The 59,028-nt window shown below is 38.2% G+C and overlaps 3 protein-coding genes across 3 annotated transcripts; 1 reads left to right on the forward strand and 2 right to left on the reverse strand.

Moving 5' to 3' along the window:
* Positions 1-5,126: 5,126 nt before the first annotated feature.
* lsm10 (LSM10, U7 small nuclear RNA associated) lies at positions 5,127-8,222 on the reverse strand. The gene is made up of 2 exons (XM_053486731.1): positions 8,151-8,222; positions 5,127-6,587 (listed from the first exon to the last, which is right to left on the reverse strand). Exon 2 carries the CDS (start codon positions 6,560-6,562, stop codon positions 6,203-6,205), a length of 360 nt encoding a protein of 119 aa, XP_053342706.1. The 5' UTR covers positions 6,563-6,587; positions 8,151-8,222; the 3' UTR covers positions 5,127-6,202.
* A 1,474-nt stretch (positions 8,223-9,696) lies between these two features.
* oscp1a (organic solute carrier partner 1a) lies at positions 9,697-20,500 on the reverse strand. The gene is made up of 11 exons (XM_053488350.1): positions 20,389-20,500; positions 18,494-18,520; positions 16,976-17,130; positions 16,556-16,723; positions 14,659-14,739; positions 14,063-14,166; positions 12,332-12,460; positions 12,080-12,149; positions 11,832-11,971; positions 10,808-10,865; positions 9,697-9,861 (listed from the first exon to the last, which is right to left on the reverse strand). Exons 1-11 carry the CDS (start codon positions 20,498-20,500, stop codon positions 9,754-9,756), a joined length of 1,152 nt encoding a protein of 383 aa, XP_053344325.1. The 3' UTR covers positions 9,697-9,753.
* Positions 20,501-27,698: 7,198 nt separating this feature from the next.
* On the forward strand, positions 27,699-49,717 carry zc3h12ab (zinc finger CCCH-type containing 12Ab). Its single transcript, XM_053491065.1, has 6 exons — positions 27,699-28,015; positions 34,875-35,404; positions 40,439-40,578; positions 46,034-46,268; positions 46,393-46,493; positions 46,845-49,717. Exons 2-6 carry the CDS (start codon positions 34,908-34,910, stop codon positions 47,714-47,716), a joined length of 1,845 nt encoding a protein of 614 aa, XP_053347040.1. The 5' UTR covers positions 27,699-28,015; positions 34,875-34,907; the 3' UTR covers positions 47,717-49,717.
* The last annotated feature ends 9,311 nt before the right edge of the window (positions 49,718-59,028 follow it).

Consider the following 59,028-nt stretch of genomic DNA (forward strand, 5'->3'; position numbering starts at 1 on the left):
GTTAAAGCACGACTGTAATTTACACCCACACACACTTAACAAACACACCCTGTGCTTAAACTCCTCGCAGACCCTGGTCTTTCAGCTCTCTCTCGCTCTGAGACTGTGTGTCTTATTTTGAATTACCAGATGTTACCGTGAATTCGAACAGTCTGTGTGTGTGTGTACATTACTATATAAACTCATATACACAAACATACACATAGAGATGTGTGTGTGATGTTAACCAGCCACACTGGAGGCTTTCAGACAGAAGTAAGACATCTTCATTCATCACGCCGTGTGCTCAGTAGCCGCCCTTATCTACGACTTTACGACTTAAGTGCTTTGTAGTGAAAAAAAAGTGGTACAAAGAGGTCAGGGTCAGGGTCCAGGGTCTGAGAAGACCCTGCTGAAAACAAGTTAACACAACAAGTTTGAGCACAGAGTCTTCGTTGGGTGTTTTTACTCGCTCTCTGGATTGAGTGCTTGGTTAAATACTTAGCGAAGAGCTGTGTCTTTAGAAGACAGTCAGTGACTCAGCTGTTCAGACATCCAGGGCAAGTTTATTCCACCACCTCTTTTCCAGGACAGAGCCTTGATCTATGTCATTCCGAGGGATGGCGTGTCAAACCAAGGAATGCTAGTGGCTTGAAGGCAAGTTTGTATGTTTCATAAGTGCATTCGTGTCTGGTTTTGCTTTTGTAGGCAAGTAACAGAGTTTTAAATCAGATGCGAACTGAACACAACAATGTTCACAACAAAAGATCCATGCCATAGTGGATCAGTTGCAAGGCTTGGAGGCCATGCAGTAGGTACGACATATCAACGAGAAGTGACTGAACAAACTCCTGTGTTGGCTTCATGGAGTGAAATGTTAAAATGTTTAAAGCAGGAACCTGGATGAGCATGTCAGGTTGGCAGTATAACAAGAGAAGGAGAGTCGGTTGTCTGGAACTACACCAAGGTTGCTTGCTCTAAAGATATCACAAGATGTTCACATGGAGATCCTTCTCCAGGAATATACAGTACTACTAGTTGTGCTCAAATCCAAGTGAAGGCATGATTAATGAGTTAAGTAAATGGAAATCATTTCAATGTATTTATGCATGAGAGCAGAATTGGGCTGAGTACTGGGCCTTGTGGGACACCAGCGCAGAGAAAATAAAGATTTCCTCTCTGTAGCTTCATATGATCTTTAAGAGGTCAAGACGAATCAGTGTGATGTGATGTTTGTAGAGAGCGCTGTTGTCGTCTACCTTATAGCTAGTTCTTGATTGATACTTTTTAAGAAAAAGTCCTCTCTGAGAACCATGTTACATTATTAGTCGCACTCAGTCCTTTCTTCAGTCTGCTTAGCAACAGGGTGAGGACATTAGTCTAGGCTTCTTAAAGGGGGAACCCCAGACATTCCCTAGACAACTGTAAAACATGATCTCTTTAACAGATCCCGAGTCTGTCCAGTGGCACATGCCTGAAATAACTGTAGAGGGAGATGACCTAGGAGCATCTTTATAAGGTGCCTGCATGACATTCATTTATGAAGAGCAAGCTGATGAAGAGGAACCTCATTTCTCCTGCTTGTACTTGCAAACCTTAAACCTGGATTATACTAGCTTTTAATTTTAATGGGTACGCGAGATGGCTGCTTGGGTACGCAAGATGGCTGCTGAAACAAAGCTTGTGCATTCCGTAAGAAATTAACTCTACATCTCCTTGAGGTGCAACACCTTCAACAAACTAGTGGACTAAATAGAAACAGAAGGTGTTTAACATCGCTGTGAATAAAATTATTGAATATTTTATAGTTTATTTTGGTAAAATGATGACAGGACTGTTCTGCATGATGTGTATAAAGTATGCAGGTTAGAATATAAAAAAGGCTGCTCATGTTGCCGCTTTTTCTGCATGCACATGCGAAATGAAATCAAGGACTAAGTATAACCTACACGCTATACCTTTCTCATACCTACGTACATAGGTGTGGATAGGGATGTTGGAGAGCGTCCCCTTTTTGCCTGAATATACATATTCACATTTTGAGTGGGTACATAATAATAGATGTAGTTTTCTGCTTCATGTAGGTTATGGCGGATCATTTAATGTGTGTCATGAAATTATATCCATGTAAAATTTAAGACAGGATTTTCAGACTTTATTTGTGAAAGGAAATTATGTGTCATATAAACGATAATATTTTACAATCTGTTATATGAATGCATAAAGATGATGACTGTACACACGAAACTGGATCGTGCTGACTTACACTGGACTGTGAGAGACAGAGAGAGAGTGAAAGTCCAGAGCCAAACTGTGAGGGTGGAGCAGGAAATAGCTGCGGAGGTCCGCAGTGGGCATGAAGCCTGCCTGTGCCACTAAAAGAGCTCTTTGTGTTTAGGTCAGTTTAGAGAATCATACTGTACACAAACCAAATGTAGGACGGGTGCCATTAAACCTGCTCTGGCATTAGCAGTTAACATTCAAAAAGTGACTAAGATCACTTCTCCAAAGTGTTCCTATTTTTAGGTCTTCTCACACTATAAGACTAAACTTAAACGCAAGGTAAAAGCTTACATTAGTGATAATGTCTGAATATACCCTGAACCTTTAACTTACATCATATCAAATGATACCAAGAAAGACGTGTCTAAAAACAAGTCATAATTTTGTATGCTGTTTTTAAAATAAAAATCATTCATGTTTATAATAATATTCATACCACTGATTAAGAAGAGCTAACAGATGGGGCCAGGTGTATAGGTCTGAGGGGCGGGGCCTGAAATATGATTCCCAAGAGGTAATGGGAGTGGCCCGGTGCATACAGCTGGAAAGCTGAAATGCATGGCCAGGTTTATGACTCTCAAGTGATTGGCTAAGTGCATAAATCTAATAAGTGTAGGGAGCAGGGCCAGAGTGAGAGACTTAAGAGCTGACAGAAGTGACCAGGTGTGTAGATCTGGAAAGTTGATGGATGGGGCCAGGTGTATAGCTCTCAAGAGGTAATGGGCGGGGCAAGGTCTACAACATGCAAGACTTAGTGGGAGTGGCCAAGTAGAGGATTTCCCAAAAAGTAAGAGGGGTGGCCAGGTGTATACAGCTGAAAAGCTGAGGGGCGGGGCCAGGTGTATGACTTTCCACAAAGATATCCAGATTACATAAAAAAAAGCAGTTTTAAAATGATGATATAATTTATTACTGGAAAAAAGCTTCCCAAACCTGTCTGACCCTATGTGAAAAAGTAATTGCCCCCTTACCCCAAGAATGAACTGTGATTTTTGAGCCATTAGAGCACAAAGACGCATCATCCAGTATCTCATAAAAGAACCCAGAACAACATCTGAAGAACTGCAGGCCTCACTTACGGTCAGTGTTGATGATTCAGCAATAAGAAAGAGACCGAGGGCAAAAATGGCATCCATGGTAGAGTTCCAAGACGAAAGCCACTGCTGACCGAAAAAAGAACACAAAGGCTCGTCTCACATTTGCCAAAACATATCTTGATTATTTCCAAGACTTTTAGGCAAATATTCTGTGGACTGATATGACAGAAGTTTAACCTTTTGAAAGGGGTGTGTCCCGTTACATCTGGAGTTAAAACTAACTTTAGGTTTGGACAGCTTTATAATTAAAATCATCATTTAAAAACTGCATTTTGTATTTTCTCTAGGTATCTTTATGTAATATTAAAATTTGTTTGATGACCTCATTCATTTTAGTGTGACAAATATGCAAAAAAAATTTTTATAAAAAAAAAAAACATGAAACAATCATTAACAGTCATTAACATTTCTAATAAATTACATAATACTGGCTGCAGGTTCTGTACCATATTTAATATTGATATAAAATCATTTATTGAATCTCTCCATTGTGGTGTGAGATTTCGTTTTTTCAATTGTTCCGGTTGCTCAAAATAGTGTTGTTTTCCTTACTGGGCCATGAGTGTGAACAGGAACTCACACACTGTTATTATGTGGTGATTAACCCTCAGGTCTGTGCACGCAGCAGCTCCAGCAACAAAAATACTCATTTAACGAGTAGCACTTTTAAGTACAAACCTCAGACTGAGACAACACCGCAGAGGACAAGAGGAGGCTAAAAAACCTCTTCTTCTACATCACCGAGTGTAAAGCCTGTGAGCCTATAGACTAAACTCTGTGTTTCAGGGGCTAATGAGCAACACATGGGCATTCGGTTCACATCACTCCATACATCATCCATTACAGTTCCAGGTCCATCTGTAAGAAACGCCTAACAAGCTAAGAGAAAACGTTGTGAGAATGTTCAGTAATCTAGTCAACTGGTCAATAAATCAAACTACAACTTTGTAAAAAGCATCTGCTGTAACAAGGTTTAGTTCTTAAAGTGTTATTAGGCCGCTGATGTCACAAATGTCCCAGTTGCGCAAAAACATTGTGTAAAGAATTTTGAAAAACACATACAAAGCTTAGCAAACAGCTCCTCAAGTTTTCTTCGTAGGGTAAATCAGTTCTGATTAATACAATAAAAATGTCATCGAAACTTTATGACTCTTAATTAACAATATTTAAAACATGAATGCTAATTATATGCCATAAGTCCAAGAGTGTATCATACGTTTCAAGAAACTCATCGACTGTTTGTAAGAGCAGGCTTTGCTCACACTATGTTCCTGAAAAGCCAAAAGTTCCTAGAAGTTTCGAAAATGTAAAGTTTTTTATTTGTCATAATTAGAGAAAAGGTTTCTTTAACTTTGAACCTTTTTAACCTGAAAGTAAAACCAGAAGAAAGGTTTACAAAGTGAAGATTATATATATATATATATATATAATAATTATTAAAATAATATAAATTATTAATTAAATCGATCTGATGCAGAATCGATTTACACTTTTAAAACTATCGAGATAATCTTGCAAATGTTAAATGGTCTAAAATCGACAAAATCCTTGAAACTCTTACCACTTAAGTATAAAATACAAACCAATTTAATTTTTCACAAATACCTGTATTTTTTGTTGCAAAACTTGTTATTTATGCATGGTTTATGAAATATCGCCACCTTCTGGACTAGAGAGTGGAGCAAAAAAACATCTGTAAAAAAATTATCAATCTGTCTAAGACATGGACTTTAAAAAAAATGAATAAGACAAGATACACAGCTTTTTAGTGTTTTAAATAATACCAACCTGTAAAAAATATAGCTGCTTAAGACAACTTTGACAATAAACATTAATGCTATTAAATTAAATTGAAAAGAAAATTGCAATGTCGGAAACTCGAACCGAATTGAACCCACAGTGGACCTAGAATCACAGCTTTCAGAAATTACTAGACCAGGTTACGCTGTATAATGACAAATATAATGTGCCTGAAAAATATCTGTTGTAATAACGATTATCTCTGCAACAATTAGAACGTTGGTCAAACCACATTCTCATTTAACATTACATAAAAGATTAACATTCCTGGAAACCAAAAAAACGTTCAAGTGTTCTGTGTATGGTTAAAGGTTCATAAAGGTTCCTGAAATGGTTCTATATGCATACATAAGTAAAAGGAAAACAGAGAACCCTCTGATGTATCGTTCTATTGAAAATAATTAATGTATTACAGAGTTTATTCAAGTTTAGAAACAAAATCAACAGCAGCACACACTCTGAAATGTTCTTAAAATATTCGAAAGATCTGTAAGGTTCCTCAAAAAGAGTTCCTGAAGGGTTCCATGGATGGTTAAAGGCTCTTAGACTTTCCGAGAACAAACCAGTATAGAAACCTTCCTGAAAGGGTAAACCCAGAAGTCTCTGTTGTTGGGATCTACATTTAAAAGTCTCTTTAAGAGATGACACCTAAACATATTAGTCCATAAGTGTACTGTAACTCCTTCATAATAGTATTGTGTATAATAATGCAGTATTGTGTGTTTTATCAAAGTAAAGTGTGTTTTTTTGGTTAAAACTACATTTTCTAAATGATTTGTTTATTACCCCCCAAAAACCCTCCTTACAGAAGGCACAAATATCAGACTCGAGTCACGGTGCGCTTAATACATAATCATGTTTTCACGATGAAGTAACACAAACAGCTGTTCTCATCATTCAGAGCTTCTTCAGTCAGTTTGTCACACAGGAACAGAGGAGACATCCACAATAACATTTAACTAATAAACAGCACCACTGTAAAATTAAAACAAAACGAAAAAATCCAATCCAATCAAATCTCTCGAACACAAACTCTTCCTGGCTTATTTCTTCTTCTTGCTGTATTCCTTCTTCCCTTTCTCTTTGAAGTGACGCACTCGGTGGATTTTCTCCAGCTGGCTCTGAATGGTCTCTACGATGTTCACCTGGTCAGGAATGTGGACGTAGCGGACGTTACGGCCGGTCACGAACAAGTCGGCCATCTCTGAGACTTTTCCTCGTCTGTCCCGGTACAGGACGTCCTCCAGGCGCACGTTCATGAAGGCGTCCACGTTGAGGACGCGACCCCGCGCCGAGCTCTCGTCCCGTAGCTCCACCGTGGTCACCTGACCGTGCAGACCCTGCAGCAGCACCACCAGGCTGTTTTCCGAGATGGTTCGCTCTGCGATCGACTGAGTCGCCATTGATTATCCAATACACACTCGAACACTATCTCACACACACACACGCAAATAAACAGCATTAATGAAACATGCATAGAACAAAAATCTGTACTGGAATAAAATCTGGGCTTTACTTCCTAGTATTTAAGTAATTTAAGTTTATGAATTTTACATGAATAATTGTTCACTGATATCTGATTTTATGATATGAAGGAAAGAATGTGCCCTTTATCCCTGGGAACGATGGGTGTGAAGGGGGAACAGAGTAAGAAGCTTTTGTTTGTCACGTTTTGCAGTTGAGTGAAATGCTTTTCTTCACACATCCCAGGCTGGTAGTCAGCAGGGGGCAGAGCACTGAGGGTTAAAGGTTGGATCAAGGGCTTTAACCCATGGAAAAAAAAAAACATCACTAACCCAGAGGGAACACTCGCTGGATGAGACGCCAGCAGTCCATACACACACACACACACACACACACACACACACTCATTCACATTCCAGGAGAAACACAACTACTTTGGCTTTTTCTGGGAAGATGGAGGAAACCAGAGAACCCAGAGGAAACCCATGAAGAGAACAAAGTGCAACCATGAACATACAGTATGTATACACACTATCAGCAATAACATTATGACTCCCCATCTCTTTTGCCATTATATAGAACTATACAGAAAAATAAAGGGAGTTTTTACAAATGCAAAAGGCCTGTGTTCGATTTCCAGACGGTGGCCAAACCCCAGTCACTGGATGCGATGCCGGTCCCAAGCACAAACAAAACAAACAAACAAACAAACAAACAAAATGCTGCCAATCTTATATGTTGGACCAAGTGTTCGATGTGGCGACCCCTTGCCGGGAGCAGGGGTCAGACTACACAGGCCAGACTTTACTCCACATGTACATCAGTGAGCCTTGGCCGCCCAGTTTACCTTCCTTGGATCACCTTGTCAAAGTCACTCAACTTGCCCCTTTTTTCAAAAGGCTGACAGGATGATGGACGGCCAGGGCTCACTGATGGACATGGGGAGGCCTGTGTGTTGTGTGTGATGGATGGCCTGTGTGTATTCTGATCCAATAGAAGGACTAGTGTAGATCCAACTGAGAAAAAGGTTAATGCTGGTTTTGATAGAAAGGTGTCACCTGACTGTTATGGTGGCAAAAGGAGGACCTACTCAATATTAGACAGGTGGTCATAATGTTATGGCTGAGACATATTATTACTTAAAACTAAAATGTTATCCTGAAATACTATTGCTGTTGAACCCTACAAGCTTAAAGCCACCATTTAACCCAACGCAAACTGCACGTCTATTTCAAACAGCATGGTCTTATGAACAAGCACGGTCTTGTCCTAAAATCCTCTCTACTCCCTGTACTAGCGCCCTATACACGCGGCACTACTGTAAAAGTTTAATGCTCCCTACATAGTACACTACATAGCGCTTTAGGACACGCCCAAGCTGTACGCGCGTTTTTCTACCAAGGATTCCACCTGGACAAAACACTAACTAATAAAAATTTAAAGTTTTTTTTTATATTACCGACTTATATTCTATGTTCAAACACACAGGAGTGATTAGAAATTCATTTAATGTCTGTTATGCGTTACCTTATTTGGCGTTTTAACCGCTGTAACAGTTTTCACAACCTCATTGCTCCGCCTCTTGCTTCCGCATTGCGGTGACGTCATTTATTTCTAAAGCGCGTTTGTTTCCCTCTAGCGGCCAAAGACCGAACCGCACTTTGAACTTTTCAGGTTAAAAATGTATTTATTCAATTTTTTTTTTACAGATTTAAATGTGTAGAATTTAAATTTGTGTAAAAGTTATCGTGATAAGCTTCACTGTTTCATCTTTTTTGTTTTATTGTATTGTCTGGCAGTTTTTGTGGCAATGGTGGCTCAAACGGTCGTTGGGTTTCTGATCGGAAGGTTGGAGGTTCGAGGCTGTATCCTGGCTGAACCCTGCGCTCTGACTCCAGCTTCCTAACTGGAATATGTGAAAATCACAAATTCCCTCAGGGGATTAATAAAGTACTAATTATTTATAGTTTTATTATTCATTACAGAATCAGAATCACACACAAGGTATTTGATTCTGACTGTTTGTGCCTTTCAAAGTAGAGAAAATACTGCACATTTGTTATAGACAAGGCACTATACATAGCATTCAATAACTGTACAGATTAAATAAAGACTTCTTTATTCATGTAACAGATGTACATAAAGTGAGTGTGCAATTAACCCTAGTGTGTATCACATACAGTATGTTATATTCAGTAATATCCTCCATACCGGGATATCGACACATTCAATTCTATGGAAAGCCTTTCTTCAAAGTAATAGGAGAACACATTGTGTTTAAAGGATCATAGATTAAGCTTAAACAAATAAAAAGCCTTGGTTACAATATAAGATTTATTCATTCACTCATTTATGTTTGATTCTTAAATTTACAAAATATTTAACTGCACAGACAACCATTCAACAACACCACTTGCGCATTACAGGAACTCGGCTGGGAGTTATTGCCACATACCCTGTACAGTCCTGTTCTCACTCCAAGACATTTCAACTTTAAGTGAGGTTTTAAGAGGCCAGGGTTTAAGGTTATACAAAGAAATAAAGGGAGTTTTTACTCCCATAATTTAGTTCTGTTATTCTGCACAATCAAAAGTCCTGGTTTGACTTGAACGCCCCTACTAATGTTATGTAAATACAGTTTTCGGTAAGTGTTGTCCTTAGCAATTTATTTAGTGTAACAAAAGCAAATCAAACCCTAAGAATAAAGTCATAAATGGAAAAACGAAATCAATTTCTTACAGAAGCATTACACAGATCACATAGCCCCCCCCCCCACACACACGTGAGATGTAAATAGTTTATGATCAAATGTATATACACCCAAATCTATTTTCATTATGATGACTACTATCTATTTCCTTTTTTTTTTAGACTAGAATATACAGCAGCCATGTTAAAGCCTGTGACAAGTTCATAGACATTTCTGATTTTTGTTGAGTCTCTGTCCAAGATGGACTGTCCAAGAGACAAACAGCTGGGAATCTTGAAAATCCCCTTTACTCCTGGTAATTCTGGTTAAATTAAAAATCCTAAATATAAATAAAATGAAATAAAATAAGAAGTAATACATTATTAGGAAGAACAATCATGGCCTGGTGTGATATTTCTGTAAGAGAGATTTCTTTGTGTTTTAAAGCTCATCCATCATGGCCAGTAGATCTTCTCCCTTGTCGCTGGGTCTCTCGACTTCGTCCTGATCGGTGAACTGGGCAGCGATGTGGTTCAGCTCGGTATCAGCCTGAGGACTCACACACACATATTCTGAGTTACAGACAGGCACAAGTTTGTGTTTTTGTTTTCTTCTAATGAATGACAGTGAGCTGTTTGAATTAAACACTGCTACGCTTTTACTTTATAATGCATATTTTTTCTCTCCAAATTCTCTCATTTCATTATGTGCATGTTTAATGACTCAATATGAGACAAATGTCACAGAGATGCTAGATCTGTCAGGCAGGTTAGGGAAATTACAACCTGTTCAATTACTGGTGTTTTAGAGAAGAGCAGGAGAGGAGAGGAGAGACGCAGAAAAATAGGAAGAAGAAAAGAACAGAAGAGAAGAGATGGGAGAGAAGAGAATAAGACAGATGAAAAGAGAAGAGGAGAACAAAAGAGAAGAAAACAGATGAGAAGAGAAAGAAAAAAGAAAAGATAACAGGAAAAGAGAAGAGCTGTGTAAAGAGAAGAGATAGAAGACAAGAACATTGTAGAAAAGAGGAGAGGACAGAAGAAAAGAAGAGTCAGTGTATGTTTGGAGCTGGTGTGTGCTGCTGATCCATGTGTGTTTGGAGCTGATGCATGATTGGGGACAATGTGTGATGGGAATCAACATGTGTTGGAGGTTGAATCACGTTAGGAGTTAAAGTGTGATTAGAGTTAAAGTGTGATTAGAGTTAAAGTGTGTTTGGAGTAGACAAAGGAGCTCTGCCGGTCTGCATTAACCAGAGAAGAGAATGTGTGTTTGCTGCCGATGTTTATTGCCAATTGATGCGTGTGATGCAATATTGTGAGTTGACGCTCATGGGGAGTCAATGCATGATGGGAGGCGATGTGTGTTTGCAGTCGATGCATGTTGGGAATAGGCAAAGAAGCTCTGCCGGTTTGCATTAAACATCATCCTCCCATCCAGGATGTAAAAATAGGAAGAGACACTCTGTAAACCTGTAAAGTTCGTGGTGGCTCACCTTCACAGCATGAATGTTCAGCACACAGAACGCCTCATCCCTCGCTGACACACTTCTCCTGTAAAGACATGCAAATACAGCAAGGGCAACTCCAGCACAGTAATAATAATAATAATAATAATAATAAATATAGTTGCAAGCAACGATGACGGGCCCAAGCACCCTGCGCCATCGCCACCCTGGGTCCACCGCACAACCTGTGTGCTATTTGAGTGTGTTAAGACGTACAAAAAGCCATCGCCGCCCAGGTGCACTGCACAACTTGCACATTTTAGACACTATATAGGGCTGATGCCAGTTTAGGCCCTAAATATTTGTTGAGTGCGTTAGTGTGTGTGTTGAATGTGAGAGTGTTAACATTTGTAATGTGTGTATTCGTGTGCATGTGTGTGTGTGTGTGTACATGCATACGTGTGTGTCTGTGAGAGTCTTAACATCTGTAATGTGTGTATATGTATGTGTGCATGTGTGGCATGCATGTGTGTGTGTGTGTGTGTGTGTGTGTGTGTGTGTGTGAGATGTGCTTGTGTGTGTGAGTGTTAACATTTGTGATGTGTACGTGTGTTCAATAGGCCACAGATGCTGTAAATAAGCATCACACTATGATGTTACTCAATGTAATGTCACATGACTGTGATGTCACTGAAGATGATGTCACTCAATATGATGCCACACAGAAAGTTATTAATCATTTTCCGGTGTAAATTTAAGGCATTATCACAGCTGACCCATTTGAGACATTAAAAATCCCTCTGCAATTTTGCGTCCTCAATGTCTTAGGATCACATCGGACCGGTTTGGTGACGATCGTATAAATTCCCTAGGAGGAGTATATCAAAATCCATCAGGTGTGTTTTAGGAAATGACCCAAAATTACCGGCCTCCTGTTGAGTTTAGCCCAGGACATACAATAAACAAAAATTGTTTAGCTCAACGAGCTCTAAATGTGTACGAAGTTTTGTGTGCCTACATGAAAGTGTGTATGAGCATAAGCTTGGGCCCTAATAATAATAATAATACTCACTCCTCGTCTTCCTCCTGATCTGAGGAGAAGAGATTGACCCTCATCCCTGCATCAGCAACATCCCAGACCTCCATCTGTCCCATCAGCTTGGCTAAGAGGTTCAGCTCGGCTTTAGCCAGAGGGTTTGGATCATCACTGACCTGCTCAACACACATACACATCTGATATGTTCATAAACACGTAAATAACATAAAGCCATAAGAAATATTAACTAAGTCTATTCTTTCTGGATGTAGGTGTTCATTCACCTGTTCACTTCTACAGGTGTGTTTGGAGCTTCCCGAGGTGTGTGTGTCCTTGTCGGAGCTCACACCGTACCTGCACAAGGACAGAGGTCACACAAACTCCTTGTGAGAGGAATACGAACTTCCCAGAAATGTTCCTTCCAGGCAGGATCAGTACGGCTCATGATTCAGGTTTGCTGGTGTTTTAAATATAATGCTGTTATTCAGGTGCTGTTATTAGTGTGACTCTGAGTAAATAATCCATGCGATGTTTACATGTTAGTACCCAGACGTGTCACCCGGTCTCCAGACACGTCGAATGAGGCGTCCCTCACGGAGCTGGTGTATCTGCCTCCGCTCACAAACTCGCGCCTCCTCACCACCCTGCCCCGGCTGTTATAGTACCTGAGACAGGAAGAAAGAGTAGCTGAACAGGTAGAACATCACTATGATTGTACGGGTAAGATTTTCTTGCATTTTACTGGAGGCAACTTTAACAGAGATGTACAAATAAATGTGCGCTAGCTAGCCAATGTTCAATGAAGTTAGCGATCTTTGTGCTGGCCGAGTAAAAAATACAATGAAATAAAATAAACACAACATAAATAAGATAACTATTGTTTCCGAATTCTTTCAATTGATAGTAATTTCTTGTTTATTACATTAGTATTTATGTTAATGTAATTTCGGTTTAACATCGACTGTGATTAGCGACGGTACTTGACCTGTGCGCTCGTGTCTATTACCAAATCATCAAATATTTAGTATTTCCAGTGTGATATTGGATAAATACATCGGTTAAGTATATAAAAAGGCTATGTAAAAAGGCTGTATTCTAACTTAAACCATAAGTGGCCTAATCAGAGAGTTATTCACTTGTTCATTCATTGTCTATACCGCTTCCTGTATACAGGATGGCAGGGGACCTGAAACCTGACTTTAGAGGACACCCTGGACAGTGTGCCAATCCATCACCGGGCACACACACACACACAATAACTAATCTGCGTGTCTTTGGACTGTAAGAGGAAACTGGAGGACTTGGAGGACACCCACCAAACACGGGGAGAACATACAAACTCCATGGAGGTGGGAGGTCACAGTGCTAACCACTATGCCATGACTATAGGAAATTATACCTTTTACTCATACATTGTAAATCTTTCTGGCAAGCTTAAAAAAAAGAAAGAAAAAAGAAAAAAAAAAACACCTAGTATTCAGTACTGTGCTAAAGTCTTAGGCACATGTAAATAACAGCTGTAGAGCAAGGATGCCTTCAAAAAAAAGTTTCTACATTCAAATAAATACTATAAAAAGCAGTAAACTGTAGTTGATAAAAGAAATTCAATAACTTGAGTGACGATCATTTGCTTCAAAGAAAGTCTCAGGTACAATTTGTGTGGTTTTATAAGAGAATTCGCTGCTTCGTTTTACTGAACATCCTGCAGAACCAGCCTCAGTCTGCTTCCTGCTTCCTTTTCCATGCATGCAAAAGCCATACATACTGTATTACAGGACTAATGTTTAAGAATCACAATTATATATTTTTTTGTACTGATGTAATGAAGTCATAACATATTATATATATTTGTATTAAACAAAACACAGGGTATCTTAGACTTCTGGACAATACCTCATCTCCTAATTAAAAAAACAAATTATTATTATTATTATTATTATTATTATTATTATAACCGACACATGTTTCCACTGGATCTACAAAGGTAATCAAGTTAAACTAATGTTTTTAAGCTTGTGCTGACTGTACATAAAATCATCACACATGCCAATTAAGCGATGATATCCAGTGCAATGGTGCTGTTTCTACGTAACTTTTGTGATAAATAAGCAGATAATAATAAATCCTATTTACCTATTAGGCCACGCCTCCTAGCTGGATCAGTACCGGTGTGTCAGAAACCACAAACCATGTACATTTAAAAGCTGAAGTGCAGGCTATGAAATTGTTAGCCACAGTATAATTTCAATTTGTACAAACCAGAGTACCTGATTAATCCTGGAACTTCAGAGCCATGAGGCATCGGGCCTGACGTCTGTATCACAAATCGCCCGTCTGCTTTCTGCAGATTCTCCTTCAGGAATATGGAGACCTGGCCGCAGGAACATTACAGCTAGCAGTGGATCAGTGTGAGAAATTCACCACGTACCACACTACAGTGACATTACTCACGATACAAACATTTCTTAGGTTGAAAATCACAAGGCAGCTTCAAATTTTTTTCTTGTAGCACTCAAGTGCAAAAGTTTGTGCACCCACAAAGTAGTCAAAATATAGCTAGAAAAATTCACATGATACATTTTATCGAATGACTTTTATATCCTCTAAGAAACATAAGATACATATTTTATTTTACTTTTATGTTTCGCTTTTTGCTTCTGTTCCAATTATACAAATTTTACATATTTTCATTTTACATTTTATAGGAAGACATTAAATTGGCCAATAAAGTGTTCCAAAGCAAAGAAAGTATGCATTTGTATATATTTAAAACAAAGAGGTTTCCTTTAAACATGTTTTGTACACAGAACATTTTCTTTAATTTTTAAGAATTTTCTACAAAATGATGTATAAAAACCCTCACCCTGATGTGCACGTCCTGAAAGAAAGCGAGGAGCGTCTGCCGTATGAGCTGAAACTCGCCTTCCGATAAAGGAGTGTACATCTACAACGAAGGAAGAATATATAAACAAGTTTGTTAATATCCAATTCAGTTTGGCTGCCACTGAGAAAGCAAGATCACAAATATTATTGAATGTCATCAGCATAGAAATAGAATGAGACGTTATGCACTCTAATAATACTGCTCAAAGGAACCATGTATTGGGAAAACAGAATAGGGCCAAGTATCGATCCTTGCAGTACCCCATAGGGCTGGGGGGCATTAGAGGATGACATTTCACAGAAAAGCTTTGTTCGATATATATGAGATTAATTAATAATGTAGTCCTTTAAGTCTTAATAGTTAACACAATAGGAACATATCCAAGCATTATGGACCAAACATCGGATCATCTATTACATGACAGAGAAAGAGAGAGAGAAAGAGAGATATTGTCAAATAAATGAAACAAAACAATCTGGCAAACTCAATGCTCAACAACAGGTGTGTTTACTATCATTAACTCTTACTATCTATTTACTGGTTATCCTGTACAGAGTCACAGGAGATCTGGAGACTATCCAAGGGGACTCTGGGCGCAAGGCAGGGTACACCCTGGACACGTGCCAATCCATTGCAGTGTGCAAGTATGCACACACGCACTCACTTAGACACACTCAGAAAACACAAATTACAATTAGCCTAATCTACATGTCTTTGGACTGTGGGAGGAAACCCACCAAGCATTGGGAGCACATGCAAACTTAACACGCACACAGGCCCTGTGGTGCGAATCTGGAGGTGTGAGGCCACAGTACTGACCACTGGGTCATCGTGTCACCTTAAGTATGTTTACATTGACCCAAACAATCCACTAACAATGGAATTTTTTTTTTATGTAAACACCTTAGTCAGAACTTTTTGACCCGATCCAGTCCAATAAGAATGAAAGGGCGATGTAAACCTTTGATAATCTGTTCAATAGGTAAATATTAGCCATGTAAACACTTGATCAGATTGTTTTTCTTTTCTTGGAATAAATATATCTTCTTTGTCTGCATTTTTGCCCCACGTGGGGATAATACAAGGTGATGTATCGAGTTTCTTGGAAAGGAAAAGTTTATTTCCATCCATGATCATTGAAGACCCTGATTCCTGATCCTTATTTTTCTCCACTGGGTCTCTAGCTGAGGAAGGAGCACTTCTAACCCAACCTCAGCACTGGAGTAAAATAGTTCTTCTGTTATATTTCCAGCTTCATCACTTTGTACTTGACAAAAAAAAGTTTGATTTTAATTAAACACTTTGAGCATGTCAACACACATCTTATCGGATTGGTGTCTCTAATTAGTGGCTTAGTGGTTAGCCTTGTTGCATTCCAACTTCAGGGTCTGGGTTTAATTCCAACGTCAGGGCTGTGTGCATGGAGTTTGCATGGTTTACACACGTTTGATGGGTTTCCTCTGGGCTAACTAGCATTCCCAAATTGCTAAAAAACTGTCATAAAGACAATGGGTTATCACCATTCTGTAGTCCTATTTGGACAACTACAGAGGTTCCTAGATGGATAGATGTTTATAGTTTTCCTGACCACAATCAGTGCTGTTGGGATAAAGAAAAATCGACCCTATGTAGGGGGTTCCATTACTAATACAGTATGTACATAAATGGTTTCAGGATTATGGATCCCAATTCTATCATTTCCTCATTACCGTGTGTGAGTTTCAGTGCAGCACATCTGCAACACACTGATGAAAGTGAAATACTGGAGAAATGCAATCATTTCTGATGTGAGGTTAGTGTTTAATTTTTAAAGCATATTTCATTAATCAAACCCACTGAAGGAAAAGTGCAGTGTTGTAAAGTTATTGTAAGGTACCTCTATGATGAGACGCTGTGCATCATTGATGAGGTTAACAAGGCGGGGATTGTCTTTAACCAGCTCCCGGATCCCATCCATGTGGTTGAAGGAGACGAGTAGTAGGTCTCGTGGTCGTGGACAGAGGGCAATCTGGTACTTAAACGCCATCGTCATCAGGTCATACAGCTGCACACGAGCATCATGGACATTATGGACATATATATATTGCTTTGATAAGTTTGTGTGTATATGAAAAAAAACTTAACCACCAATCAAATATTGTTTGACATTAGACATTGGATTAAACATTAACACTGTGGCACAATATAATATGAAATAAAACAAATAATCTATCAAAAACATCTCAATGGGAATGTGATTCATTTCAGTGCACCCTTCCTAGCCACCCTACTCAGTCCCCTTCCCTAACCTCCCTACCTTGTCCATGCTGGTGGAGTTGAGCCTCATGATGGAGGTGTGAGCCAAGCGCGTGAGCACGCAGCGCAGAGCTCGGTGTGAGTACATGTCCTGCGGCTGCGTCACCTCCTCCATAAACGCCTTACTGAACATCACACCCACTATATCAGTCATCACTACAGATACAGGGGCAGAAAAAGAAAAATGAAACACTGAAATAATGAGATCAGATAATGGCAACAAGCACACCACACTCACACTGTCATAGCAAAGGCATCCAGATTATAAAGTCTAGTAACGCACTGCACTTCTAAATCAGGAGGGAAACCATATCGGCTACAAAAAGCAACTGGATACTAGATATTAACATTAGCACACTACACTCCAGGATAGAGGGAAATATATAATGGGGCAAAAAAGTATTTAGTCAGCCACCAATTGTGCAAGTTTTCCCACTTAAAAAGATGAGAGAGGCCTGTAATTCTTATCATAGTTTGCTAGAGAGCATTTGGATGATCCAGAAAAGGACTGGGAGAATGTCATATGGTCAGATGAAACCAAAATAGAACTGTGTTTGGAGGAGAAAGAATGTTGAGTTGCATCCAAAGAACACCATACCTACTGTGAAGCATGGGGGTGGAAACATCATGCTTTGGGGCTGTTTTTCTGCAAAGGGATCAGGACGACTGATCCATGTAAAGGAAAGAATGAATGGGGCCATGTATCGTGAGATTTTGAGTGAAAACCTCCTTCCATCAGCAAGGGCATTGAAGATGAAACATGGCTAGGTTTTTCAGCATGACGATCCCAAACACACACTCCGGGCAATGAAGGAGAGGCTTTGTGAGAAGCATTTCAAGGTCCTGGAGTGGCCTAGCCAGTCTCCAGATCTCAACCCCATAGAAAATCTTTGGAGGGAGTTAAAAGTCCGTGTTGCCCAGCGATAGCCCGAAAACATCACTGCTCTAGAGGAGATCTGCATGGAGGAATGGGCCGAAATACCAGCGACAGTGTGTGAAAACCTTGTGAAGAAAATGTTTGACCTCTGTCATTGCCAACAAAGGGTATATAACAAAGTATTGAGATGAAATTCTGTTATTGACCAAATACTTATTTTTCACCAGAATTTGCAAATAATTTGTACAATGTCATTTTCTGGATTTTTTTTTTCTCATTTTGTGTCTCATAGTGGTATACCTTTGATGAAAACTACAGTTCAATTCAATTCAATTCAATTTCATTTGTATAGCGCTTTTAACGATTTACATCATCACAAAGCAGCTTTACACAATCAAAAGAACTAAGTTTGTATGAAATGTGAATGTGTATGAATCAAAATGATATGATATGATATGCCTCTATATGATACAGGCCTCTCTCATCTTTTTAATTGGGAGAACTTGCACAATTGGTGGCTGACTAAATACTTTTTTGCCCCACTGTATTAGGTGAATTCCACAACAGCAGCTCTGAGAGTAGTGCACTTCTTCCAATGCATTATTGTTTTTATAGCAGCAGCTCGTTCACAGACCACTTTACCTCTTTTCCTGTCATCCTCCAACCAACCTGCAAACCATGTAAACACAGCAAGGTGATTATTGTTGTTGTTATAAATGTGTGATTTTGTCCTCCTGTGAAACCAATAAGTTTTTTGTTTAATACCACAGCAATCTGCTCTTAAACACGGGTCTCCAAGGTGCGATGAGGCGCTGTCATTGGGCTTGAGGCTTAATCAGTGCAGCATTTTACTTACAAGGTTTGCTTTAACCAGTTTTGCTACCTTTTACGCTTTTGGTAAAGTTAACTAAACCAAAAGCGTAAAGAGTCTAGAGGGTAGATTTCACTCACCTGGTTAGGTTTAACATGCTGGGTGTGTGTTTTCAATCGCCTGGTTAGTTTTTAAGAATCTGTAGGTTAGCATTTATTCACCTGGTTCGATTTACGTATGAGTGAGTCTAGGTTATCCTTCTCTCATTAAACTTGTTAAAAACTAGTGCTCTGACCAGCTACCTAACACAAACTCCACGCACACAGACCCGAGGCGGGAATTAAACCAGAAACCTGGAGGTGCGGGGCGACAGGGGTAAACACTACACCACTGTGCCTCCCTGATGGGAACGCTTTAGTTTATAACCGACTGAGTGTTAGTAGTTTGACGTCAGCCGACCGCAACTTTTTAAACTGCTCGCTCACGCACCGCTGGGGGCGGCATAACACACTCGGAGGACAACGCTATCCGCTCCTTCCGCTTGCGTGAGCGTACAGATGCCCCTGATTGGCTGTAGAGTCGTGAGAGCACTAAGTACCTCTCATTCCTCCCCTCTGAGAGAGCTGGGCCAATCAGCTCTCTCTAGACCTCCGGCTGCAAGAGGTTACAGCATCACCCGGGAATCAAACTCGTAATCTCCGGATGATAGGGCGAGCACTTTATATTCTCTGTAGTGATGGGAAGTTCGAATCATTTTACTGACTTGGTTCTTTAAATCTCAAACTAATGAATGAACGAATCTCTTTTAAGTCATTTCGTTCTTTTGATTAGAAATAAATGAAAATGTTGCATTTTCAATAAAAATACCCCCAATACGTCTACATACACAATTTTGGCTATAGTTCCATTAATGTAAATATTACAATGGCACTAAGGATATATTATAATAAACAGAATGAGTAGTTCACCTCTCATATCTTCCAATCTGAGTCGTTTGAATCTATTGCACCGCATAGCGTCGATGGGAGTCACGTGACCAAGGAACGAACGACTCGGGGCCGATAAAGACTCAAAGGTAACGACTCATTTCTGTTTCCTGTATATAACATACGGAGGTTTTGCGATGCCCAATAAAAAAATGAACGACTTACTCTCCGAGACGACTCGTTCATCTGAGTCACGTTAAAGATTCGGTCGAAAAGAACGAATCATTCATGAACGACCCATCACTAATTCTCTGTATTTATGAAAGAAAAAAAAAGTAAATAACTATGACTTATTTTTCTTGTCAATTATAATTAAAACCAACAAGTGGTTGATTTGTCTACTTAAATATTTTGACAGAGAAGTGTTAAATAGAAGGTGTCATGCCTTTATTGATATAGAATTTTTTTTATTTTTTTTATTTCAGTAACTTGATTTTTTTATTATATTAAGTGGATTTTTCACACTTCCTGCGCACATTTGCAGGATGTGAACACACCTATGCAAGATTTTACTGTGGTTTAATAGAGACTTCCTCATTGTTTTAACACACGGTGACATTAAAAACTCATCACAAGGTGTTGGGTCTGAGTGTGGGAAGTGAGTGAAAGGTTTGTGGGATGAGGATACACTTCGGTTTCTACACAATAGGAATGAACTCCTCCATCTGATACAGAGGATTTCTCTACAACACTAATGTGCGCAGGGATTCAGGGGGGGAAATAACTATAACTACGGTTACCTTTTGGTATTTTATCATCTGTAACACTCTGAGCTCGGAGTCTCTGGTCCAAAATGTAAAGCATTTCTCCTCCCAGGTTTATAATCAGTAAAGGCAGAGTCCTCAAAGACATGGCGGTAAATTAAATCTGAGGATTACGATCATCCTACAGAAAGATAGAGCATTACACGCCGCGGCCGGCAGAGGGCGCTGTTTATATACAGCTGTACCCTGTTACTACTGACAGCTATTCTAAATACCATCAGAATTAAGCATTTAAAGCTTTTATTTACCCAATTAAGGGATAGTTAGAAAAACAGTAACGCCATGCAAGGAACCAAAAATCATCAGCATCTCGTTATTACATGAAATGCTGGTGTATAAGACAAATGTTTTATTATTTTTAATATAATATTTTTATTATTAGTATTATTGTTATTATAAGAGCTTGAAGCTTGCTTGTTATTATAAAAAACATCAATCATATTCAATTTAAAAAAAGCATTTTGTTCTAAAAAGAAAAGCAAAAAAAATGGAAAAAGATCCTTTAAAAGAAAAGATTTTGTTGTTTTTTTTGTTAAAAAACTTCTCATTTTGAAAAATGCATTTTGTAATTATGAGAAATAAGGCTTATTTGGCAAAAAACAAATAAACAAAAAAAAAACATTAATTCTTTCAGAATGTAGAAGAGTTTGTAAAGATTAAAGCTAAAAATATGTAAACTAAAAATGTATACTAGCGTGAGCACTCGTCATCGACGGTTACAAAGTTTTTAGAAATAGTTAGAGTTAAAATTAGAGAAAAAGGTTAAAGCTAAAAAAATAATCTGCTGATCTTTCATATAATCAGTGATATTATTATTTCAGGTTGAAGCCCACGTACATGTCTGTCTGTCTGTCTTTCTGTACAGCAGAACTCTCTGTCTAACTTATTAATACAAAGAAATCACATTCTGTAAGGTTGAGTATCTTACGCCTTGTACTGTAAGTGAGAAATCGAAAAAAGATTGGATAAAGATTGTTTTGTCTTAAAATGACCCCAGTGCGTTAAAATTAACTTATACCACTTATACCAGTAAAAATATTCAGTTTAGTTTTTCTAATTAATATCTATTGGTACAAGTGTTCATTTACATTGCGCAAGTAGCGCATTAGTAGTTTATTTTAAAGTAGATAATTAAATCCGACACATAACTGTTTATAAATTGTCTTCTATTTAACATTTTTTTCTCGGATTTCATCAAGATTTAATTAATATTGCAAGTTCACCTTTAGACAAATGCAAAAGTTTCATAAATTTCTGTCCAGCCAGTCTTGTGTGATATTGTGACAAAATCTGGCTGGACATACAGAGAGACAGACTTTTTCTAAGACTGATTCAGGGTCAGTTTATATAGATGTCTCGAATAAAAGGCACATCACACATTTATGTCTCATAGCAAGTAGGTAAGGAAATTCAAGCTTCTAATACTGGTTAGATAATGCAGTGTATGTACAGTAAGTAGGAGTACAGACATTTGGTGTACTTTTGAGTGGAGTACTAGTACAGAGTATTTTCCAATAAAACTACTTAAGTATTAGTACAGATTCGTGGAATATGTATGACGTTCATGCACTCACTTCTGGAACAGAGTAATTATAATCATTATGCAAATATGATTGACTCTAAGTGACACCCTTTTTTTTAATAAACAAAGATACTTTAGTGTTCATCTTGATCTTCTGGAATTCTTTGCTTTTTAATAAAATAAAATAAAATAAAATAAAATTAAATTAAATTAAATTAAATTAAATTAAATTAAATTAAATTAAATTAAATTAAATTAAATTAAATCCACCTTGTTTCTTATTTATGCAGAAAATGTACAATATTTTCACCTCCCTGTCATTTAATTCAATTAAATTCAATGTATTTGTATAGCGCTTTTAACAATTGTCATTGTTGCAAAGCAGCTTTACACAATCAAAAGTCATCCCCATGAGACTGTAATGATCTGAAATCCGAACACATCACACAGCAGACCTGAACCTGTTCACCTCAGTGTAACGCTGTAGTGAGCTGTACGGTGTACAACCACACCTGGTTGATTTGCATTTAGAACTGGAACTAACACGCCTATATTCTGAGAACGGGCAGGAACTTTCCCTGAGGAATGTATCCAGCTCAGCTCTCATAAGGTATCTATGATTTATTCTTTTATTTATACTGTTTAGTCTCATATACCCAGGTTAGAGTTCATATCATCGATATGATTCAGATATTTAAATGTTATGGCTTCTGTTATATGTGAGATCTGAGTAAATCAATTGTTTTAGATGACCAAGGCCATCATCCTTTCTACACGTGAGCATCAAGCTTTTATATGGAAGATCATCATTATCATTATCATCGTCATCATCTTCAACTTCATCTGTATAATTGTCTCCTGGAAATAAATAACAGGATAACAACAAAGTCATCTACCTCCAGGGCAAGACGTCTGCTAATATGCAAACTAGGAAGCGCAATATGCAAACTCCCACACGCCACAAGAATAAACACATACCTCTGTGTCCTTTCATCATTCAGCGCTTGCTTTCATCAGCTTTATTCCTTTTGAATGAGCCATGTCACCACTTTTTTTTTTTTTTTTTTTACCAAAATAAAGAATTATCGTTATGAAAGTCAGTCATTCTTATTAATAGCATTCTTATTAAATTGTTAACAATTTGCATAAATGCCTGTGACTAAAGAACACTGGTTCCTGGTTCTGCAGAACTTGAAGTTATTTGTTTAAATAAATAAATAAATAAATGCAGTCATTCAAGAGAATAAAGTCATTTTTCCCCCCTGTTGGTTTAGTTAGGTTCAGTATTTATTCTGGTGTAAATGCACTGGAATCCATTGCTCAGTTTGCATACACTAAACCACTGCTTGGTGTGAAGAAATGAAGGAGTGTATGTGTGTGTGTGTCACTGTGGTGGACTAATCTTACATTCAGGGTGCCTTTCCAGCAGGTGCACAGTGTTCCTGATGAGATCCACCTCAATCCCCTGTTTAGAATAAAACGCACAAAATGTACAAATAAACCAAGTAGATATCAGACCACAGGAGTGTTTAGGAGAACCAGCTTTTGTGCCATGGTCACGCCGAAGCTTGATCAGCCACTGCACCTCACCAGATCACTTCACGTGAATGTTTACCCCGAGTCATGATTTTGTCAATGAGCTTTAGTGTCGGGTATCTATCATATGCCTTTTGTCTTTATTTGTCAGTGTCATTCTATAGTCTATGTACAGTTTGTTTGAGCCTAGTTTTAAGTTTTAATGCCTGATTTATGTTTCTCACTCAGCATGACGTGCACTTCCCCAGAAATGTAACTACACACAGCGGCGATTCAGACCACACCAAATGTGATTGGTCCACCTGGTACTGTGGCATCACATTTTCAGTTTCTTCTTCTTCCTTACTTACTCACTCACACATCATCTATATTGCTTTATTAAGTAATTAATTAATTAATTAATTAGATTTTATAACTCGATCTGGATAAGGGCGTCTGCCAAAAGCTTGAATTAATTAATTAATCCAGATCGAGTTACATTTTATCTCATTATATATCCGAGCAGTTGAGGGCTAAGGGCCTTGTTTAAGGGCCCAATAGTGGTAACTGGTAAGTGGTAGTTTACTTTATCTTGTAGACAGGGTTATGGAGGCCTGGAGCCTATCCCAGGAGACTTGGCGCACGAGGTGGGGGATACCCTGAATAACACACACATAAACTCACATGCTCACACACACAATTTTGGAATGATTATAATTAGCCTAATCTGTATGTTTTTGGACTGTGGGAGGGAGGAAACCAGAGCACCTGGAGGAAACCCTCCAAGCAGATGGAGAACATACAAACTCCATGCACACAGACCCCGAGACAGGAAACGAACCCGGACCCTGGAGGTGCAAGGCAGCACTAGCCACTATGTCACTATGCCATTTGCAAATTAGCTGTTAGTTATAACCCCTGAAAGAGCTGAGTGTAAAAGTTTGCCCCCCCCAGCTAATATAATCATATTTTATCAAATAAAAAAGTTGACATCCCTGTTATTATATCCTACTAAGTTCAAACAAGTAAAATCTTATAGGCAGTTATATGTAAACTGTTAAGAGAAAATGAAAATTAGGGAAAAAAGAGTTTATACCCACACACCCACACACACCCAGCCAACCACCTCTACACACAAACACACACACACACACACACACACACCCTAAACCACAAAGTATTTACAACTTTTAAAGACTTGAAAATGGAAGAAAAACAAAAGCAAGAACAAGTCTTAGTCATTTTACACAGTGTGTTCAAGACAAAGCGGGACAAAACTCCCTTTATTTCTCTATATAATCGCCGGCTACATTATGCACTTATCCCAGTGTTTCACAAGTGCTTGGATACCAACGTTCTTGTAACTTGTAAGTGGTGTTGGTCCATGATTGTGTGTACAGTTCCCACAGACATACGCATCTTTTCCAGACGTTGGTGACATGTTATCCATCAAATGTTCCACTCGCTTAGTGTTCACAGTAATGACTGCAGTAGGCTCTGAGCCACCTCGGCCAGGATCGTCATTCATAGACGTACAGCCTTCTTTAAAACGTTCGTGCCATTCTAATGTTTTACTGCGGCTAAGAGTCTCATCACCATACTGTGCTTGAACTCTTCTCTAAATGTTAATCGCTTTCACGCCCAAATATCCCATTTGGCTTAAAATACACCCATATACCATGTTTAAACAATATTTTTCTTGCTAGTGAAAGTGATACCCATAATGAACATGGCAGTCATTTTGACAGTGACGTATTTGTATCTCAACCGACTTCCACTAAAATAACATCTGGATTACATATTAGGTGCAGGACAATGTATGGAAAAAGAGCTTAATACTTATATTTTCGTAAATTAGTCTAGATTGTGGAGTGTAAAATAATGAGATGGTATGTTGAAAAAATACCAGATCTATAAAAGGAGAGTTATTAAACCAAAATAATGTCAAAATCTTTAACTGGTAAGTTATTAAGTTCAAATAATGTGATATTGAGACAATATAACAAGTCAAAATATTACAATATTGTTAAATAGTGAGTTATTAGATATATAATGGGATCCTTAATCCTTAAGGCCACCAGCATGGATTGGTGCCAAATAATGATATATTAATATAAGCAAATAACTAATTAAAAGACAGATGTACTAAATAATGGTTATTACACTAAATATTGACATAGTATATTCATATAATGTGTTATTACATTAAAATAACTAGAATACAAGTTAAAATATTGACATCATATCTTAAACTTGTGAATTATTATGTCAAAAAGATATTAAAGTCTAGTTAATTCGAATCTAGTTAATATTGAAAATAATTAGAAAGTCAGGCAAGTAACAAGGTTTTAAGGAAAAAAGGTGACCATGTTAAAAAACTGAGATACTGATTTACGAATTCACTTACTCACTCATCATCTATACCGCTTAATCCTGTGTACAGTGTCATGGGGGGAGTGGAGCCTATCCCAGGAGACTTAGATGGGGTGCCAATTCATCACAGGGCACACACACATACTGTATACACACTCCCAGACTATGGCTAATTTAAGAATGACAGTTAGCCTAATCTGCATGTGACTGTGACTGTGGGAGGAAACCGGAGTACCCAGAGGAAATAACAAGGTCCAGATTGTGATGGCTAGCAGACCAGATCAGAGCAACTCCAAAACTGCAGCACTTGTGGGATGTTCCTGGTCTGCAGTGCAGGACATACCAAAAGCTCACATGGGGAGGGATTGCTGGCCTGTCTGATCCAATGGAAACGCTAGTAATGTGGATCGGATTGAGGAAAAGGTTAATGCTGGTTGTGATAGAAAGGTGTGAGAACACACAGTGCATCAGTGTTATGGTGGCAAAATGGGGGGAACTACTCAATATTAGGCGGGTGTTTATAATAATAATAATAATAATAATAATAATAATTTAATGGCTGATATAAAAATATTTTAAAATAATTATTTTATTCTAAAGTAATAGTTAAAATAATGTAAAAATGAACAGTTATTAGGGATGATATATAACAATGTAACCTTAGAGTCAAAGAGCAACACAATAACTTTACAAGGTGTTAGAAAATCTTTGAAGATTGCTGATTGAATGACGTATAAGATAAGCACAACCTGGATGACTGGAGATCTTGCGCGAGATACAGGATGAACTCGGAATAACGATAGCACGTGCACACGGCGAGGAGCTTCAGCGCTACACATGACGTTGCCTCGTGCGCAAGGGGGCAGCGTCGCGTCTTACCAAAGTACACGTATTATACACGCAATAATAAAAATAACAAGACAGACAGACAGACAGATAGATAGATAGATAGATAGATACTTTATTAATCCAGATAGGGAAATTCCAGATATCAAGCAGCCATAGAGACAGAACTGAACAGAAGTTACTATAGCAATGCTAAATAGTAAATAAATAACAATTATGACACTTTGAATTATATATTGTTTATGAATCATGTACTAAATATTGTATATGAATTATGTATTGTATTTTAACCTTATTCCCACACAAAAAAAATCCATAAATTCCATATTTCTATATTGTACAGCTGTTTTTTTTGGTTATTTTTCTATATTTTTCATATATATTTTTTTATATTTAATATTTTGTACTCTACAGTTATTTTATTCCTTCTTAGTTAATTCCCCTTCTATTGTTCTTTTTTATATTTAATATTTCCTATTAAGTCTTTTATTTTTGAGTGTGAAATTTTAATAATAATAATAATAATAATAATAATAATAATAATAAACAAGATATGTAAATAAAGCACATCATTTTAGGAGTTCAATGAATAAAATAACAGAGAGAAATAACTTGGATGAGATAAATTGAATGAGATAGTGCCTGCATGATCAATTTTTCTGTCAACCAGACATTTTCAGAAACATTAATATTATTACTATTATTATTATTATTATTATAGTATTGTTTTTAATTTGCGGTATTTCTGCTGGATCTGAATGAGATCAGACTTCTACATCACTCCATGCACAACTTCCTTCCTTCCTTCCAGTCCTGCTGTTGATCCTGAGATCTTTGGAGAGGAGCAGCTCAACCCCCCCCCCGGCTCTCTCCACGCACGCCCCCCCCCTCTCTATATGTGTGTGTGTGTGTGTGTATATGTGTGTGCGCGCGCGCGCCCCCCACTGTAAACCCGATCCGATTCCGCACGCTCACTCAGACCAGCCTGCTGCAGCTCGCGCACGCGTGTGTCTACAGGCGTGTTCAGTCAGTCCACGTCACACTGGTGTCTCTCCTGAATGCGGAAACGGCAGCATTAAATAAAGAGTGGAAGGAGGAGACTGGAGCAGGGCCGCGCTCTCCTAGAGGGAAAACTTCCTCCTGTGTGTGTGTGTGTGTGTGTGTGAGTGTTACGCAGTGACCCGAGATGTGACTGGATACACACTTTATGCGCACGTTGGTCAGTGAGTGAGTGAGAGAGACAGAGAGAGACAGGAGGAGGATTCCGGGTCACTAAGAAGACTTTCTAAGACTTTCTCTAGGTGAAAAAGTTTCCTCAATAAGGATTGACTCAGATCCCCTGAACAGGTAAATCCAGTTTATGTTTACAGTAGATACTTTACATTATACATACACCCTGTTAGGAATGAACAGACGTGTGTTTTTCCAACGTGAAGCCGGTGTGTGGTGTACCTTTTAGGGTAAAGGTTCACAAGTTACACCAGTTACAGTATATATCCAGGGTCTGGGTTCGATTCCCGCCTGGGGGTCTGTGTGCATGTTCTTCCCATGCTTGGTGAGCACTCCGGTTTCCTCCCACAGGTTAATTGGCGTTTCTAAATTGTCCGTGCCCTGTGATGGATTGGCACCCTGTGAGCCGACAGTGCTTACCCCTTACGCCACGATACTCAATATCATTTTCTTTAAGGAGATATGTTTATGTAAGATTAGTAGAAGGAGTCTCCAGTGTCAGTGTCTTTGTAACATGCAAACTTGCACCCTCGACCCGGGACAGTAGGAGCTGCTGTGATAGAATACTAACCAACACTCAGACTCCTACAGTATGGTGGTATAATTACTGATAGTTAACACAGTAAGACCTCAGGATATATATAACCGTTATAGACGTGGCTAAACTTGATAAGAGCAGTATATAATTTGACCATATAACTGGTGTAGCTTTTGAACCTCTACCCTAAAAGGTGAACCACATACCCCCTTCACGTTGGAAAAACACATTAACCGGTGTTACACTCATTCATTCACCCTGTCTCGTTGTGCTAAGTGTCCTAGGAGAGTCTCCGAACCTCCTTTCACCCTGTATACAGAATAACGCGATATAGACGGTGAGTGAGTGAGTGAGCAGCTCTTATAATAGTGCAGCAGGAAATCACAGGTTTATGTAAATCAAATGAAACCAAAATAAACAAAAATAACCTAATCACGGGTTTATAATAACGTGCCTGTTCTAGTACTTTATCAGCTCATTAAATGCCGTAAAGTATAAACTCTGATTCATGAACTTGCAATAGAAGTCCAGATTAAATAGTTCTACCAAACATCCATCTTTAGAAATGTTTCTGTTAACTAGGTTTTAGAGTAAAGCTTAGAGGACACATCTTTAAGCTCCAAAAAAAAAAGAAGCATGAAAAACTAGAGCTTAAAAGTGGTAAGAATGATTAAGGATCATGTGACAAGATCATGTGACATGATGAGTTTGCAGTACAGGTATGTGGGATTCCTGGACAACATGCCCAGATGTTCCTTAGTTCCTTGGTTGTGGGCGTCTTTAAGATGGTGAGATTCATAGCGAGAGATACCCTTAGTCATGACTTCTTACACTGAACAGTTAAATAGTGGCGGTACCAGTGCATAATGAAAGCATGTGACAAGACCGTATGACATGTCTGGTTCTGATGGTGTAATGTAGGTCTGGACCTTTCAGCCCTACCATGACACCGGATAATACCTTATAAAATATTGATTGATTGAGGAAATAACTGTTTATAGGCACTATAATGAACCAGGGCAGGAACTAGATGTACAAGATGTTAAACGAATCAGGAAATTTAATACCAGGCAAATGTCTGTGGTATAAGAGAAGTAAAACACTTTAAGTTATGCTAAATAAAATCTGTAACTTTTATACTTTAAGTGTTTTTCATGGTAAACCTATTTGGAACTGTTAGTAATTGCTCTCATGCTCTAGTCTTTCACCTGACATTTAAATCATATAGAAATGTAGTTATAGGAGGCGCAAGTCAAATCAGGACAGTATGCACAATATACTGTACTTATCATGCTAAAGTTAATGTGTTGAGCTGTTAAGATCAGGGTTGTTCAAGTTAAAGCCGGACTTTTGGTTGTGCAGAATAACAGAACGCAGTTATGAGAGTACAGTGCTTAAATACCTTCAAGAAGTTTTTCTCAGTACGACATAGGCATGATCAGACTGCCTGCTTCACGTCTGAAACGCTGACCTCCCAGGAACTCCTTTACTGGCCCAAACATGTGTAAATGGCTTGGACTGAGGTCAGACATGGCAATAACTTCCAGCCGGATTCGTGTAATGTGCAAGTTAGGGTTGCGTACCGAAAACCGGTGCCTATATGGCACCCGTACTTATTTAACGGGTTTGTAGTATAACCGAATCAGAATGCAGATTTTGGTGCCTGAACAACCGATTGAAAGATTTGCCCTCTGGATTTTCTCTCTGAAATGGATATAAGAAGCATTTCCCTCACCGTGTGTGAGATTTAATTTCCCGGCTGTGAGAATGCATGTAAAAGCTCTAATAATAAACACCGAACTAATGTTAGTAGTAAGACGAGTGTCAATGCTGTTTTTACGGTAAAACGTAAAACGTTTGCGCCGTTCAAATGTTGAGTTTCATCACCGTTCTGTGCTTAAAGTCTTCTGAAAATGTCAATAGCTTTTACACCACTTTAATCACAAGTCCCGGTATATAAAACACAATTTTTTACACAAGCAAGTTTGAGCTAACAATAAATATCCATAATCAGTGTATCATTTATTTTTGCCTGTCCAAACCTATCATATAAAGGTTTTAATAATTACACTCCAATTAATTCATCAGGCAAACAAAGCAGTGAAATTGACATACTTCTTTAATCTAAATAAAACTAGACGGTAAACGAAAAAAAACTATTAGTTATGGATTGTTTAATATGATACAATCATAAAAATGTTTCTTCTTCTTTGTCTTTCGTCTGTTCCCTTTCAGGGGTCGCCACAGCGAATCATCCGCCTCCATCTAACCCTATCCTCTGCTTCCTCTTCTCTCACACCAACTAACTTCATGTCCTCTCTCACTGCATCCATAAATCTCCTCTTTGGTCTTCCTCTAGACCTCCTGCCTGGCAGTTCCAACCTCAGCATCCTTCTACCGATATATTTACCATCTCTCCTCTGAACATGTCCAAACCACCTCAATCTGGCCTCTCTGACTTTATCTCCAAAACATCTAACGTGGGTTGTCCCTCTGATGAACTCATTCTTGATCCTATCCATCCTTGTCACTCCCAAGGAGAACCTTAACATCTTCAGCTCTGCTACCTCCGACTCTGCCTCCTGTCTTTTCTTTAGCGCCACTGTCTCTAAGCCGTAGAGCATCGCTGGTCTCACCACTGTCTTATACACCCTTCCTTTCACTCTCGCTGATACTCTTTTGTCACATAACACACCTGACACTTTTCTCCACCCATTCCAACCTGCCTGTACCCGCCTCTTCACCTCCTTTCCACACTCTCCGTTGCTCTGGACCGTTGACTGTAAGTACTCAAAGTCCTGCAACTTTTTTCCCTCTGCTCCCTGTAGCCTTACTGTTCCCCCTAGGTTCCTCACATTCACACACATGTATTCGGTCTTACCACGGATAACCTTCATTCATTCCTCTGCTTTCCAGAGCATACCTCCATCTCTCTAGACTTTCCCCATAGAGACCTGATATTTCAGATCTTTCTATCAAAATTTTTTTGACGTCAAAACAGCTCATTGACGTCTAAAAAAGTTTGTAGTGAATCAGAATTAAGTTTTGGCGATACTGTGATTATGCTTTCGTACTGAAAATGAAAAGGGAAGTTCCCTTATAAATAAGTTTACTTGATCTTTAGCCTGACTTAGTTTGAAACTTTCACTTCATAATAAATTAGCTTTGTCACTTTCATTTCTGTTCATTATTTCTCAGTCACATTTATGGAGAGCGGAACTAATGATGAATCTGGATTTTCTCCCCCAAATACAGAGAGTATTGTGTTGTTCCTACAGCTGTTAATGTATATAAATTAAAGGTTTTGTCTGTACATTGGTCAGAACTCTGTCAGTGACACCTTTATGTTTCATACACTGGAGAAACCGAAACCAGTCTCGGACAATTTCTGTCTGTACGTCTATATATCTGTATATTGGCTGTTTAGCCACAGAATCACGAAAACTGTCTGGACAGAATTTGAAGAAACTTTGCCAGTCTTCCGGTATTTGCCTGATTACCCCACAGCGGCCATCACTTTTTGCGACGAATGGAGTACTTTTGCCCTTGAAGTGGGCGTTTCTATACGTGTCACTCAACAGAGCCAATCAACACGATAGTTTACTGTAAATACACAGAGTATGTGGAAGACCTTAAGACCCTTATAAAGTGCCCGAATCCTCTACAAACACAAACAAACACCCAACGACACAGCATGGGTTAATCAAAAAAAAGGTATGTTACTTCTGAAAACTGAACCTTTAAAGATGTGTGGACAGATCAAACCAGTTTGTCACACATGTTCCATAACCATGGTGCTTATTAATGCAGTAATGTGAAGCGCCACAATGAGATAGAACACGGGTTATTAGTGCAAACATGTCCACAGCAGTCCGAGGTCAGGGCATGTAAAATATCCAAACTGACGGTGTCAGCCTGACGATAAAAAAAGTACAATGTAGCGTGAACAAGGTGTAAGATACTTAGCCTTACGCCATTTTATTTCTTTGTATTAATAAGTTAGACACAGGATTGTGCCGTGCAGAAAGACAGACAGACAGACAGACAGACAGACATGTATGTGGACTTCAACCTGAAATAATATCACTGATTACATTAAGGCTGATCAGATTATTTTTAGTTTTAAACTTTTAACTATTTTTAAAAACTCTGTAAACGCCAAGGACGAGTGCTTACGCTAGTATACATTTAATTTTGTGATTTGGAGCTGAACTACTGTCACATAGAAAAATTAAATTAAATAAGACTTCAGCAGTGCTGTAATATAAGGAATGTCTTTTTGATATAACTACATCCACAGTAACAATAAGTAATTAGTCACTTTTCAGTTTTAAAATTACTGATGATATCATCCACCTTTAGCCTCCTGAGACCCAGCAATTCATTTTTGTCCTCTGTGGGGGACATGATACTGTGGTCTTTAGGACACAAACACATTGCATTTGAAATAATGTACTGTAAAGGGTACATATTAGGCTTTCTATTACAATTTTATAAGGGCATGTTAATTTTAAGCCTTTCAAAATACATATTTTACCCCATGTCCTTTGTAGGGGACAGTGGGACTTGCTTTATCCCATTTTCAACCCTTGCCCTCAAATGCACTAAGCTTCATATTTATTGGGCAGGAAAGACAATGCCATTACAGAAAGACCATTACTGCCAATGCGATAACCAGGGACAGATTTTTTAAACTTCGCCAGTCCATCAAATGACCTTGCCATCCTGGATAACCAAAAAAAAAAAAAAAAGAAGATGCTCTTTGGAAGGACAGGTCTCTTTTAAAAAGGCTGCCTTAATTGATCAAGGTCCCTTAAACATATCCAAAGATGAGCAAATGATTCCTTTTACAGGTCAGTGTCCTGTGCGCCAATGTGAGCCTGGAAAACCAAATCGCACAGGTCGCAGGGCCTTTGTGTTTGCCAGTCCCAGTGGTTTGGTGCTAAATTTTGAAGTCTACAGGAGTCAAAACACATTTCAAGACAAGCTGGTGGGGATTGGAAGAAATGCTGTGGTTTGCATGGCAGGGTCACTACCAGGAGGATCCCACCTATATTCACACCAGTATCGCTTAAACGAGTCTTCATCATTTTTAGATCTGTAAGTCTTAAATGTCCGGTGACAACGAACAGGAGAGAGGCGCATCAGAAATGATAGTCAGGAAACACTCAGAGATCGCTATAACAAAATGGCTGGACAACAAGAAAGGTCCTTTGGCATCTTCCATCCATGGAATAGAGCCTCAGTATATTTGCCCAAGATGGTTAACAAAAGACAAGCGCCATGTTACTGCATCTATACCTGTTGTTGTAACAGAGTTTAGTAAGAAAATGGGTGGAGTGGACCACATGATCAGCCTCTATCGAATGTCAAGCTGCACAAGGAAATGGACTGTCCACACCATCCTATGTTGCTTTGATCTGGCTGCCACAAACAGTTGGGTCCAGTACAGATCAGACCACCGGGCCTCTGGGAAACTGTCAAAAGACCAGACTTTTTGTATACATATGTATAGGGCCCAAGCACTATGACATCAGCACTATGTAATCATAGTGTGTGAAGAGCCCTATGGTTTTCCTAGGAATGATTTTATTTCACCATTTTGGGGTATCAACATGCTCAACATGCTCAAAAATTGGCAGACATTGAAATCTTCTGCCATAAAAGTCTGGGCTGCAGGCGTGGCTCGGGACCCTCACACAAGATTTTTTTTTTTTTGCATAGCTCAAACACACTTGCATGTTTTTTGAAACAAATTTCACATTGCATGTCATGGGCTCAACACAACAGGAAGTCAGTTATTTTGTCTGCAACAACACACCCGAATGAATTCAATACACTCTTCCAAGGAAATTATGCAGTCGACACCGAACCAGGATTATGTGATCTAAAGACACTGAGGATACAAATGTTTGATATCTCAAACTGGTCAGCTGTGCTAATGTGCTTAAACATACACCAAAATGTGGTTAAGACCCTTCTGTGGAACATCCTATTGAGTGACATCACGTTCACTGACATCACATTGAGTGACATCATAGCTCTGCCCCGGTGGTGATGGCACAGGGTGCTAGGGCCTGCTCATTGTTGCTTTCAACTATATTACTTATTAAATTATATTATAATTATGTAACTGTATTATATATTACTAAATAGAACTAAAATTTATTGTACTTCTCTCGACAAAGCAAGACATACAAAAACTAAGAAATACATTTTGACAGTTTTGAAAAAAAATAATGTTTCTGACATCTCACAGAATTATGTTATATTGAAAAAAATTAAATAAGAAAAGTTTTTTCTTTCGGGTCTCAGGAGGTTAGAACATAATGCCCTTAATGAAACCTGTTTTTATTGCCTGAGGAAATGTACAACCTTTGGAATTCCCCAAAATGCAAATTTTCTCTTGTTACATGTTTGTTGTTCTTCTTCTTGCAGAGGTGTGTCGTCTGGAGAAGACCTGTTTTGAGTATGAGTATAGGTGCCAGTCTCATCCCTGCTGCCTTTCCTCTTGATTTGGATTCTAACCTTTGGACTGACTTTTGTAGCACCGTGTGTGCTTCCTCCTTCATTCACCCAGACTTACTTACATGGGCATCTTCACGCTGTCCAGCCAAACTGTATCATAGAATGGAGCAAAACCAACCCGAGGAGCATGCTGACCCGAGCTGTGAGTTTCAGCCTCAACTGGATCTGTTTAGAAAGTTGGGCTTCTCCGATGCACAGATTCATGCTGTGATACTCAAGCTGGGCCTCCACACTGACACCGACCGGATTCTGGGGGAGCTGATACAAGTGAGAGCGACGGAGACGGGGGATTCTCTTGGGCCCACAGTGCTAGCTTCGCCTGATGAAAGCCAGAGGAACAGTCCCAGAGTTTTATCTCTACCCGCTGATCAAGAGTACACAACCCAGGACGAAGATGCCCTCAGGCCGATAGTGATAGATGGCAGCAATGTAGCGATGAGGTGAGTCAACAACACGGGGCAAAATATATTGCTTAGGCAAATTAATATGGGCATTGTCAAATAATGTTCGGCTATTACCGAAAAATCTAAATTTGACTAGCAATACAAGAACACACCTATAAATAATGACCAGCGTTAAAAGATCAACAAGTATAAATAATGATAGCATTACAAGAACACATGTATAAATAATAATTAGCATTACAATATCAAGAGTTATAAATACTGACTTGCATTTAATAACTATAAAACATGACTAGCTTTACTTTGCTACAGTACAAACTGTAGGTAATGACTAGCATTACAAGAATACAACTATAAATAATGACTAGCATTACAAGAACAACAAAAATAATGACACTAATAACTTTAAATAATGACATTACATAAAGTTAAAATGTCAACTATAAGTAATGACTAGCGTCTTAAGATTAAGAACTAAAAATATTGACTATATCATTTACTATACGCCATGACTACCATTACGTTCTCAAAGGTAAATAATGATTAGCATTACAATATTAGCTAATATTGGCAACACTATGGAACAAGGCCCTATGATATCAACAACTGGAATTACGATTCTATCACTGACTACACACAGAGAAGTGTTACAGGTATAAATTACAAAAAATTTATAAAATTTGTTAGCATAACATTGTTGAGGAGCTTAATTCCAACTAACGTTACAGTAAAACAAATATTATATTATCGACTATAAACAACAATTACCATTAGAATATCAGTAGTGATTATGATAACTACTAAAAGTTAGGACTAACATTACAGTATTTAGTATTATCAATAGTGCCTAGTGATGCAACATCATTGACTAGAAACATCGACTAGCATCACACTGCTAAGAATTGTAAACAAAAGTAAATAATGATACAATATCAGTAACTGTAAAGAATGGCTAGTGCTTCAAATATTATAGTAATGATTATAAATATTTACTAGCAATACAATGTAGGAATATTTAATGACTAGCAATTCAGTAGCAATTAGCGATTTAGCATTTCTAACTGTTAGCAGCATTCAGCTAAACAATAACAATGACACAATTTATAAAGCTTGTAAAAATACTATAGTCTTCATTAAATGTTTTATTTAACATAACAGATGTGATAAAAATGTAATCACAGGAAAACATTTTGTATTGTCACTTTTTATTTTTCTCCATCGTTTGACCTGATTCAAGAGATTTAAATTGCATATTAATATTAATTTATTAATGATGTATGGACCCATTAAGGTTGTGACAAGCATTTGGGCTCTCAGTATCAGTTACAAGAACTTACAGGAAGATTTGCTATAGCTCAACACTGTTGTGGTGTATTTTTAGCATTTTGAGAGCAGAATTTCTCATTTAACAAAAAATGTAGCACACACTGGAGCTTTAGGGGTTAGATGATTAGTTTTTTTTTAGGCTTTAGCATATATTTACACTGTAAACCAATTCTGAATAATGCTGACCTTTGTGTCTTAAAATGACAGTTGTTGTTGTTGTTGTTGTTGTTACTTGATTACCTACTGGCATGCGTGTTATTTTGTTAGTAGTTTTGAAAAATGTTCTGAAATGTAGAAAATAAATCCAAATTTATACTGGTACTGTATGCTTTAATCATAATGTTTATATAATGTAGCAGTATAGCCGTGGAAATGGCCAGGGGTAGCTCAGTGGTTAAGGCATTGGACTACGGTTCAGAAGATCCCAGGTTCAAACCCCACAACCACCAAGTTGCCACTGTTGGGCCCTTGAGCAAGACCCTTAACCCTCAACTGCTCAGATGTATAATAAGATAAAAATGTTAATCGCTGTGGATAAGAGCGTCTGCCAAATGCCTAAATGTAGAAATAAAATGTTGGCACATTTTCATAAACTACCAAGTGTCACATTTTATATACATTTTCTTTTACTCATCACTAGGTAAAACTCTGAGAACCTGATTGTCTCATTATTTTATACATAGTAAACCAATGATAGATGAAACCGCATTCTTGAAATCAATCATAACACAGAAGGTGGGATTTATCAGAAAAGAGGAAAATTCATTACCATAAAATACAGAACCACTTTGCGCATGCCAAAAAAATTATATTCTGATAAAATGCTTTGTACATGTAACGCAAAATCAACATCCATGTAATCAAAAGTTTCTTTTCAAAATCAGAATCTTTAATCAGAATTTGAACCGAATTAAAAAATTATTTTTTTATGTGAATTAACCTTTTGTTAAGTTTAAAATGCATAATTGTGCAGCTAGGGTCTGAACAGTAAAATACTAACGTTGCACTTAATTTGATTACCACTCTGACTGATCATTTGTCTAAGATACAGTATAAAATAGGAGTCTAACATGATGCTAAGGTATTGCCGTATGACCGGTAAGACTTATCGTCTTAATCTCTGGCTCTGTTTAATTTAACTGTACAGCTAAAAAAAAAAATAGAACTCGATCCAGTAAAGTCACACATTGAGCATTTTATTTTCCACATTATGCTCTGACAGTTTCTCGTGCAAGCAGCTTAATGTTAGTTAAAACACAAAACACAGATCGGGCTTTTTTACCTTGATCTTTTGAGCTGTCGGATAATGTAATAAAGCAAATATTTTTGTAAAGATGTACAAAATGTTTTAAGGGTACGATGACCGCGCACTTATGTGCTCCTCCATAAAAAAACAAAAATTCAGGTTTATTGTAGAAAAATCTGTCATCTACAGTATGATGTGCAAAAAAGAAAATAAATTATGCATGTACTACTTAACTAAGGAATGAATATTGCCATAATTTGAATGCTTTTTTAATGTGTTATTTAATGTAAAGAACAATGATGTTAGTCACTATTCAATGAAAGAACTTTTATCTATATACAGTAATCTCTTTGACTTGGTTATATGCAAATTTTCGTTTGTTGAGCTCAGAGCTATGTGAACAATCTGCTGCATGAATGACCGAAGCACACTGATGCATAAGAAGACCTGTGTACTGTATACAAAGACGCATTCCTGGCTCGTGTCATTCGATACGGTTTAAGGGAAGGTTCCATTTGAAATCGTGTTTGTGACTGAAATAATACGACTGTTCGCAGGATTACCGTGGCATGAAAGTTACTCTTTACAGGAATTGCGTAAGAGAGCAAAACAACAATTTGGTTTCAGTCCTGCGTTTAAGCTTTGCTTAGTTTTGTTCTGACCCCTATGTGGATCGGTAACTGAGCAGCTCTCAACATGGCAACATTAAACACTGTTTGTTTTGTGCTGACATGCACCATGATGTGTGTTTTAGATGATTTGTCCTCATTACACCAGAACGTCATCTCTGTGATATAAATCAGACTTTTAGATATTTTTAAATGGTTTAAATCTAATAAAAGACTTCATGCTGGGAAAAAGGAAACATTACAAAAACATTACAAATACAATATCCATAAATTTTTTTTTTTTTTATATATATACAAACAGAAAGTATTTTTCATGGCAGGAACAAACAGTTCCCAGAAGCCCAGGGGCAAATATAATACTGAGAAGTGAGGACATATTGTATCTCAATCTTGTGTTATGCAAAATTGCCTGCACCCTTTTTCTAAAGAGACACGCGGTCCAAATGGGGTGAGGAAAGGCACGGTGCCAGATTTGGCCTGACCGCATAGTAGAGCCTTCGCTATGACACCGAGATCCTTTTCGACAAAACAAAAGCATCCATTCACACACTGACTTTAAATTATAAGTCACAAAGTTAGCTTTATAATGTACAGGAGTCGATATAAGCGGCACGTTTAAGTCAAAATGGGCCCTTGAGCAAGGCCATTAATCCTGTTCTGTTTCAGGGACGCTGCAGAACAGTACTGTGATGAGACTCTTAGTCTCAGTAAAACATTTGAACTGTGCATGCGTCCGTGAATGACGGGAGTTATTGCCTTATCCCCAATACAGTCCTGACCTTGCCGTTTGGGCCGTTAGGGTCCCAACATACTGTAAGGAGTTCCTGGGAGGCCAGCGTTTTAGACATGATCATGGATGACTGAGAAACCTTTCTACCTTGACGGTATCCAGGCACTAGTGAAACACTGGGATAGGTGCAGTAGTGTAGCAGCAGATTATATAGAAAAATAAAGTGTTCTGTTATTCTGTCCTGGTTTGACTTGAACATCCTTACAGTAGACGTCCCTAGAGTAATAAATTTTTAGATTTTATCCCTTACTTGTGCTGCACAGTTAATCACATAAAAATGAAAATCGCAGTATGAACCGGTGCAATTATTTAATTTTTAAATACTTTTCTCATGTTAAATAAATATTGGCAAAAATCCTCCTAAAAAGATTTCAGCATTTGTGCCATAAATGGCTGCTAGTCGAGGTTAATACTTTTAAATGCTAATAGTTATATTTAAAAATTAAATTTCGCAGTTCAACCTGCAATTACAATATTTGTCAAAATAATCAAAATATGTTTTTTTTTTATCAAATCATGCAGCTGTATTCCCTACTTATTTGCTTTAATATTTAACATTATAGGGTGAGTTATTTAGTTTTTGTTGTTCCTTTGAGGTACATCATGCAATGTCTTCCAAATAATAATTTGCAACACTGAACAACATTTTTGCATTTGTGTGTGCTGTTTATTTGTTTTTTTTTCACCAAATTTTAAAAGTTTTTATTTACGTCTATGAGAAGTTATGCCGCTTTAAATATATATTTCTTCTTGACCACAGTAACCCGTAGTAAAACTCGAGTATAAGAACGCTCTGACTCTCTAACGCTCTTTCATTATCCTGTTCCGGCTGAATTTTGGACAGCCTGCCGTTACACCGAGCTGAAGCAGAGTATCATTATTTCATTACGACATAATGTGACCTGTGAGTGGTTATGTTTGGTATTCTGAAACACTTCTGAAATGTCGAGGTTTTAAATCAATTATTATGTTCTACATTGTTATTTACAGGAATTCATTTCAGCATTTCAGGATATCAAGTGTCTAAAGATGAAATTTAGGATTAAAAGAAATTCTTGTTGTTGTTTTTTTCTGCTCAGTCACGGAAACAAGGAAGTTTTCTCCTGCCTGGGAATCCAGCTAGCTGTGAAGTACTTCCTGGATCGAGGGCACACAGATGTAACAGTGTTTGTGCCTTCCTGGAGGCGGGAGCAGCCTAGGCCAGACGTGCCGATCACAGGTGAGACAGAAAGGAGAAGGAACACGTTTAACTTCCTGTTCATGGTTCTGAAAACCACAGTCAGTTCAGTGAGGTTTAAACATTTGCATTGATATTTACTCCTCATTTGGTTAAAGCTTTTAAACAAAGCAACTTAAAAGTAAAAAAACATAAAGACTCCATCTGTGGTTTGTGTGTTGTAGGATTTAGAATTAGGCTTTAGGAAGAAATAGGAATTAACATCAGTCATAGACATACCAGTTATGCACAGGACAGCCACATCTAAGCAATGGGAAATACACTCAAAGAGTTGAAAAGGTTTTTTCTTTAGTAATAGGGATAATATATCACAGATAAGACGATGCAGAAGTAGTACAAAAACCCTATGCAGTCGAGACTTATTGCAGTGTCATTTTTTATATTATGAAATATCTATGGTGACATGAAATGTGTCACAAAGCCACAATCAGCTTTATAAATCTGCATCAAGTGCAGCACGCTTATGAAAATCAACTGATCCAGTGAGACGTCACAATTTATGTCAAAGTCTCTGCTATCGCGAAATGTTTCGAAAGGAAGAGTTTGTTCCTCATAGTTAAATGGGAGATGCTGGAACTAAAACTCTTCAAGCAAAACTGGTCATTTTTAAAGTCATAATGCCACCTGTCAATAATGATTTGTGAAAATTTTTAAGTGAAATTTGCTGAGTGATGTTGGCAAATGCCATAAAGATAAGTTTAACATTAGTTTATCATGATATTTATTCCATACTAGCTGGAGATATCCAAGTACTAACAAAGTTTTATTAAATTCTGTATAGCCAGTTTTGCGTGACGCTTGTGACATAATATGGCTGGACAGACATACAGACATACAGACAACCATACAGACAGAAATTTTTCTGAAACTGGTTTCTGGTCCTCCAGTGTATGAAACGTAAAGAAATCATTGAAAGAGCGAGTTCTGACCAATGTACAGACAAAACCTTTTTTTTATTCCTATGGATAATACCATATTCACCCACCTATTGTGCGACAATACTCATGAATTACATTTTTTACTCTTGTATTTACTGTACTAGTTACTGAATTATGTAAATCCAACATATATACTCCTTTTGATAAATCGCGATCGGGAATTCAACTCCTTAATCTTCATTCATGCATCAGCAAGTAATGAGATAGCTATTTGAGTTTCTTTTGTGACACATTTGCATAAGCTGGAACACACTCTTTGTGTTTGAACAGGTTTCTAGGAAACATTTAAGCAGAACTAAAGTTGCACAGTCTTGCCTACGGTCATGTAATTTGCATGTTAGACAGGCATTTAGATACACACCAGACCTTGGCTCTTATACTTCTGTCCTATACTTGTATGTTTAGATGATAGGAAAGAAAGAGAAACAACTGCTTATCTGGAATGTCAGCAACAAAGCAATTTGCATAGATTCCTTGTGCTTAGTTGACAGGAAACAGATTAATTTACTATGGTAGTGCAAATCCTCTTTTAAGGCGCAGAATGAGTTCATACATAAGTGTTTTTGGAGAGTAGCTTAAACTAGAACCTTTGACATATTATAAAACAACCATTCATGTCAATAAATGGTTTAATCTGTTTTAATGCTTAAGAAATCAGCACAAGAACACTTCTAATGTTTTTATTTTCCAGGAAGAAAGTATGCGTTGACGTACAGTACGAGTCTGAATAAATATGCAAATGATAACAATAAACTCTCCCATGTGCTTGAACAATCCAACCTCGCCCTTTCATTACACTACCAGTATGGAATGCTATAGCACGATCCTAAAATTTGTATTATTGTACGAAAAAGCTTGCCAAAAAATTAAGCCGTTAGAGGGTCAAAACCGAAATGGCTCACCCGGTTGGAAAGATTGAAGTGTGTGCCTTTTTCTTGACAGCCCATTCAGCTCATGAACGCCCCCCCCCGCCCCGCCCCCCGTTAAGGAGCATTACAGTTTCCCTATATTGACACTTGGAGCTGCAAACCTGTCCCAACATGACGATGCCCCAGTGGAACCAACCACAAAGCCAGCTAAATGGAGACATGGTTGTTTAACATTGGACGGGACTGGAAGAACTCAGTTGTCCTGCACAAAGCCTTGACTGTACTCAATCCCACTGAACAGCTTTGGAATAAACAGAAATTCGCAAATGACAAATTCATTTGTTTGTGGTTTGATAAGCAATCAAATCACACACAACCCTCCTGCCCCACCTTGCTGTTGAGCCCTGCAACTGGTTCTAGTGCAACTATTTGTCATCAGAAGTCACAGAGTTTCAGTAGATGAAGGGAGTTCACCGTTTACAATTAGGGTGTCAAAGTGCATCTGTTCTTGGAAGAACCCTGAGAGAAGACACCTAAACAAACATCATAAAAAAACAAAGAGCTAAAAGCAAGTACTGGATACGTATTGATTTGTCTATTAAAAGTAATTACAAATGAAGTGAAAAAACCATGACTATGCCTAAAAGAATTCTTCTACAGTGGAACCTCGGGTTGCGAGTAACGCGGTTTCCGCAAGATCAGCAAAGATTTTTAATAAATTCTGACTTGGAAAACAAACAAGTCTTGGTTCACGAGTACCGAGTATCATGTATCACGCATGCGCTTCTTGTTTTGATGCCGAGCGTCACGTAATTACAACCGAGTTAAAGGTTTTTCTGGCTCTTGTGCTGCAAAATTGTGGGTATTGTTTTCCCTGCTGGGTCTTAGTGCGGATCTCTTACTGGTATGATCAACATCTGTGTACGCATGCACAAACGGAAACACTTATTTGTCGTCATTTATTTTTACTTTTATTTAAAGATAAAGTGCAGTTTAATTTGTTTTATTTTTACTTTATATTTTGTGTTTATTAGTTTTATGTATTAATTTGTTTGGGCTGTGGAACAAATAATTTGAGTTTCCATTATTTTTTATGTGAAAATTTGATTTAGTTTACAAGTGTTTTCAAATATGAGTCTTCAAGGTTACATTCTACTAAGAACAGGTGCCAGGATTATGTAGGAGTATTGGCAAAGGTCGCATTTCTTAGATAGGCAGCATAGCGGTGTAGTGGTTAGCACTGTCACCTTGCACTTTCAGGTTCTAGGTCCGGGTTAGATTCCTGCCTAATGGAGTTTTCATGTTCTCCCTATTGGGTTGGTTGGTGTTGCTTGGGTTTGCTTCGAGTACTCCGGTTTCCTCCCACAGTTTAAAGACATGCAGATTAGGCTAAATGGCGTTACCTAATTCCCCATTGTGTGTAAATCCATGGGTAAATAGAATAAATACAAGGGTCACCATTGGCCTCCACGGCTCCTAGTTGGAATACAGCGGTTCCTAGATGGTTGGATTTAATTGATGGTTGAAAGCTGAGCAAGCAGGAGGGATCCACAGTTCAGATGTTTTTGATATGAACATCACAATCACTAATAATGGAAAATAATAAATTAATTATTGATGAAATCCCGTTTGGGATTTGCCATAAGTTGCGAAAGTCAGTAAGTATAGAAGAAGTGGCTAAATTTTGGCCTAATTTTGCCCAAATTTCTAACGTTATATTTGGTGGAAACCCAACACTGCACTACAGTATCTTATTGACATCCAGAGTCAATGCTTGTCAAAAGGCAAGGCAGGCAATTGCTTAGGACCCCAGGCCAGTAGGGGGCAAACCTATTTATCATTGATTAGATAATGAGATAAATGCTGAATAAAAAGTCCCTGCTAATTTTTGGCTAGAGCCCCAACAGACTCTAGAATCGCCTGTGTGGACACCATCTTGACATTGAAGCATGGTGGTGATGACATTGAAGTCTGGGTATGGATGGAGCCAGTTACATGGCACTACCTGGGACAGAGCTTCACCTTCCACCATGGTAATAACTTTTCCCATACTTCCAAAGCTACATCAGACTGCACTTACCAAGAATTTATTAGACTGACCTAGTCAAAACCCAGACATCGTTCTGATTCATAAGCTATTATCATTTTTCTAAGGAAGATGTGGATAGTTATACAACCATCAGTCGTGACAGCAGGCCAAATTTTTTTCTTCTTGTTTAATTAGTCTTGGTGTCACAATAAAATATGAGACATGTTGCATAAATCAAGTGATAAAAAGTCCATTTTAGGTCCAGGTTGTTACACTTCAAAATGTTCAAGATGTCCAAAAAAAGTTCACGTTCAAAAGGATGAAAACTTATGCAAGGCTCTGTATTCATGACTCACAGAGCATTTGTCTTAAAAATCTATGGCTTTGAATTTATTTTTAGAATCCCTTCAGAAACCATCTTGTCAAGTCTTCAGAGGGCACTAGATACAAGAACGAAAACCCGAGCAATCTCTCAAGTGGTTCATGACTTCGTAGCCGAAACAAAGCAAACCAAACAGAAAGGAAGCTGCAGTCAGGAAATAACCCGAGATTTGCCGGATTAGCCCAGAGCCGAGAGACCGTAATAGACGTTGGGTATTTTAGTCGCTATGGTTTTGTTTGAATACCCCAGATGCAGAACTGAAAAGTTTTATTTTTATAGTGAACTTCCACGCAAAAAGAAAGAGAACAAAGTACGAGAGCGAGAGTGTGCATTTCTGTGTGTGTGTGTGTGTATGTGTGTGTGAGACAGAGAACAAAAGACAGAGAGTTTTTACAATGTGCTTGTGATTGTAGATTAACGTACCATGTGTTCTTCAGGTGCACAGACGGTTGCTAAGAAAAACAGCTGTGCACACCGCCAGTAAAGGGGTGCGTTATTGTTCCCTTTTTTACCGAAGTGAACAAACCTTATCTAAAAACGGTTGAAATTAGTCACAGCCCAAACACTTCTTAAAGCCTGAAGACAAACTGCTCATTAAAGTCTTATTTATTGTTTAACAGTAGTGTGGTGTGTGCTGACTTGCCAAAAAATTAAGGTTAATTACTGGGATTTTTTTTGTGTTTAGGGAAGTATATTTTGATTACTGTATATCTGTAGGCATCATGACCATGCTTTCCAATAGGTCTGATACTTGTCCTTGTTATTATTATTTCTTTTTTACAGGAAGAGATTTCTTATACTGTAAAATTTTATTAGAATAATAATGAACGATGGTATTTTGTCTGTTTATATTATTATATTCCATTTTAGCAGTGAGTGTATGGGTCCACAGCTAACCAAAGTAGAAAATCTAACATGTTACACCATGGCCATGGCCATGCCCTTTTTGGGACTTCAAACCTGTGTGGACAGATTTACTAGGATTTATGGGTACACAGGCAACAACTTATTTAGTAAGACTCAGAGGCAGACATCCTTAATCAGGACTTGCCTCTTTTAATGGGAAAAGCCATTGAGGCTAAACCTCCTTTACCGCGACAATCCAACCGAGCTAAATTTGAGGCTTGCACCTCACCCTTTCTATCTTTCAAGTAATAAAGCATTTCACTCAGCTATAAAATGCTAATGAAAACATAATCATTGTTCTCATTCACCACAGATCAACAAATTCTCCGTGAGCTGGAACGTAAAAAGATTCTGGTCTTTACTCCATCAAGGCGCGTGGCAGGAAAGCGTGTGGTGTGCTACGATGACCGCTTCATCGTAAAGCTGGCATACGATGTGGATGGCATCATCGTGTCCAATGATACCTACCGAGACCTTCAGGGGGAAAAGCCTGAATGGAAACGCTTCATAGAGGAGAGGCTGCTCATGTATTCCTTCGTCAATGACAAGTAGGCCATGCTTCAAAGTCTGCTTAATACACACACATACATCACCAACACAGTAATAAATCTTTGATATTAGGCCGCAGTATTTAAGTAGTAAAAAAGTTTGTCATGTTGTCGGCTTTTTAAGGTTTATGCTCCCAGATGATCCACTTGGGAGACATGGGCCTACTTTGGAAAATTTTCTCCGCAAGAATCCCCGAGCTGCAAAAAAACTCCCCTGCCCTTACGGTGAGTATCAAACGAATCTCCTCCAGCTCCTTAAAACAATAAGCCTTATATGCAAATTCCATGATTCTCCTGAGCTACATGTGCGCCAACCGGTTCACATAGCTTCATAATCGCTAGTGACGTGTAGTGACCTGTAATTTCATCACTCCGATGACAGATTTGCTTAAAGCACAAAGCAAAGTTATGCCTAATCCTGTGTTCTACTGTATTGTAAATGTACTGTATGTTTATACTGTATATCTGTTGCTCCTGTCAGCTGGTAAATGGGGTACTTTTCCTGATAACACAAACAAAGCTGTCACTTTGAATGCCAAGGATTACTTAGTGTTTTTTTTTCACTTTCCATTGAAGGTAAGAAGTGCACCTATGGGATCAAGTGTAAGTTCAGCCACCCAGAACGTAGCAAGCAATCCCACCGTTCCTTGGCAGATGAGTTGCGTGAAAAAGCAAAAGCTCCCTCCTTTTCCCAAAAACCATCCTCGTCGAGCCCAAACCCGTCCCGAGCAGCCCCTCTGGAGGAGGTGATGGAGCAAAAGCTCACTCTCAATCAAAGTGGACCGACGAAGAAGACCCTCACCAGTGAGAACACCCTGGTGGTGAAGAACACACCACAGTCTACTTTAAGAAAGTCCCTTTCTAAGAGAGACTGCTTCAACCAACATGCCCCAACAAATCCAGACTGCATCTCTGCTTCCTTTCAGGAGTACCTGGACTCTGGCCTGGGTTCATACGAATGCCAAGGTGAGCACCAGTGTGAAGGGGAGCAAAGGACTCCATCTAGCGGAAGGTTCCGACATTATCCAACCAATCCAGGTTACCATCCCCACCACGCCAGTATGGCTGCGTCCCAAAACCCAAGCAACGTGCCATACTCTTTTCCTCAGTATCACTCCTATGGAGGGGCACCTTACCCGCCAGGGAACTTTCCTCAGTATAGTGTACCCCATGAGTACCACCACAGAACTATGCCCCCTCCTCTTCATAATAACTACTGGTCTGAGCCATACGGACACTTCAGGTCTGTGCCTCCAGGACCTGTGCAGGGTGACAGCACTCCCTGGAACCATACAATGCCCGAAAGGGAACAGGTGAGGAAGAAACTGCGAGCTGTTTTTAATGCCCGTCTTGTGGACAGAGCAATGGAGATGTATCCAAACCTAATGGACCCTCAGAAACTAGCCATGGAGATCATCAACCTACAGTCATATGAAGGGGTTTTGTGACGTTTTCTGCCTTGTGGGCGGCTTGTTAATGGTTTGTGTGCATGTATTGTACATTTGTACTGACACAGTTGTTACAGTATGTTTATGTACAGTGTGAAAACCTTTAAAGGTTTAAGGTTTAAAGTGATGGAGCAGATCGAAACAACATTAAATAAAGCAGAAACTTATATTGGACATGTACGTATGTTCAACAACTGGAGCTATAACCTATTTTAAAGGTCACATATCATACTCCTGTGTTGAACATGTTTGTATAAGTCTTAAAGGTCTCCAAAGTGTATCTGTTATGTCCAAGCTGAAACACAACTCATGTATTATGGTATGCTTGATTTTCATTCTGTTTTATGCATTTTCCAAACACCTTGTTCAGTGTCTGTAGAAACTGCCCCTATCTGTAGAAATTAACTGTAAAAAAATATTAGCCCCCTAATAAGACTCACCCAACAGAACTCTGTGAGGTATAACATGGAAGTGAGTATTTCCTCATGCAGGAAATTTATGCAGGAGAGGCTAAACATGATGTCATAGCTTCAAGAACTAGGGCGAGTAGAAGGCAGTGCTGGAAGTCTTATAGAATTTAATGTTTTGGACTGGGAAGTCAGCATTAAAAGGCAGGGAAGTTGAGGGAGAGTAAGATCTATCTTCAACTTACAGAACTGCTAACCATGACTGTATGGATGTGCCGGATTAAAAGCAGACAAAGAGTTCGAGACAAAGTGCAAGATAAGACAAGATCAGGGAGGGAAGCATTTAATGTTTTTTAAGGAAGGCTGGGACCTGAGACCTGCAGTTGGCAGTAATGTAACCTACTGGATTCCAACCTTTGTTAAACAACAACGAACAAGAAAAAAAAAGAGAATTTATCAAATCCTTATATGAGGGGGCGTGGTGCAGTGGTGGCTCAGGTGGCTAAGGCTCTAGGTGGTTGATCTGAGGATCCAGGTTTGAGCCCAGCTGTTGATGGGTTGCCAAACCCCATACTACCCAGGCATTGCATGCAGTGCTGGTCCCAGTTCCTGTTAGGAAATGGGAGGGTCGCATCTGGTGTAAGACCTGTGCCAAGGTGTGTGCAGATTGTACGGTCCCCTGTGACAACCCCTTGCCAGGGGCAGCTGAAAGACTAGCAGAGAAGATTTTTTTTTTTTTATCTCACATGCTTTTTGTTTGTATATACAAACTAGAAGGCTTTTGAAAGACTTATTGACATGGGTTCATTTGGTTTTTGTGTTTCTCAATGCAGCCACCCATGATTTTTTCTGCGTTTATTTCTAGATGTTGTTTTTTCAGCACCATGGCGTTTAATAATCTTGTAATTGGTGTCATTTTGAATATCAACTCTATGTTTCTTTATTTATGTGTTGTGTTATACATTTTCTTTCTATTTTAGGAATCTTTTAGGCACCTTAATAATACACACTGGTTAGAATTTTTGTGCAGTCTGAATGTGATGTTTTGTAAATGCATATAGCTTTTAATGTGTAACCAGTAAATATCTTTTAAGTGCCTAATGTGGTCTTGTTGGCACCGTGTGCCTGAAACACCAGTGAAAAATCTGAAAACTACCTAAAACAGGTAAATGAGTGTACACCCTGTGGGTTCTGGGTATTTTCCCATTTTACATAAAATAGTCATATAGTCACTGTCTGATATAACTCACATAACTTTTCTGAGCCGCTGCACTCTCAATGTTTATGCAAAGCAAGACTGACATGATTACGAGGACAAAGGAAAGAAAAGCCGCATCGAAGCGCCGCACCCATGTTTAAATGCTTTTGGCAATACCGAAACATTAAAAACTATTTTGAAAGTGCTTTTTTTTTTTTTTTTGTATGATTGTTATTTTACTATAACGCCTCCCTTTTTAAAGTGCTACAGTTTGTAAGTGTTTAACACAAGACTGTATGACCTGCTGGCTTTAAACTGTCATGCAATAAAGACAATATCATATAAAACTCATAGTTTTATTTCATTTCATTCCGTTGTTGTAATATCCAGTACTGTTTAGAAAGTATGTATTTTCTATAATTGGCAGCCTTAGCCAATCATGATCATGCAACATACTGTACAGTGTCACTATGCAAAAGAAAGAATAAATTGGAAAGATTGTAATAAATTATTAATTTGTAGCATGTCTAGAGTTTCCACAAAGAAAGCAGGCAAGAAAGAATACACTGCAGCAATGAATAGATCCAGCAAATATACATTAGAGAACAAAACACCTTGAACTCTTAAAGGGTTTTTGCTGAACCAGTGAAATCAATGTTTAGAGAGGTTGTACTTGTCAAAGTTACATCCACATGAATGCCAGGACCTGATGTTTCCACACAAAACATTACCTAGAGAATCAGGCTAGCTCTACCGGTTTGTTTTCTCCCCAGGTCTGTGATATATACACACATGTACATACTGTTGTTTATATGATAAAATAAAACAGGATTCATTAAACCAGGTCACCTTCTTCCATTGCCCCATGGTCCGGCTCTGATGCTAACGTGCCCATGGTACAGTACGTGTTTGTCTGGTGCATCCCATGGGTGTTTGATCTTTTTTGTGGGATCAGACCAGACGGGTTGGCCTTCGCTCCCCACAGGCATAAATGATCCATGCGTGTCACCAATATGATTTATAATCAATGTTAATGTGCTTGTGCATTTTGTTAATGTTATGGTTGATCTATATATATAATAGGTTAATTCCATATACTATATCATTGTACCCTTCCTGATTTCTTATTTTTTTGCATGTTTGTCACACTTAAATGTTTCTGCTCATCAAAAGCTGTTAACTATTAGTCAACGATAACATAATTGAACACAAAATGCAGTTTTTAAATGAAGGTTTACGTTATTAAGGGAGAAAAAAAACTCCAAATCTACATGGCCCTGTGTGAAAAAGTGATTGCCCCCCTTGTTAAAAAATAACTTAGCTGTGGTTTTTCACACCTGAGTTCAATTTCTGTAGTCACCCCCAGGCCTGATTACTGCCACACCTGTTTCAATCAAGAAATCACTTAAATAGGAGCTACCTGACACAGAGAAGTAGACCAAAAGCACCTTAAAAGCTAGACATCATGCCAAGATCCAAAGAAATTCAGGAACAAATGAGAACAAAAGTAATTGAGATCTATCAGTCTGGTAAAGGTTATAAAGCCATTTCTAAAGCTTTGGGACTCCAGCGAACCACAGTGAGAGCCATTATTCACAAATAGAAAAAACATGGAACAGTGATGAACCTTCCCAGGAGTGGCCGGCCGACCAAAATTACCCCAAGAGCGCAGAGACAACTCATCCGAGAGGCCACAAAAGACCCCAGGACAACATTTAAAGAACTGCAGGCCTCACTTGCCTTAATTAAGGTCAGTGTTCACGACTCCACCATAAGAAAGAGACTGGGCAAAAACGGCCTGCATGGCAGATTTCCAAGGCGCAAACCACTTTTAAGCAAAAAGAACATTAAGGCTCGTCTCAATTTTGCTAAAAAACATCTCAATGATTGCCAAGACTTTGGGGAAAATACCGACGAGACAAAAGTTGAACTTTTTGGAAGGTGCGTGTCCCGTTACATCTGGCGTAAAAGTAACACAGCATTTCAGAAAAAGAACATCAGACCAACAGTAAAATATGGTGGTGGTAGTGTGATGGTCTGGGGTTGTTTTGCTGCTTTAGGACCTAGAAGGCTTGCTGTGATAGATGGAACCATGAATTCTACTGTCTACCAAAAATTCTGAAGAAGAATGTCCGGCCATCTGTTCGTCAACTCAAGCTGAAGCGATCTTGGGTGCTGCAGCGGGACAATGACCCAAAACACACCAGCAAATCCACCTCTGAATGGCTGAAGAAAAACAAAATGAAGACTTTGAAGTGGCCTAGTCAAAGTCCTGACCTGAATCCTATTGAGATGTTGTGGCATGACCTTAAAAAGGCGGTTCATGCTAGAAAACCCTGAAATAAAGCTGAATTACAACAATTCTGCAAAGATGAGTGGGACAAAATTCCTCCAGAGCGCTGTAAAAGACTCGTTTCAAGTTATCGCAAACGCTTGATTGCAGTTATTGCTGCTAAGGGTGGCCCAACCAGTTATTAGGTTCAGGGGGCAATTACTTTTTCACACAGGGCCATGTAGGTTTGGATTTTTTTTCTCCCTAAATAATAAAAACCATCATTTAAAAACTGCATTTTGTGTTTACTTGTGTTAGCTTTGACTAATAGTTAAATGTGTTTGATGATCCATGCACTTGGAATCCAGGCCCTAGGTTACTGTTTCAAGCCCCAGCACTTTCATGCTGCTTCTTTTGGGTCCTTGAGAAAGACCCATGACCCTCTCTGCTTATCATGGGTGACCCTCTGCTGTCACCCTAATGAGCACAAAGTAACTATAAAAGTATATATGTGACAAATGAAGGCTTCTAAGAAAGAATGCAATACAAAAAGGAATAAATCAAAACAGGATACTTTTAATAAACTAAATAAGTTAAATAAAGTAGGCCTTGTATCACATGTTATGTTTATTTAAAAAAAAAATCTGTCACAGTTGCACTTTTTTCAGTCATCCGCATCTGCTCTGAACATTCCACTGAAAAGATTAATGATTGCATTTGATGTAAACAGATTTTCAGATTAACTCAAGCAAGTGTGGTTTCAACTGAGATATGTCACAAAATGAGGATGCGGTACGAACTTATCACTTAATGGTGATGTCAGCTTTCTTTTCTTTTTCTTTTTTTCTTTTATTGGATCGCAATAGTATCAGTGAATGTAATGCCTGAATATAATAGTATGATTGAGGTTGTGAGTAACTATATACATACAAGGAATGTTCAAGTCAAACCGGGACTTTTTGAAATGTTTGGTGAATAAAGGCATAAATCCATATTTTTACATTTCACATTTACACTTACAAGACATCAAGCACAGTACGGTGATGAGACACTTAGTTGCAGTAAAATATTTAAATCGTGCAAATGTTTTAAAGAAGGCCGTACGTTTGTGAATGACAATCCTGGTGGAAGTGGCTCAGTGCAGTCGTTCCCCTGAACGTTCAGCGAGTGGAATGCCTAATCCTTGAAAATCAATATGCCGAAGAGATTGATCTCAGCTGGGAACTCAGCTTATTTCCATGTCCCCCATACAGTCCCGACCTCGCTCCAAGCCATTTCTACATGTTTGGGCCATTATACAGTAGGAGTTCCTGGGAGGACAACGTTTTAGATGTGAAGCAGGCAGTCTGATCATGTCTTCAGCGTACTGAGAAAACCTGATGATATCCAAGCACTAGTGAAACACTGGGATAAGTGCATTAGTATACAGTAGCAGGGGATTCTATCGAGAAATAAAGGGAGTTTTTATTCTCAGAACTGGGTTCTGTTATTCCGCACAATCAAAAGTCCTGCTTTGACTTGAACACCCCATATAGATTTTAAGGTAAGGTTTCTGTTACATTTTTACCAGTCATTGTCTTTAGCAGCCATTAAAGATAAAGGTAATTGTTGTGTTTTTTTGTCGTAATCAAGTATGTCAAGTCATCGTTGAACCCATTGAGTCCTGAATGCTTGTTTGTATTTACATGTGTCTCGCTTGCAGTGCTTTACCGTGATGCAATCATAATAAATATATAAATAAACTGTATAATGAACTATATAATAAATTCCTGGTCTGACTTGAATGTACAGTACCTTGTTTTTTCTTTTTTCTTTTTTGAATGATGCGTTATCTTTGGGAAATTCCTAACATGAACATAACCACTGAAACAAATTAAGCAAACTACAGATTGTAACCACAGAAATGTTTCTTAATGCCCCCATCCCACATTGATGACCTACATACTAGGCCCCCGCAGTTCTGATTGCAGACCTGTGGTGTGTGCGTGGGAACAGTAACACATATGCCATCTGTGGGTAGCTGTTAATCATATTTGTTACTGCTAGAACATAAGCAAGAACAAAACTTGTACAACATTATACGCGACTATAAATAGATAAAAGCATGAGGTTGTCTACCGATCCTTTTTTTTTTTCAACAAAAGTGGCTAATAGCTTTGGAATGAAATGAACAAACCACTTTTTAAAAATGTTATCATCTCTGCTTTGCCGTAGTTTGCATGACACCATGTTGTGAATTAATTTCCTATAGCAGCATGCCCTGCGGAAGTCCCTTGCTTGTTTTTGATCTGATAAAACTGAATTTTGTTCAGTTCTGACTTGAGAAAATCCTCCTTGTATTATACATTACAATTAACTTCATATTCAAATATGGGTTCATTGATTTGTATATGAATATACAAATGAGTCCTGATATTTTTGAATGTCTTTTTGCTCTATCCGAAATCATGCTTTTTCCTCCCAAGAATGTAATTCAGTTTGATTCTGCTAGGCGCGTTAATTAAACCTAAAAAAGACGCACTGCTGAATTGGTGTAAATTTGACTTGCTTAAAACAGGTTCTGTGTCAATCCTGCTTATCAGATGCACAAATTATGTAACTCCCTCATCGTCATTTACGCCTAACTTTCAACACCTGTGGTGAGATCCTAATCATTTTTTTTTCCTTAGCATAGATAAAAACACCAGCACAGTGAGGAAACATGACTCCAAAACCCCCTTAGCAAAGAGATTATTTCTATTGTCTCTAAAATGGAAACATGTTTAAGAGGGCGTGCATACGGGAAGCAGGTTCACTGAGCTCAACATGTTTGGTGTATGCTTTAAGCTGACCTTGAAAAAAAAAGTTTCCTAGAAACCACAACATATTTAAGGTAAGCTGTGACAAAGCATTCTGTGTTTCATTACGAAGAATAAAATTTCGACCAAAATAATGTTTTTCTGTGAGGTACAGATATGCACTTATTTAAAAAAAATATATCTTATCACAATTATGTAAAATATAGGTTATCTTCTTAGGTTATGTTTGCCTTGGTGTATTCCTTATAGAGATCATATTGGGTAAGCAGAAAGTTTAACAAACAGCAATTAAACTGCAAAAATCTAGCAGTGCGTTCCTCGCAGTTTGACCAAGTTTTTGCTCTAAAGATATTTAATTTATTCATGTTTCGAAATATCTGCTCGTGTACGTTCCCGAAATATCCTGACCTTCTTTAAGTCAAACCCTCACACACTTTGTACAGATGACAATATGCGTTTCATCTCGATTTCAAACGTTTCGGTGACACAATCAAAGAGGAAAGAAATGTATCTGAGAGAACTGAAATGAGTAAATGAACGAGTGAATATTTCCCCACTTTAGCGTAGAGATTTGTGGATTGAACAGATGGTTTGCACATACAAGGAATTTGTTTTGGTGGCAAACGCTTCCTGAGACAACAACACAACACAACACAAATTAAAAAAAATATCAAGAAGAAATGGAATAAGATAAGGGCTATTATAAAGTAAATATCAGTGGTATTGCGCGCATTAATATTGCACACTGAGGAGAACATTAAACTGTTTATGAGGGAGAATTCCCAGGAGGAAGAAACTGTTCTTGTGTCTGAATGTCCTGGAGTTCGGTGCCTTGTAGCGCTGACCAGACAACAAAAGTTCGAATAGAAGATGGTTTGGATGTTTGGATGTGAGGGATCCAAAGTGAGCCCCTTTTTCCACTCTGGTTAGATGAAGTTTTTGAATGGTGAGCAGGGGAGCACATAATCTTTTCAAACGCCCTTTGTAGTCTTGTGGTGTCTGATTTTGTAGCTGAGCCAAACCAGACAGTTATTGTACAGTAGTGCACAGGACAGATTCAATAACGGCTGAGTAGAAACTGTGTGAGCCGTCTCTGTGGCAGGGTAAACTTCCTCAGCTCCTGAAGAAAATACAACCAACCAAAAACATGGTATTGGTGCAAAGAAGTGTCTCACCTAGGTGAAAAATCCATTTTCAGACAGGATCATATAACACCATTTTTCTTAAGGCTTAATGCTTCTCCTCATCCATGCTTTGTTCTTTTTTCAAAAATTGCTGACATTTGATAAATACAGTTTCATGCCCTTTTATGTCCATAGTGTCGGTTCCTTTTTTTGAATTCAAATCTTTCAACGGTTTTAACTGTCATTTAGATAAAACTTGGGTGATTTAGATTTTACATGAAAAGACATAAACCTGGAAAAGTGTTTATTAAATTAGGTTTAATTAGGTGTAAATCGTTTAAATATCGCAACGTCAATTTGACATGGTTACGGACACTACAGATTTTTCACTTTTTAAGCTTTTAACAAAAAACAAAATGCTTAAGCAACAGTTTTTACAGGTCAGATGCTTCTAGAAGCTTTCACCAATTTTGGTATCAATACGCATAAAGAAATATGAATAATTAGCATTTTAAATAATTATTATTTGAATAGAGACAGTATATCACTGAAAAATGGTTTAAAAAAAAAAACCCAAAAACTGATTTCTTATTATTTTCCCAAATTGAATATTCAGCAAACACCCTACATGCACATTACCCACACACACACACACACTCAGGATCCTCCTCGCTTTAATTTAATCCATAAAGTTACTGAATGACGTGTAATTACTGTGTTGTGTTTTTGTTAACATGCTTGGCGAATAAAACCCGATTCTGATTCTGATGATGGTGTAGGAGTGGGAGGAAAGGTTAAGCATGATAAGCTTATGTTTAACGAATATAAGTGATGTTTTTTTAAACTTTGGAGATGAAACCGACACTGATGTGGATGATAAAACAAAGTTCGAATTCAATACTCACTTATAATTCATAGAAATTAGTCAGTAATGTAATTTTTCCATCAGTAGATTGGATGATAAAGATAAATGTGCATGATTTTTTTTTTATTTCTAATATTTTACTACCTGGTTTTTGGGAACCACTATATGGTATAGTAGAGAAATCTATCCATCCTCCATACTTGTGAAGTGTCACACGGCAGGGAACACCCTGGATAGCCTGCCACACACACACACACACACACACACACACACACACACACACAATTATACGCTATGAGCAATCTTAGCACATGCAAACATGCACACAACCACATGCAGAAAGACCGGGGGTGAGATTTCAACCCTCAACCCACGAGATGCAAAGCAGCTATGCTAACCACCGCGGCGCACAGTCGAAAAAGTCACCGAAAATGTCACAGTAACCCTGTCAAGGGTTTTCCCATATTACCACAAAAAAATAATAAAACATTTTTTTTTTTACTATGCACATGTAAATGGAGCTGTTCATTTTAAAAAAGTTCAATTTCATGGCAATATTGTAAGCTGTGTAACAAGGGTTGTGACTCATGGACACAGGTTGTAGCACGTAGAAGACATAGAAGACATTGTAGTATTGAGGACTGTGTCCCTGTACTAATCCCTTCTTTTTCACGCACAAGAACAAACTTAATTATGAAGTTTATACAGACACATGAATGATGAAATTACAAGTGAAGTTTAGCTGTGACAGAAGAGCTTCAGCAGACCTTAGTGTAGAATCTAGTGGATTTCTAAAAAGTTTTTTTTTTTTTTTTTTTAAGGTCTTCACTCTTTCATGCTTTTGAATTCCATCTACAGTATAAGATTATTAAGGTTATTCCTGGTCAAATGTAACTAAAATCTTAAGTGAAAACTCCTTGTTCTGGTGGAAAGTTTTGCCGAAATAATTTCATAAAACTAGAAAAATTATCTGGCAAAAGAACAAAACATTTTAGCTTAAAAGGTTGTATCTGTACATTGGTCGGAACTCGCTCTTTCAATTAGATTTTTACGTTTCATACACAACAAGGCGTCAGATACTCAACCTTACAAAATGTTATTTCTTTGTATTAATAAGTTAAACCGAGAGTACTGCCGTACAGAAAGATAGACAGACATGTACGTACATGTACTTTTGATTGTACAGAATGAAATTTAAAAAACACTCGTTTTTAACCCTAGGGATCTTTATATAATCCCCTGCTACACTAACGCACTTATCTCAGTGTTTCACTTGTGCTAGACACCATCACGGCAGAAAGTTTTCTCAGTACACCAGAGCCATGATTAGACTTCATGTCTGACACCCTGGCCTCACAGAAACTGTTTTAATGGACCAAACATGTGGAAATTGCCCAAAGATTTCTCAGTACACTGAGATAAGGTGGCTGTTCAGAAGACTTCTGTAAATATCTGTCAGTCTTGCACCTTCGTTCATACGTGAATTAGGTCACTTACAAAACAGGATGTACTCGGGTCTCTTCTTCTGCGCATGAGATTTGTATATTTGATAATCTTGAAAAGCGAACAATGTGGCCTCGCACCTCAAGGGTCTGGGTTCAATTCCCACCTCGTGGTCTGTGTGCATGGAGTTTGGATGTTCTCCCTATGCTTGGTGGGTTTCCTCCATGTACTTCGGTTTCCTCGCACCATTCAAAGACATGCAGACTAGGCTAATTGCTGTTAGTGTGTGAATGTGAGAGTGTATACACTATGTGTGTGTGTGTGTGTGTGTGTGTGCCCTGCATTGGATTGGCACCCTGTCAAGGGTGTACCACCTCGTCTCCTGGGATAGACTCCCTGTGACCCTGTATACAGAATAAAGAGGTATAGATGATAAGTAAGGGGATGAGTAAAATTTGTCAGTAGCTCCCGAAAATAAAGAAAGACATCTTAATGTTAAGTAATGACCTTTTTTTACCATGTTATTTTCATTACCAAAGAAAAAGTTAATCTATCAATGGAGTGATCATGTGACAATGATGCTTGTATTAAATTGCGTCACATAAGGGTAGGAATCCTAGCTACACAGTTCGTAATAATAATAATAGAGAACTGAAAAAAAAAGGTTCTCCAAAAATTATTTTTTTTTGATGCTAAAGCAAATCATGCTCATCAGTTCATCTGTGACTTTATTTCATTATTATTTATTTCTTGTCCCTGAAGCATATTTTCTTCATCGCCTGGTTGTTTGTTCTACACTTTTTTATAAGAATGTTGGATGTCTGCCCATGCACATCTACACCCTATAATATGTATATAATAGATATAATTTTAACGAGAAGGTTTCAACAGTCGTTTTTATTTGAGGAGGAGCTTTAAAGGTTCTTTTGTTTTTTTACTTGAGAAGTCTGGGGAGAAAAAAAAAGAAAAACAAAGGTTAAGCATCATTAATTTGCATTCATTGGTGTTGAGTGAAGTACAGTATAGATAGATAGATAGATAGATAGATAGATAGATAGATAGATAGATAGAGAAGTGCTTTATTAGTCCTGGAGGGAAAATTATTAATTTATTGTTATTGTTTTATTGTTTAATTGTTTATCGTCAAATTGTTCATTTATGCCAAAAAATATTAATTTAAGATTTATCATGCGTTACAAAAGTAT

This window comes from Clarias gariepinus, chromosome 2, assembly GCF_024256425.1.
Source record: "Clarias gariepinus isolate MV-2021 ecotype Netherlands chromosome 2, CGAR_prim_01v2, whole genome shotgun sequence".
Classification (NCBI taxonomy): domain Eukaryota; kingdom Metazoa; phylum Chordata; class Actinopteri; order Siluriformes; family Clariidae; genus Clarias; species Clarias gariepinus.

Excerpts from the sequence above, each read along its gene's own strand:
- lsm10 (XM_053486731.1), bottom strand. The coding sequence starts at position 6,562 with ATGGCGACTCAGTCGATCGCAGAGCGAACCATCTCGGAAAACAGCCTG.
- oscp1a (XM_053488350.1), bottom strand. The coding sequence starts at position 20,500 with ATGTCTTTGAGGACTCTGCCTTTACTGATTATAAACCTGGGAGGAGAA. Across the intron at positions 10,866-11,831 it reads GATCAGGAGGAAGACGAGGA|GAGAAGTGTGTCAGCGAGGG; the intron begins GTGAGTATTATT and ends ATGTCTTTACAG. Across the intron at positions 9,862-10,807 it reads TGAACATTCATGCTGTGAAG|GCTGATACCGAGCTGAACCA; the intron begins GTGAGCCACCAC and ends GTGAGTCCTCAG.
- zc3h12ab (XM_053491065.1), top strand. The coding sequence starts at position 34,908 with ATGAGTATAGGTGCCAGTCTCATCCCTGCTGCCTTTCCTCTTGATTTG. Across the intron at positions 40,579-46,033 it reads GCCAGACGTGCCGATCACAG|ATCAACAAATTCTCCGTGAG; the intron begins GTGAGACAGAAA and ends CATTCACCACAG. Across the intron at positions 46,494-46,844 it reads AAAACTCCCCTGCCCTTACG|GTAAGAAGTGCACCTATGGG; the intron begins GTGAGTATCAAA and ends TTTCCATTGAAG.